This window comes from Drosophila navojoa, chromosome 2 (genome assembly GCF_054131105.1).
Source record: "Drosophila navojoa isolate 15081-1374.11 chromosome 2, UAZ_NAV_1.0, whole genome shotgun sequence".
Lineage (NCBI taxonomy): Eukaryota > Metazoa > Arthropoda > Insecta > Diptera > Drosophilidae > Drosophila > Drosophila navojoa.
In genome coordinates, this window is record NC_142890.1 from 23733012 (window position 1) to 23789215 (window position 56204).

At 42.4% G+C, this 56204-nt stretch overlaps 8 protein-coding genes across 11 annotated transcripts; 3 read left to right on the forward strand and 5 right to left on the reverse strand.

Annotated features, from left to right (window-relative positions):
• Positions 1-225: 225 nt before the first annotated feature.
• LOC108649054 (uncharacterized) lies at positions 226-1278 on the reverse strand. The gene has a single exon (XM_089263810.1). The coding sequence runs from the start codon at positions 1276-1278 to the stop codon at positions 883-885; it is 396 nt and encodes a 131-aa protein (XP_089119936.1). The 3' UTR covers positions 226-882.
• On the reverse strand, positions 1145-10494 carry LOC108649053 (H6 family homeobox). The gene is made up of 3 exons (XM_018098050.3): positions 9677-10494; positions 3644-3753; positions 1145-2189 (listed from the first exon to the last, which is right to left on the reverse strand). The coding sequence occupies exons 1-3, from the start codon at positions 10492-10494 to the stop codon at positions 1303-1305; spliced, it is 1815 nt and encodes a 604-aa protein (XP_017953539.1). The 3' UTR covers positions 1145-1302.
• Positions 10495-25550: 15056 nt separating this feature from the next.
• On the forward strand, positions 25551-26713 carry Prx3 (Peroxiredoxin 3). The gene is made up of 4 exons (XM_018113046.3): positions 25551-25722; positions 25814-25877; positions 25946-26087; positions 26146-26713. Exons 1-4 carry the CDS (start codon positions 25690-25692, stop codon positions 26606-26608), a joined length of 702 nt encoding a protein of 233 aa, XP_017968535.1. The 5' UTR covers positions 25551-25689; the 3' UTR covers positions 26609-26713.
• On the reverse strand, positions 26658-31445 carry SF1 (splicing factor 1). The gene is made up of 6 exons (XM_018113040.3): positions 30923-31445; positions 30246-30856; positions 30049-30183; positions 29305-29380; positions 28025-28177; positions 26658-27963 (listed from the first exon to the last, which is right to left on the reverse strand). The coding sequence occupies exons 1-6, from the start codon at positions 31096-31098 to the stop codon at positions 26814-26816; spliced, it is 2301 nt and encodes a 766-aa protein (XP_017968529.1). The 5' UTR covers positions 31099-31445; the 3' UTR covers positions 26658-26813.
• Positions 31446-31508: 63 nt separating this feature from the next.
• On the forward strand, positions 31509-34396 carry l(3)07882 (Nucleolar protein 14 homolog l(3)07882). Its single transcript, XM_018113039.3, has 3 exons — positions 31509-32106; positions 32173-34144; positions 34214-34396. Exons 1-3 carry the CDS (start codon positions 31605-31607, stop codon positions 34317-34319), a joined length of 2580 nt encoding a protein of 859 aa, XP_017968528.1. The 5' UTR covers positions 31509-31604; the 3' UTR covers positions 34320-34396.
• On the reverse strand, positions 33829-35514 carry P5cr-2 (Pyrroline-5-carboxylate reductase-like 2). The gene is made up of 2 exons (XM_018113044.3): positions 34566-35514; positions 33829-34491 (listed from the first exon to the last, which is right to left on the reverse strand). Exons 1-2 carry the CDS (start codon positions 35308-35310, stop codon positions 34415-34417), a joined length of 822 nt encoding a protein of 273 aa, XP_017968533.1. The 5' UTR covers positions 35311-35514; the 3' UTR covers positions 33829-34414.
• Positions 35515-35773: 259 nt separating this feature from the next.
• On the forward strand, positions 35774-38077 carry LOC108659887 (ubiquitin-conjugating enzyme E2 J2). 4 transcript variants are annotated; one of them, XM_089256506.1, is made up of 5 exons: positions 35774-36090; positions 36470-36822; positions 36891-36961; positions 37021-37527; positions 37602-38077. In XM_089256506.1, the coding sequence occupies exons 2-4, from the start codon at positions 36516-36518 to the stop codon at positions 37516-37518; spliced, it is 876 nt and encodes a 291-aa protein (XP_089112632.1). In that variant the 5' UTR covers positions 35774-36090; positions 36470-36515; the 3' UTR covers positions 37519-37527; positions 37602-38077. The 4 variants fall into 4 exon arrangements, with proteins under 4 accessions (XP_089112632.1, XP_017968532.1, XP_017968531.1 ...); XM_018113043.3 differs by having other exon boundaries at positions 37617-38077; XM_018113042.3 differs by having other exon boundaries at positions 35775-36090; positions 37639-38077.
• Positions 38078-46425: 8348 nt separating this feature from the next.
• Positions 46426-48316, reverse strand: LOC108659686 (uncharacterized). The gene is made up of 2 exons (XM_018112727.1): positions 47615-48316; positions 46426-47556 (listed from the first exon to the last, which is right to left on the reverse strand). Exons 1-2 carry the CDS (start codon positions 48314-48316, stop codon positions 46426-46428), a joined length of 1833 nt encoding a protein of 610 aa, XP_017968216.1.
• Positions 48317-56204: the final 7888 nt, after the last annotated feature.

The following is a 56204-nucleotide window of genomic DNA, read 5'->3' on the forward strand; positions in this document are numbered from 1 at the left end:
TAAGCATTTTTTATGAATTTAATGTTTTTTTTTTCTTATTTTAAATGTAAGTTGCGCTGTTTTTTATTTTTTATTTTTTAGTAAATTGATGTAATAATTTTACTAGTTATTTGGTAATTGCTTGATATAATACATACAAATGTGCACATGCTGACTTTTTTCTTGACTTTATTTTCATCATAGCTTTGGCTTATACAGCGCTCAATTCAATATATGTATATAAACTTTTTTCTTTTTTCATTTTATTTATAACTTTAATTTTAATTAGCCTGCTTATGGAAACCAACTGATAATTATTGTTAAGTTAAGTTTATAATTTAATGTGGGCTTAACTTGGATCTGACCAGCGATCAAAGTTTGAGTAAAATAATACGTTATTACGTTAGATAAGTGGAAAACACATATTTATATATTTATTTGTAATACCTATTTACACTCTAAAGTACAAGCAAATAAAGCGATAAACGGAAGCGATACATTTACAAAATGAGACTTAAAATCTACTGAGCAATAGGCATTTAGTTTTATACAATGAGAGAGCAGCGGGGCAGCAGAGTGAGAGAGAGATAGAGAGAGGAGCTTAGCTTGAGATGTTCACGTCCGTGGGTCTCTTGAGTTGGTTATGCGAACTTCTACATAAGTAGTATGTGTATATACAAAAGCTTTAGGAACAAACTATTCAGAAACTTTACAGCTTTATAACGATTATGTGGAAGAGGCGCGGCGAGCCGTCCTCAATTTTTGGCCTTTGTGGTTAGCATTGAAACCAATTGATGTGCACTTAGCCGCTGATCCTTTTGTCAAAGTTTTCAATAGAATTTTACAATGCCACTGGGAGCGGACTGTGGGCGGTGCGGTGCGGTGTGGTGCCGTGCCAGCTGTTCAGTAGGAGTGCGCCTTGCTGATTATCGATTTCTCCTCGACAGCAGAAGGCATAGACGAATCGGGGCCACCAGCCTCGTTCCGTTCAAAACAATTATTGTTCTTTGTGTGCAGCTCGAAAGTGCTGGAAGACGGCGGAGGCGCAGCTGATGGCGTTGATCGAACGTAGTCATTGGATGACTGCGACTGTGGCTGCGGCTGCGACTGTGGCTGATCTGCGATGGGCTCCTCGTCGGCCTCGACATCGATGGCCGCGTCGTCCTCGTCCATGCCTGTGAGGTGCTCCTGCTCGCCGTCAGAGTCCGCATCCACGGAGCAGCGTCTCAGCTGCATCGCAGGTATTCGCAGCGGCATCGGCGACATCGCCGTGGGCGGTGGCGGCTTCAGCAGCGTCATGGGCCCCGCCAGGCAGCCCACGTTCTATACAAGCGACGACAGGGGCGGCCGCGGTGGGCTGGTGTTGCGGGCAGCGGCCGCAGCATAATACTGCATGGGGTGATGGTGCGGCGGTGGTGGGGGCACAAAGCCAGCCGTGGTGCCATCGTGATAGAGCACAGGCACACGCACCAGACGCTGCGCCGCATGAGCCATGTTGGCCATGTTGGCTGCCTCCAGCTCGGCGGCCAGCTGGCGCTTCCATTTGTTGCGGCGATTTTGAAACCATATCTTCACCTGCGTCTCGGTCAGCCGGAGGGAGGCCGCCAGGCCAGCGCGCTCCGATGAGCTCAGGTAACGCTTCAGATCGAACGTCGACTCCAGCTGGAACACCTGAGCGCGCGAGAAGACCGTGCGCGTTTTCTTCTTACGCTTGGAATTGCTGCCATCGCCGTGCGGCGACGAACTGTCCGATGGGCCGTCGGTGCCGTCATCTTCCTCAATGATTTCCTCGCCTTCGTCGTCCGATTCGTTCGAGCTGGTGGGCAGCATGTAGCCGCCGCTCGCATGAGAGCCCGACAGATGGTGCCCATGATGCGAGAGTCCGCCAGCGCTGCTGGTGGGCGTGCTGGGCTGATGTGGATGCTGTAGATGCTGTTGGCCGGCATGTGGATGCTGTTGCTGTTGCTGGTAGAGCGTATGATGGGAGCTGTGGTGCGACGATCCGGTTAGGCCAGGAGGTGGTGATTTGTTGGCGTGGCCATTGCCCATGTTGTTACTGTTGTTGTTGTTGTTGCTGCTGGCATTCGCACTGAGGTTGTTGTCAATGTTGCTGCTGTTGTTGTTGTTGTTGTTATTGTTGTTGTTGCCGCTGCTGGGACTCAGCGATGTGGGCGATGGTGGATTTTCAGTGGTGTTTGTGGAGGAACTGTCTGCAAAGTGAGCAAGATAAAGAAAAGAGAGAGCGCATGAGTGACAATCCACTTCACTGAGAGAGCACGCCGTGTGCGTGTGTGTGTGTGTGTGTGTGTGTGTATGCACACACTTATACACAGATATTTATATTTATATACATGTGGCGGAGCAGGAGGCGGTGGCTGCTCTAAGGGTTGTTTAACGTATTATTGTAGCCATGTGTGCGTGTGTATGTGTGTGTGTGTGTGCTGCTGCACAGATTTAAGCTGCAACACTTAACCTCACACTTGCCTTCGTCTTGTCTCTTCCTTTCATTTTTGTTTCATATGCCCCACAAACAACTTAGAGCGCAGACGCGTAGAGTAATTGCCTCGCACCCTGCACCCCCACAGCCTGCTTGTCTACCATATACATATAAATGTGTGTGTGTGTAAGTTTATATCTCTGTGTGCTCGTGTGCGTTAAATTACCATTTAAAATGGCCGTCAGTCAGCTGGGCGATTTCAGTTTTATTGAGCTTTTAGTTTGGATCCTATTTGAAAAGTTTAAATTGCTGTAATTTGATTCAGGCGAATTTGACTTGCTGAGACTCCCCCTCCGCCTCCCTGCTGCTGCTGCAAAACTATGCGCTGAATCAACTGAATTCCAGAAGCCTCACATGGCGCAAAACTTAAGGCCAGTTAACATGAGCAAATGCAATTGCATCGACTTCTAATGCTAAGAGCCCAATCAATTGGGCTTTAACGCTCGCTGACCAGAAAGCTAGCCGCTATCGCCAGTAGCTCTACCCCCCTCGGTCTCTCTCTCTCTCTCTCTCTTATTGACAAATGCAAGCATGTCAAGCGCTTTGTGTATTCCCCGCAGTTGTAACTCAATACTCGATTACAAATTGCAATTAATTGAAAATGGCGATTACTGCAGTCGTGTTTCTGAATAGCCAACGCAACACAACGTAACATGTGTAGCTGCGTGCCAATGACACAGCCACCCACACTATTCAAGCGTCTCGGCATTGTTGTTGTTGCTGTTGCTGTTGTTGCTGTTGCCTGCTTCAGGGTGCACTTTGTGTGCATTGCTCAAATTCTTGCGGGCATTAGACAAGTTTACGCGGCCAACTATGCAAATTAAACGAAATGCTACTAAGAATGTCTGCCACGGCACATTCTTTGCCAAAGCACTTCAGCTATTCGCATTAAGCTCGTTCTCTGTCTACAATTTATATACATATGTACATATACAAGATGTACCTACATACATACATTCGTAATCTGTTTACTTTCTAAAGAAGATTTTGTATTTAAAAAGATTAAAGCTAGATTTTATAATATAAATATTTATAATTGCACAAAAAAAATGCAAGTTTAATCTTCTTAAATGGAAAATCTGTCTTAAATGCAAACAGATTGAAATCTATAAATCTATAAATTTCTGCTGGTTTATATACTAAATATATAGCGAATAGTTAACTTACCGTGCGTTGGACTATGGAAGGGCATTCGCTGTGGTGCCCAGGGCCAGCCGGGCGGGCATAGCGCTGCATAGCGTCCAGCCAAGGCGCCCCATTGCGAAATGAAACCCAATCTGCAAAAACAACAACGAACAATTAATTTTAATTAATTGCAATTATTACAGGTATTCAACAACTAAATACATATACAATATATACATGTATAAATAATTTATGCCGACGGCATAAATTTGATAAACACGCCAAGAAAAATCAAAGCTGGAAGTGAAAATATCTCCGAGAGAACGACCCCTAAGTGCCAACCAACCCCACACCAGGCAACGGCCATAACTGGCAACAGCTGCTGCAAATTTGACTCCCCAAGAAAACGCACACACACACATATATATATATATGTATACATAAGTATGTATGTGTGGCTGTGTATATAAATGCCGACATCCATGTAACCTTGTTAGGTTGTTGCTTAAAAGCATCTTTATAAATACATTTATTTATTTATGTTCGGCGCGGCAAAGTTTCCAAGACGAAACACTTTTTGGCGTTAACGTTATAATGTGTTCTATATACGAATGTATGTGTGTGGGGGGCTGTCTGATTGGGGGTGGGTTTTTGTGGCGCTGTCGTTGGGTTTATTGTGCTAAATCAAAGTTTTCAAGTCAAATCATTTAGGCAGAAGCTAATGCGAGAGTTAATTGGAAGAAAGCTGCTTTTGTTCTCTTAGGGTAGCACAGTGTGGTTAGCAGGGGAAGTTGAGTGGGGAGTGAGTGGCCGTAAAAGCTTCTCGTGGCCAACCCACACACCGCCCAGCTGCTCAAGCAGTCTAGCCCGGCAATTTGATTGATTTATTGATATGCTCAAAAGTGTTTCAGGTGTTCTTAAGTTTCCCACGCACTCAATGAACTTTGCTGTTAAACAATCCGACCGGGACATAACGTAGCCAGAGTCCACAGTGCACTCCCACCAGTCTAGAATGCCAATGGTGGCCACATCCAACCCAACGGCCGCCCCTTTGTTGCTGTTGTTTTCTGTACTTGTTAAACCCTTTGACCGTTTTGCAGGTGACCCGTATGCAAGCAGCAGACTGTGATTTCTTTTCGACCCCGGGCAGCCCCCAAATGCGGCCCAGCCACCCCCAGGCAGACAATGAGCCGGCCACGTTGTGTGTGACATTAACATTTAGCTGACCTCTTTCACAGCGGCCAAGGTGCAGGTGTGGAAATCAATAGTCGGCCATCTCTTTCGCCTGCTCAACATGTATGTATGTTTCTCTCCCCCTCTGCTCTCTGTCTGTCTGTGGCTCATGCTTTCCCCTATTTCGCATGGGCAAGTAATGTTTTTCAATTAAATTTCGCCTTTCGCCTGCGCCCGCTGGTAAATTATGAGCCGCTCCCTCTTTAAGAGGCGCTTCAAAGGCTTCCCCAACTGGCAAACTCCCCCAACTGCCTGGCCGGGACTGGCCCGGGCTGTTTGGCAAGCTGGCGGCTCAAATCACTTCTAATGGGCTTCATGTTTACAACGTCAATTGAGAGAAAGCCGCTCAAAAGATGACGTCCTAACCACTCCTCAAATTACCGGCCAGCAGCAAGAGCGAGAAACAACAAAAACCAAGCCAAACGAGAAGCAACAAAACAAACGAGTCAAAAGAAATTACCTCAATTACGGCGCTAATTTTGGTCGCTGAAAGCGCTGTCAACGAACGGAAGGGGCCCCAATGAATTGCAAACAGCTTGTAGCTATTTGCTTTACTAATTATCCAAATCAAAGGCGCTGCCCGGACTCGGGTCCGTGCCAGGCATTTGTTTTCCGCCCAGCAATGAAATAAATACAACATTCCATTGCCCGCGGCAGCCGCAGACCGCGTGGCTCCATCTACATTTTCATTGGTGTCACTTTGTGGCGGAAGTGGATGACCATGTTTAAAATTCACCGGAATGGGGCGTGCCCATTCAGCCCCAGGAGCTGTCAGAAGTCACCGTTGAGCGACCCAAGCGCCCCACCATCCCCACCATTCCGCCCACGCCTCCCCTCTCTCCCCATGCGTCCAGTCCAATTCCTCACCCACTTCAATTTGATGCATGGCTGTTATTTCTCGTTTAATGAATTGTTTGCGGTTCTTGCTTTGGGCTTCTTTCACGTCGCTGTCATAATTCGTCTTTGGCGGCAGGGGCTGGGCGGAGCTCTCTGCGAGCTAGGATAAAAACTCTGCTATGCAATTGAGTTGTTCAACATGGCGTTCTACATGGGTTCCATGCGCCTTTTGCTTTTCCTTCGTTCGCTCGCGGGACGGGATTTTAATAAATTGGATATGGCTCGGGCATAAAAGCGCTTTGAAGTATTTCATGCACGCAAACTAATTTAGTTAAGAAAATATGCCAACTCGAAGAGCAATCTTAACCTTTTGTCTGATATTTAGATTAGTCTGAAGAGGTTATATATGTATATGGAAAATCTATTCATATACCTTGGCAAATTAATTTATTATTATTGAGATGCAGTCAGCCTTAAGTTGTTATTATTATAGTTAAAAGAAAAGCAAGCCTAGAAAATATTCTTTTAATCAATCTATAGATTCTTGAATAAATTTGAAATGTGTTTTCCTATATAATATATAAAATGTTGTTATTATTATAGTTAAAAGAAAAGCAAGCCTAGAAAATATTCTTTTAATCAATCTATAGATTCTTGAATAAATTTGAAATGTGTTTTCCTATATAATATATAAAATGTGCTTAGAGAAATATTTGAAGACATATGCAGTTCAAGTCTAAAATCAGATATTAGGTTTTTTGCAGTAATAATATATGTAAATATACAATAAACATCATTATATAATAATGAGATATATAGAGTCAATAGTGCTGAAAGTCTCAATCTCAATTTTCGTTGAATTTTAAAATAATTCGAATTCTGTTAGTCTCTCATTCAAAACAATATTAATTTTAAAAATTTCTCCCGTTTCCTTCTTTGTATTTTAAAACACGGTTCATATTTTCTTTTGTCTTCAATCAAATTGCCAATTTCGTCAGCTCAATCACAAGACGCAACCAGAGTTGGTGCTGCAACTTCTCGATTGCTCGACAGGCTTAGCTTTTCGAGTGCCCGCAGATTCAAAGAACTTGAAGAAAATTGAGCCCAACAGCTGCCTTAAACCCGTCGCAGAAGCCACTTAAGTGGAATCGTGTAGCCGAATCATATCACACACATATAATATGTATGTACAACGTTCCGAGCACATTAGCCAAAATTAATTTAAATAATAAAATTTAAATGTAATTTTAACAATGAACACAAATGGCTGGCGGCGCTAAACCGCTTAGGATTCGTTCATGTATAAGAGATTTGCACACGCTAATTGGCTGCATGGAGGCCCGAAATCAGAATATATGCATTGCCCAGCCCAACACTGAATTCATTGTGGTTTCTGTGACAATTTGAGCGGTGCGGGCACTCGAAGCGACCGCAGAGTAGCCAAAATATTGAACAGCAACTCACAGTTGACTAAGCAGGAGCCCATAATAACCCGGCCATAGTTAACCCGGTTGGCTTGCTTTTGTCATTAAACGGGATTAGCATGAATGTGTAGCTAAATACAAGCATTCATATATATGTATGTATATGTGTGTAGATATATGTATATCTGTATGAGCGCATTGTAATATTCGATGGCATGGAACGGCTTAGGCGGCTTAGGCCACTTGAAAAATGGTGACATTTGTGATGCGTGCAAAATTAGTTTTTTGGCTGCGCCACAGGAAGTCGCACAAATGACACGCGCCCAGGAGCCAAAGCCAAAGCCAGCCCAGACCAGCCCAGTCCAGCCCAGCCCATCCCAGCGCAATCAGCAACCAAAGCAAAACGAAAGTCAAGCCTCAAATCTAGATATGAAATCAGTGCATGATGCACTATGCGACACGAATATGTTTTCATTAAATGGAGACAATGTATATGTGCGCACTTTATCGAGATATAAATGTCAGAAATCGCGGACCATTTCACCACTAAATGCCGGCAGCCAGTTAATCCCTTTGTGATAGATAAGATTAGTCGGGAGCGGGCGCATTGCATTGGGACTGGAATTGGATTGTAATTACTGTAGTAGATAATTATATTGTCAGTGCGTCCTTTAGCGGTATCCTTATAATACAACAGCAACAACAACAACAACAAAAGTGAAATAAAATAAAACGTAAAAGAGAGCTGCACAATAGACAAATACACACACACACACACACACACACACAGACATTTCCTGGACTCGAGCACCCCTTCCGCTGGCCGCATTGGCCCTTTGTTGGGCGCACTCTCAAGCATATCAGGTTACACAGTTACAGCGCTTAAATGCGTTCTCTGCTGCGCTATAATTAAACCGCAGTTGAGCAGCAGCCAGCCGAAGGACTTCCACAGTAGCTGACCACTAATTAAAAAGCAAAAACAAGAAAGTAAAAAAAGGCAATGCCAATGTCGAAATGCTAGCGGCCCAGGTGAAAGTCAGTCAACAATATTTACGTATGCGCGTATTTGTATTAAACGATCAGTCAGCGTTTCGGGCGCGCTCGAATTAATCATTTGACGGAGCGGCCAGGGAGTTCGATGATCAAGTGATAAGCCCGTCACATAGGCAGCCACACGTCAGCTGTAAGCGCCAAACAGCAGGAGTCAACACTTGGTCACTGCACGAGGGCGATCCTCGCGCTCTTAATTGGGGTAACCTGCACGCGACCCTCGCCACAGGACTGCGACTCGCTTATCGCAGGATCGATCAGTGGGCGCATGCGTAAATGAAATGAGAATGATCATCATTAAATGAATAAAAAACACACACATATACAGGAAAGCTAAGAGCTGTCTACTTTGCATGTGTTTGGACAAAAAGTTGAGCCGTCTCGCTCATAAAATAAAAGTGCAACATTTTTTTAATTCAACACATGCCTTAATCGAGCATTTGTGAAACTCGATCGCTTGACTCATGTCCTTTTTATGCTCATTTAAATGCCGGCTAAGTGGGGTTACCCCGCTTTTTGGGCTCTCTTTTTTTTCTGTGTGAGCTGCATTGCCATATGTAGGTGGCTCTGTTCATAAATAAAAACACACACACAAGGTTTTTAGGTAGGTCAGTCAGTCCATTCAGTCAGTGAGGGTTCATTCAACACAAAGCTGCATTCATTCACCTCGCATGCCGGAATATTGACAGACAGTTATCAAACTGCATTGAATTACATACTGCATCTGCAAATGTTGCGAAATTCGATATTCTCCATGAATTGCATAGCCAAACTGAGGTAATCAATATCGATTTAGGTGCCCACATGGAGGTCAGTCTGCAGTAGACAGTCAAATGGAAATTTTGTATTTAATTTTGCATATTTTTTCAAAGCGGCTCAGGCGAATTTAAGCTGGAATTCTTGTAGATGAAAATAGATGAAAAAAATAAAAAAGTATTTACAGTCATCTGGAACTTTTCTAGTGTCTTTACGGTATAATTAAGTGAATGCATATTCAGTTTAAAATTCCTTCCCTCATAATATAATACAATTATAATCTTTATAACTTCCATTTATATTCTATTCTATTTGCAGACTTTTGAAATTCGAATTTCATAAATTAGCCTTTTTATCACTAGTCTCTCATCTCGGCACCCACTTAAGGTGTCCTCTAACATTTGCCATGCACTCTTTGAGTATTTCCATTAAAAATTATTATCTCTAGCAATCAGTTAAGGCAACACGAATTTCTTCAGGCCACTCGAGACTGGATTCTTGTGTTTTTCCCGAGAAGAGATTTGCGTCACCTTCCTGCAGCTCGATCTCAATGCTATTGTATTCCTTTTGCTTGAGGATTACACAAATTTTGCTCAATGTTTCTAGGGGCAGGGAAACTGGACTACATCAGGTGAAATTGTAGCCGCTTAGGCTCATTGGGAAATAAGGGAACGCTTGACTTTTTGGTTTCACGTTGGTCGGCCAAACAAAGAGCGAGCGAGCGAGGCTCTCGAGTGGTAAGCCGGGTCTAAACGGCTACCGGACAAAGACTCACCTTGAGAGCATGGCCGCATCCTGAGGTCCGGCCGCGCCATGTTGCGGCAGTTGCGGAATGGGCGTTATCAGCGCTGTGGCGCCGTTCTTTTTCGCTGGCTCGCTGCGGCTCAGTATGCTGGAGATGGAGAAGCTGGTGAAGCCATTGGAGCCAGTGGTGGCCTTGTTGCCATTGCTGCTCGTATTGCTGTCGTTGCTGTTGGCGCCAATGGAGGCCGCCGCTGCTGCCACTGCGGCCGCTGCCGCCGAGGCACAGGTGCTGTTGTGGTTAACTGTCTTGCTGTTGTTGTTGTTGTTGTTATTGTTCAGGCTCTGGGCGAGCTCCTCACTGGTGCTGCCACTGCCGCTGCCATTGCGCTCCAGCTCTGGTGTCTTGGGCGCCATGGCAGCCAGGGCGGGCGGTGAGCCGAGGCGATCGCCCAGGTGTGTCGGCGCGATGGCGTGCTGCAGCAGAGCGGGATGCGAGGCGGTGTGAGCCGGATGCAGATGACCAAAGCTGTGCAGCGCGTGGTGCAGCGCCACCGGATGGCCACTGAGCGAGCTGAGATGATGCTGCAGATGGTGGTGCAGCACGGCCGGCGGCACTGCGCCGTTGGGACTGTGATGGTAGTGCGGCACGGTCACAGCGGACGTCGACGTGGGCGTGCCGCTGGCTGTGTTCGGCGTGGAGCGATGCGTGGGCGTCGCTGGTGGGGAGCTGCCGTCAACGGAGCGCGCCAGGGGGCTCTCGCGACCATTGCTCATGCCGGCGGCACCCAACGGACTTGGCTCCGGACTGGACACCACGCTAATATCGACCTCGGCGTCAGACGAAGACATCTCTGCACAGAACACGCGCGAAACTCTTTTTCACTTGATTGTATTTGAATCTATTTCCAATTAATTCACAATGTTTTTTTTTTATTATTTGTCGGAAATGTTCCATGAACTGTTTCAGTTTGAATTGCTGTCACACGAATTGGCTGCTGCCGCACTTGGCCGGACGAGCATTCGTCGTCTATTGGCGATGAAAATAAAGTTCCTCAGGTGGCAACCGATACGTCTGCACCGTTTGATCAACGATTCGCATTTAAATTCAAATGTTTTCTGTTAACAAACGCAAAGTCCTCGACGCGTCTGCCAGCCTACCTTTCTCTTTCGCTCGCTTAAACTCTCTCCCTCACTCCTCGCATGTGTGTGTGTGTTTGTGAAAGCGATCGCTTAGTAATTTTATTGTTTAAGTCTTTGGATTTTTAACCCCCGGTTGTATCAGAGAGCGTGTGCGCCGACTGCCTGCTGCGGCGTTCGACTGAAACTGAAACATGAAATGTGCTGAGCAGAACTAAACTCAGCTCGGATGGTTGGTTGGTTGGTTGTCGGCTGTGAAATTCTTTCGGTCTTTGCGCTAAATGGTTTTCCGCAAGTTGACAGTAGCACAAACACACACACACACACACTTACACTCGCAAACGCACAGTTAGAGGGTGAAGCAGAGATAGCTGTGGGTCGTATGAGAGTATGTTTGTGTGGGGTTGTTTCTCTGCTTTGAGAGTCTCTCGTCGCATCGTGCGCGCTCTTTCTAGCAGGGGTAGCTAGAGCAGCAGCAGCTCTTTGGCCCAGCCCGACCCGACCCGGCCCGGCCCGGCTCGGCTCGGCCTGTTCCCATTTCCATTCCGTTTGCAGCTGAGTTTCTGTTTTCGTTTATTTTGACAATTGCGCTGCAACCGCATCGACAGACACTTTGCGTATTTTCTCCTATTTTCTTTCATTTTATTCGTTGTTGTTGTTAGTTTTGTCGCAAGTCCTTAAGCTCCGACAATAAAAGGCATAGCAAAAATACGAAGAGCAAGTTTTGAATCTGAGCTTGAAACACTTGGCAATCGAAACATGTCTGAGAGGAAGTCTCACTTAGCTGTGCGTGTGTGGGTGTGTTTGTGTGTGTGTGTGTGTGCTTGTATCTGTGTTGGCCTCCCATTGAAATGCCAATATAAAATCAATCAATTGGCACCCGACAAGGGTCAAGTGCTGCTCTGTGTGCAGTGCTTTGGCTCCAAAGTGTACAAAGTATCTTAATTGATGGCAGTTGAAAGGTTCCTTTCGGGTGAAGTGAGCAAACGAATTAGAAGAGTGTTAAATTTCACAAAATTGCAAAGAGCTTAACATTTGAAATAAGTCAACCAAATATGAAATCTTTTATAGTTATTATAAATCAAGTAATACATATTTCCTGGCATTCAAACTCGAGTCTAGCAAGTGGATGTAGCGTATATTTGTTGTATAACTTATCCAAAATATATAAATGAAAATTCTTATAGTAAAAATAAAACGATTAAAACGATTTTCAATCCATTGAAAATCGCTTTGCATTTTGCTATCTCCATTATATGTAAATCAAACAAGTTCGAACTAAGCCCAACTCTTTGACTCATATCACAGCACATATGCGTTTCATTCCACAACGTTCCGCATAGGCAAACCACCCCGATGCGCGCACAGAGGCAGCCATTTTTACAAAAGCTGAGCAAACTTTGCAGACAGCGAGAGAGAGACGAGACTGAGAGAAGGGGAGTGTGAGAGAGAGAGAGCGGCCAGCAAATTGAATTTTTAACTGCCTTCGACGGGGACGACCACGAGGCATTCAATAAGTGTTGCAGCAATTTGCACAAAACAAAAAAAAAACTTGATGCGAGGCAATTGCACAGAGCAAACTGCCGAGAGAGAGAGAGAGAGAGACAGCCAACTGGAATGATAGAGACAGAGCATGGGAAAGAGAGAGTGAGAGAGAGAGAGTGCGCGCGTAAGGCAGCAAGTGCGTGCTGAGAGTGGGCGTGTCGACGGCAAGCCAATGGAAACCGTCCGCGGCCACCACTGACGCTCAGCTGACACCGCCGGCAAATAACCAAAAACATTTGCCAGCGAGACGGCAAACGACGGCAACACAGAAAAATGCGTAGAAATTCATGCGCAATTACATTTATCCTGTTTAGAAGATTGCTTTGCCAAAGTGCGTCTCAAAGTGCTGCCAGCCACCGCAGACTTTGGCGCTGGCTCCCCTCTCAAGCATTTACCAAGCACATACAGACAGAGGTGTGGACCAGCAATGCGTGTGTGTGTGTTGGTGTGTGTGTGTGTGTGTGAGGGTGCCGAGAGTTCCACCTGACGGCATTGCAATGTAACACATTTTTATGTAATTTCCCTCTGCGCTTTGCTTGTTTTTGATTCGTTTTCATGTTAGACTTTGCAACGAGAGCAGCCCATGGAGAAGCAGCTCGAAACGATTCCAAAGAGAGTACGACACCGTCGCTTAGTTCAAAAGGTGTTGACACTTAGGCGCTGCCCCACTTTAATTTTAACTGAATGCACAAATGAAATCGCGTTACTTGCGATACGATCCGAGCCAGGGCCAGTCGAACCAGGGCAGAGGGCGTCATCACTCCACCTCCAGCAAATGCCATTTTTAGGCAGAGCCGAGCACAGCTCCCGATGTGTGCGTGTATGCGGGGGAACTTTAGAGAAACAATTCCATTTGATTTTGATTTCCTTTTGACGATGCGATGCGGACCTGTCATTATGCCCAATCACTAATTAGGCAAATTGGACAATGGGAGGACCAAAGCGTGTCACGCCCAAATGGAATGGATGCGTCAACAAATCAATATCTAAGAGCTGACAAATTCTATTCTATTCTAGTTATTGCAAACAGGCCCAAAATTAAAACTTGGCCCCCAACTGTTGGCCTCTCCGAGTCAACGTTAAGCTCCATCACCACGGCATCGCCCCACCCCCCCTACACTCAGTGGTCAGCGGGCAAAGGCAAGCCACAAAAATTCCAAAAGCAACGACCAAAGCTCTTTTACTTCGAACATTTAAAAGAAATAACAAACTGTTCAACTGTCGGACAAAACGATTCTACAACAAATTGCACTGCAATAAAAGAGTATTTATATATATGTATACAAATATGTGTTTGTGTGCTAGAGAGAGAGAGAGAGTGAGATGGCGTATGGCTGTGTTAGAGCGAAAGACGAGTGAAACCAAAGCCAAAGCCAAAGCCAAAGCCAAAAGCACTGCAGACATGCTTCAGAGCTTTTCACAGTACGTATGCTTGCCAGACACACACACACAGACACACACAAGCATATACATGTATGTATGTGTGTGTGTGCACAAAGGCAAACAAGAAAAACAACTCTTAATTGACGTACGAGCAAAGTGGGAGTTGCAATTTTCATTGACTCCACTTTAGCTGGCAGTCGGGTGCCTAAAAGTCGACCACAGCGCAGTGCATACGGCCGACAGGTCGTTGGGTGAGCTGGATGAGAGGGACGAGGTGCGAGGGGGCGGCTATGCTGTGCAAGAGCTTCTAGTCAGGCTTGAGCAACACATTTTGATCGGCCAACTGAAGGCAACTGCTTCGCCTATGTGAGACGCACACACACACACACACACGTACAGACATTGTCTATATTTCGGCATATGCCACAAGCAATATTTGCTCGACTTAACTGCAATTAATTTGGCAATTGACGTTGGTCTACATTGCTGTGCATAGGTGTGCATATATGTAGATACACACACAAATACATCAGCTCAATGCAATGGGGCTATAATAACATAAATTAATGCTGGCAAATCGAAAGCTCCATTTCCTTATCGGGCACATTAGGCAAATGAGTGCGGCTTTTGTTCGCTATTAACATTTGTATAATAGACGGCGAGCATGCCAAACAATAAACTGCACGGCATGGCGATGGAATGGTTAAAAGCAAATGGAGTTGTAGTCTCTCTCATCGACGGACGTTAGCGTCTATTTCGGATATTAGGCTGCTAAATATCTGACGCGCTTTCGGGGCTTGGCTTTGTCTTCATTCAAATGCAAACAATAGCTGGCTAAAATATGTAACGCAACCCCCTGCCTCTCCCACCCACCCACACACACACATTTACTGAGAAAGCAACTGAAAAGAGTATATATATATATATATGTATATGTGTGTATACGTGAATATGAACACACGCAACACGGGCAGCCCCTGTCGCTGCGCTCATAAATAACGCTTTAGACTCTGATTTAAATAAATTGTATTACGAACGCTCATATTTTATCATTTCAACAGTTTCGCGTGGCCCACGATTCGATTCCAATTTCTGTGTGCGTTTCACCAAGATGCTTTTCCTTCAAGATTTCAGATCCAGCCTGATTGAGTGCCATTTTAAACGTATAAATTTCGTTCTCAAGTCGTTAAACTGCTGCTCGAGGACAAACGGCAAAATGTGCAAAGAATTTGACTTCATTATGCTGCCCGAATGGGCAGTTAGTTATTGACTTTAAAAATATTAAACAAAATAAATTCAAGGCACTTGCACAACATGGTCAAGTGCTTGAAATTGTGAATCGTTTTAATTATTGCCCAATAAAAATACATAAATTCTATCAACTGTGCGAAACAAATTTGGGGTTTTGCTGTAACAATCATTGGCTATTAAATAAATTGAATTGATAAATGAAACGCTTGCCGGCTAACATCAACTCACAACAGTATCAAATTGCCATTTGTAATAACACAAATAGTGAAATGGGTCCAGGACGAGCGTGAGTAGTGCGAGCTAAAGAGAACCAGCAAATAATTAAGTCAAACAGAGAGGAATGAAAAGAGCCGCAGAATTCTGAGTGAATCGAATACTGTTGGCTAAAAAATGAAACTCAGCTAAACGTTAATTATGAAGTAAGCCAAAGGAAAAGAATGTAAGCAATTGTGAGTGCTCTTGTCGAGACTGACCGACTTACAGATACCCAGTACTAAGCATCAAGCATCAGTACAGATTTTGCTTAACTAAGTTCACTACTGCATATCCAATTTAGTTTAATATATTCCATTGATAAAGAGATTTGTAAGCTATTAACTCTAACTACGACTGCAAATTAATCTCAGTTTCTTTCTTTGGAATGAGTGTGAACTGTAACTAAATAAATATAATATTCTTTAATTTAATAAATATTTTAGAATGAATTTTTGGCTAATCATATAATTATATAAAATAAAAAATAAATAAATAGGTAAAAAAGATATATTTTTTTTACATTTTGGTGCTTTAAAAAATTAATTTAAATAAAATAAAACTGTTAATTTTTAATTATCCTTTATCTTTGATTATTCATACATTTTATTATATGGTATATAAATATTAAATATAGTACTTTAAAAATAAACTTTGCGTATTTTATGTTTCCTAAAACATTAAAAAAATTTAATAAACTACTCATGTGAAGCCCAATATAATATTTATTTATATTAATATATATTTATATATTATTGATATATATTAATATAATATACTAATAATTTTTAATAATCATTAGCTATCCAATATTGCTTTAAATGCTTTCGAAATTAAATAGATAAATTGAAGAATTTAGTATACATTTTTTTATGAGTAGGATATAAAATGTTCATCTGCTGATCCCTTCTATTGATCCACGGAATAATTGATAAGACTTTCATTACGAGCCGAAAGAAAAGATCTAAGGCTATGTGAGTCATATAGTCCAAATACCAAGCATGCCGAGTATAAATAATTAATTAATATATTAAACAACAAACCTATTATAACAAAAGTATATATTCTAGAAATTGAATCAACATATCGTTTGTTCTCTGCTTTTACTTCTTAATATCACATTTCCTTATAAGCTCCGAAGTTTGAACACATAACATATTGTCGAAATATTGTCGACATTTATAACAGTGCGAATTGCCTTTTTTCCCATTGTGTGATTTTAATTTTTGATTCGAGGCACTCCTCGTCCTGCCCGAACCCAACCTTGGGCTCTACCATGTGCGGTCTTTGTGTGCCGCCTAATTTTGCAACTGAATGCGTCGCAGCAAAAGGATCAGAGGCTGCCTATTGAGGGATCCACTTGAAAACCGATCGCGGATTAATGTGATTAACTTACAGTTGATTTCAGCATAAAGGGCACGGCAGGGCAGGGCAGGGAGAGCTGCGCTCAATGGGAACGAAAGTAAGCAGAGAAAGTTTCAAATTCAACTGCAAGCGGATCCTTTTGGCACATCAGAGACGGCGGCTCTCACAAAGGCACCCCGCGCAAATCGAGCTAAAGTCCTTAATGCCGCTTGGATGTGCGCATTCGCATTGGCACTGGCACTGGCACAAAGACAACAAACAAACAACCGACAGACAACAAACAGCAGCTAAGACTTAATTATTTTATAAGGCGGACAGCAACAACAGCGCAGCGGGCGGGATGCGGACCGCCCAGTGAGCGCGTCCTGCCGATTTGTGGTTACTGTTGACTATTAACGTGCACATGTGTGCATGTGCATGTGTGTGTGTGTGTTTGTGTGTGTGTGTGTGAGTGGGTATATCTAAATTGGCCTTGCTGACGCGTTGAGTCGTTGCTGCTCAAGGAAATATCAATTTGTCGCCACATCATAAAAGGCAGCGCAATAAAATTACCCCCCTCCGAAACTCCGCACGGCCAGTGCGGGTGGAGGAACATCTATATCTTTGTCAAATCCCACATTCAATTTGGCACTGCTTTGTGCGCAAAATCCCCAAAGGAATCAGCTCGTCCGGTACGCGGCGCCGCCACCACCACCCACTGAAATCCGAGGCAAGAAGCACAATAACAAAGCGAAACTCGCAAAAATAAATAAAATGGAAAACACAAAAAAAAAAAAAAAGAAAAAAGATACAAAGAAAGACACCTCGTAAATGGCAAATGCAATTCGCGTATTTTATGACGCGCCACGTTGATGGCAACGGCAACGGCAACGGCAATGGCGATGGCAATGGCAATGGCGATGGCACAAAAGTGCTTCATATCCACCCAGTTGGAGGAGCACATTGAAACAATGGTGAAGGCTGGAGTTTTTGCAATAGCTTTCAGAGCGCCAGCATAAGCTGGGCGATAATAAGAGACAAGCAAAATAATAAAATAAATAATGAAGAACAATTCAATTATTTTTGGTCGAATGCTGAAAGCCACAAAATCACAGAGAACAGACTACATAAAGCGCTGCCGGCTAATGATGATACATTATGCTTGGATAGATGATGTGCCCAGGTCTCTGAACTCGGTCTGCATAGACTAATAAATTGACGTGCTTATATATGGTACATGTTTTGGTTGAAGGATTACCAAGTCGTGGAAAAGCAATGATGTGAGATTCGAACTGAAAATGAAAAATATATTGATATATTTATATATATATGAAGAAGTAGAGATCTCGAAGCAATTAAAAATTGATCATGTTTTGAAATATAGCCAGGAATATCATGGAAGTATCTGCAGCCTCTTCACTTCCAAGTTCCCAACTCTCATAGTCTGCGATACCTCAACATTCTGAAATCAAATCAAAATTAATCAGGTCTGAACCACATGAAAATATTGCAAATATCATGGGATTATCGGCAGCTTCTTCAATTTCAAGTCCTCAACATTATTTCCTATTCAAAAATAAGCTTCAAATGAAAACCATATTCAAAATGCTTCCATCTGCCTGAGGTCCGTGTTTGAAGTGCTGTCCATATCATCATCGTTCCAATTATCTGCCGTTATCTCAGCAGTCGGAGCAGGCGCGCACAGCTGGATATTGGGTCTGGGATGTATCAAAGTGAAAACATGGCAATTTTTAATTGAGGCCAAACAAAGCGGCCTGCGCAGCGGCGTATGTAAATGTAATTTAATTGTAATCCAATTTGTAGCCAACATGGCAAACATAACAGGCAGCCAAGCGGTGGCCAGCGGAAGAACAGTAGCGTTGCCTCCTCGCTGCCTACCTGGGGCGCATTAGATCAGCTTAAGATTACCGGGTGAGAGCAGGCGAAAGAGAGAGCGAGAGAAAGAGCGTGAGTTTCAAGACGCTTACCCTTCCGAAGCAAGCCTAAACTAACCTTTTGGCTAGTCGCTGGCTGAGACGTCTGGCGCCGGTTTAAGCCAAGATCACGATCAAAACGATGCAACTACCGGGCCAATAATTATGTGCTCAGTTTTGCTTAAGATCGCGATAGACCTTGGCCAATTGTGCACTTGAAGGCGAGCGCTCTGTTGGCCAAACAAGCAAATTGTTCACTTAGCCAAACAACCAGAAGCAATGCAAACATGAAAAAAAAACATATATACATATATATGTATATACATATGTATATATATATGAGTGCAGAGAACGCCCCTCGATTTAGCCGTGAGATTTTTATCAATCAGCGAGGCGGGCAGCTTGTAATCAGGCGTAAAATTTACAGCAAACAACGCGAAATCAAAGTGGATGAAAGCCTTCCTTCGTCACGTGCACGCACTCCTAATGTCAAGGATACGCAGGATACACACATACACACACACTTATATATATAAATGAGCTGTTGAGCTGCTGAGTTGGGCGCGAGGGTAAATAGTTTGTGTCTGGTATTTATACACTTTATGGTTTCTGACGTGCCGTGATTTGTATAAAACTTGTTAACCTCACCCCGTTCCCACTCCCCTAATGCCAATGCAAATGCAGACCGTTCCATTAAAACGTGCCACATCCATCCGCAGCCCTTGCCTCGGACTCATTCTGGTAATAAAGTTGTTCAAGTGTATTTCATTGCCATATGCTACGCTGTGCGTGTGTGTGTGTACGCCTGTGCGTGTGTGGCTTTTGTTATCACATAGGATTAGGCATAATGAAGTGTTTTAATGCGTTTAGCCCGCACACACACTCACACACTCACACACACACAAAGCTCCCGGGTAGCTGAATTTGTTAGAAAAGTTGCACAATAAAAAGCCTTCAGGCCAAAGTAATTAAAATGTAAACATGTTACGGTAAAGGCACAATAATTAGACAAGCGCGGGGCACTTCTCTTTAGATGCCCCAATAAAGTGGAATATATTGAGTAATTTTAAATTATGTATTTGTAAAGTCAAGTGGAATAGTATATCTAGCTAGGACCTTGGGATATAATAAAAAACAATCAGAGACAGTTTGGATATTGAAAGAACTGTAATATCCGAGTATGAAAGGCTACCAGGCTGGCAGGATGTTCCATCCAATTCTACTTCAGCTAACTAAGATATTTACATTTGTCTTGATTTTATATTGCAGTTTTTTTAAGTATTCTTTTAATCTAGCAAATTTTTCATAGCTTTCTTTTAATTATTTAAAGCGAACTTTTTAATGCTGCTAAGTTTTATTTAAAGGAAACTAATAATAAAAGCATATAACAACAAAAACAGAAAATAAGTTCAGTTATGCATCCTTAGGTAAGGCTTAAAATGTCCCCTCCTGGGGCTTCGCAGCGGTTGAGGCTCTCCTCCAGCTCACCCAGATATGGGTGAAATGAAATTACATAGCAAGTAGTTAATATTAACTCTTCTGAAATTTTAATGGTTAATGGAATAATTAAAGTTAAAAAAAGTACAAAAAACAGAAGGATCAAATATACATACATTTAAGTGAATATATTTATATAAAATAATCCAGAAGGTTTTTCTTATATGGCTGTGCATGTATTTATTGCAAAATTTCGCATTATCTTCAACAGAATCTGTATTTTCTGCATATTTTTTAAATATTTCCATAGTGTATTTTAATACAACTTAATTTTAATTTTGTATTTATTATATAAACTCTTTAAGCATTCTAGATTATAAAGGATTCCTTAAAATTCTCATATATAAGACTTTTAATAAATTAATCTGGGTTTAATTTCAACATAATTACATAATTTATTGGCAATTAAATCTACATATTTTACAATAAACAAGTAAGAAAGCTCTAGTCGAGACTGCTCGACTACGAGATCCCCTGAACCCCACAAGGAACTGATATTTCAATAATAATTAGCACACACACACGCACACACACACACACACGCACACACATACACATACAAACAAACACACGCACACACACATACGCGCACATATACAGGCGATTGCGCTTGGGTTGCGCTGCAGTGTGGCAATAATAGGAGAACTTATTTGTTGAATAATTTAATTTCTAGACGTACGATCGTAATGAAACTTTCAGAACGTAATCATAATGTTTAAATGTATGTGTATACCGAAGCACAAGTCTCTAGTATTTGATATACGACTTTTACAAAGATGAGGGTGAGGGGGTGGATTTAGGGGTGGGGGGTAAATTTTAACAAAAACCGAAATTGTATAAAATACATTTTTATATACATTTTAAATTTGGAGACTCTAGCTTGAAAGATGTAGGAGATATAATTTTTTAAGTGATCTTCGATAAGGGTTTTTATCGATAAAAAAATATCGGAATGAGTTATCGTTTTTTAGTGATAAACTCGATCTGCGCGTGATATATACGGACATTTTAAAAAAAAGTTGAAGTCTCTAGCTCTTATATCTTCTGAAATCGACGCGTTCATACATACGGACGGACGGACGGACGGACGGACAGACAGACGGACAGGGCCAAATCGACTCAGCTTGTCGCCCCGATCAAGAATATATATACTTTGTGGGGTCTGCCACGCCTCCTTCTGCCTGTTACATACTTTTAACAAAACCATTATACCCTAATTTCCCATTTTCAATGGGTTCAGGGTATAAAAATATACATATTAAAAGATAAAATATTAGTTTTCATCAATTCAGGCTTTATATATATTTCTATTGCCTCCTCGCTATACGCCGATGTACTTCATCTAGTATTAATCCAATATGAACTATAGTAATTTGGCATTCCACTCTCCTCTATCATATAGACATAGCTCGATGTGATGATCTATGCCCTTCCTGCATTTATGTATGTATTTTGCACCTTGTTTGGCTTCCGTGTTGGTTTTTACTCCACAAATTTGGGATTTTGTTCGGCTGTGGGCGTGTGGGCGTGGCATGGAGAACCATTAAATAAATTACATGTTGCTAGCTCCTGGCTCCCGTTGCGAGTGTCAAGAGCGGTGCGGGGCATTGAATGCAATCGCATTGATGTTGAAAAAAAAAAAAAAATGAAAATGAAAATAAACGACGACGACTATAGCGCTTAACTGTCGAGTTGGGCGTATTTTGGGGGGGTGAGGGTGTGGCGTTGGATGGAGGCGTGGCCCAACAGCAAGCAAGCAGGCATTGACGGCGGTGTTGACGCTGTTTTGTGGGCATCAAAACATCAAAGTGATTGAATTGTTGCGATTGCTTTCAGAAAAGTGTGCAATGTCTGAAAGCAATTTGAATTGAATTGAAATTAAATTAAAATTGCCAGCAGTTGAGTCCACCGGTTGAGTAAACTATGCAAAGCGCTTATACGAACCGTAAGCCGTGCCTAAAAAAAAACAACAACACTCCATTTGCAGCATGTTTTTCGGTATTTCGTCGAAATGCAATATGCGTGTTCCTGGCCATCATTTTTAATGCACATTTTAATTGGCATAAATATACATTACCACTAAACACGGGCCAGACCACAAATGCCTATAAGCTTCCCAAGCACACACACACACACACATGCACATATACGTGTATATGTATTCCCTTTTGTTTGTCAGCGATTGCCATTAAAATTTAAATCACAGCAATTATTATTAATGGTCGAAAGCGACTTTTGTAAATGTACGCAAATCGATGCGCAATTCGTGCACTGCCCGCTGGCAGCAATTACAACAAAGCCAAATGTTAACTGTTAAAGCAAGCGTAAATCAATGGTATTAATTTTCACGCCATTTTAATGCACAACAGCGACAACAGCAACAACAACAATAATTGCAATAAATAAAAAATGTTGCCATTGTGCCTAGCTGACTGCAATATACTCGTTCAGGATGGATCCTGAATAACTACAGACTTTCTACTCATTCACCAAATGAAAAATGAGTATGTATTATCGTGGTTTTATGCGTCTTGTTGTCTGTCCGTGCGGCCATATTTATGCAAGGGATATTGTCATATTGCGTGGTATACAAACTCAGGCTAAGATTATAGGGATTGAGTAAAATCTATATCTCGCAATGATTTGCAGTTAAAGCACCAAACTGAAGTAATTAAATGACTGCAAACTCCTTCCTAACTATGGGAGTCAGTCCAAACAAGATTAATCAGTTTTACGACCGTTGTCGTCTATTATGAAATCGCAAGGATCCGACATAAAACGTTCTTACATTTCTTTACTTACAACGAAAGAGATGTACATTTTATTCTGGTTTAATATACATAATTCCATGTGGCATATACATATACAAATATCATTATATAATTATTAGCCAATCTTCAGATTAAATGGCCAGTAATTCAGTAGAAAAATTTCTTGCTCAGTAGATGTTGATATACAATATTATTATGGATAATCTGTATATGTGGGAAAGAAAGCTTCGATTTTTAACAGTAAGTTTATGCAGTTTACGTGGGCGTGGCACGGGTAGGTAGCTCTCTAGATGTCAATAGCAAACAAATTTAAAATGCTTGGTGCTCTAGTTTTTTATAGTCAGCAAAATCAATATTCCCATTTCGCACTTCTTTAGCGAGTAATATAAACTAAAAACAAATACGTAAAACTTCCGTTATGCCGTTAATATTAACATATATGTATACTCTCAAGTGATGTAAGGGATTTATATATTAAATTAAAATTAGGAACAAATTTACGTATCTATGTATATAACAACATTTATCTGATAAAAGTTTGCATTGATACAGCGCTTTAACAGTAAAGTAGGCATAATGAGATCAAGGTGTACTACAAGAATAACCTGATAGCGATAAAAATTGACTGTTAAACAATAATAAAACACATTAATTGAAAATTGCAAAAGCGCAATTTATTGAGGAATAGTTACAGCCGGCAAGCTCCTTAAAAGAAATGCTGATTGCAAAGGTGATAATGATATTGTATATAGAAATGGGAAATTGCTAAGATACTTCCTTTATAATTAACTGGAATCTACTCATGTTACAGCACAAAGTGTTAAAAGAACAGCAGAAGAGAAAGGAACAAAAATGGAGCAAGGACAGATCTGTGGGTTAGGTCTTATCGCTACGTATCACATTAGCCAGATTTGCATCGGGATTACGCGTTGCGGCAGAAGTAGGTGCAAAGCAGAAACTCTCACCTTTTCCAACCAAAATTGAAAGGTACTGTGACAATTGTCACGAATCAAGAGGCCTCTCAAGAGTGAGCTCAAACTCGAGCTCGAAATCTAGTGCAATCTGGGCTCGGCACTCGAGCGTCAACAAAAGGTAAGCAGATTTGTGCTAATATGACGGCATCTGTGCGACAATGCGACTCAGGCAAGCGGAGCATGAGACAGATCGGCACCTGAAGCCGAGCCCAGCCGAGCACTGCGTGTGAACGGCGACAACGCCTCAATAGAGATCTTAGAGAGCTGCACGCGATCCTCGTTTGCAAGATAAACAGAGAACTCACACACACACAAACACACACATACATTCATAGTGCATGCCTAAGCTTCAAGTGCTGTTTGCTTAAATTATGTAAATCTGTGCAAATCCAGCGGGCGGGCCGAGCATTGTAAACGTGAATTGTGTGGCGCGCGCCGTGCATGGAACCTCACACACAAAGCTAACACACATGCACATTAATTGGTAAACGTAGTCCGGACTTAACTGACGGAATTGGTGCAGAAGCTTAGCATGAATGCCTGTGAAATTCACGGGAAAACGTAACGGACAGCCAACCAAAAATGTGAGTTGTAAACGCATAAACACAGAGCTCCCAAACTCATGCCCGGAATAAGAGCCAACTTTGTGCATTTGCGCTTGTTAGCGTCAATATCTTCCGATTTCCAATTGACGTGCATGGAGCATTATATTGAAAGTCAGGTTAATAGTTGGAAGTACGGAAACATTGGCCATCAAAACTGAAAGCTCGCTTGCTCTCTAATTATAGCCAATGTGCCTGGTAGGTGATTCAGCATAAACGGGGCATGAGCATGGACTAGCATCCATATGTGTTCAGCTTCCATATTGAACAGAGACAATTCAGGAACAGTTTTAACCCAAGTGCCGAAGGAATGATATCACACAACAAATCGTGGAGCTCTGTCTCGCTATCTCCCTCGCTCTCTGTTATCCAAATGCCTGAGTACAGTTATTTACGCCCAGGAGTGAATATTACTGTAAATGTTTTGCCAACATATTGTCATATGCAAAACCTTCGCCCTGCTGCCGGCTGGCATTGTTTCGATAGGGCACCGAAAAGATTCAAGATTTGGCTGAGTGCAACCTATGCATGCAGTTTTCATTGTTCAGTCGGCCAGTTGGCATCGTCTAAACCGCAAACCAAAGACAAGCAGACGCCATTATGCTACGCACTGTGATTCGCTTTGTTGTTAGCCGTGCTCATGTGTGTGTGTTGAATGAAGGCGATGCCGATGCCGATGCCGCTGCCGCTGCTGAGCCTGAGCCGCTTTTGAGCATTTACTAGATTAAGAAACAAAACAATATTAATGCGTACATAAATAGTACATATGTACATATGTATGTATGTATTGGGTACTGCACATGCGAGCATGCATTTGCTTTATGATGTCCAACGTATCAGAGCTCATTACCATTGTATGGCGTGCGGAGTGCGTGATAAATATTTTGCTACACTTTCCATTATCTTTTTTGACAAGAATAGGTTTGTAGGCTTGCAGATTTGTATGTGCAGTTTCAAGCAGTTATCTCCCAATGGATCTTGGGCATTAAGACACGCGGCATACACTTTGAACTCAATAGCAAAAATCGTATTGCTCTTTTATGAACATACATACAAATGTGCATATACATATATCAAAAAATTTGTTAAAAAATGCATTTGCACTTTCTAGTTTAAACTTTTGCTCCACCATTTTCGCCGCAATAAATAGCCGATAACATGTACGGTGCGATAGCTTTGGCGGTGCTGCCAACTTGTGGAAAAGCTTTTGTCATTTGTTTTGTTTTTGTATTGTGGTCTCGCAGTTTGTTTTATGCCGGTTCGTGTTCACTTATCGTTCGCTTCAGGTTAACGACTTGTAAACGGTTATTAATTTGCAGACGATTTTCATTTGTTTATTTAAATCAAATAAATCATGTCATTTATCGGACGTACACTGCTGCGCAATGTAAGTGTTTCAGTTTTTGGGTGCAGCTCGTTTCGAGAAAAACATGCCATTGTGATTACGTAATGTGAAACATGCAAATTGTGCATTGCAGGTGCCGCTCTTGAGTAAAGTCATCGCTGGTCAGCATAAACAAACAGCTCGTCTGCTGCATCAGAGTAAGCATACACAATTAGTTTCTTTGTTCTAGTCGCTCGAACTGAACGAACTTCCTCCACATCCACAGCTAGTGCACTATGCGCAGTGCGTGTGCAACAGCCGGCACCCGATTTTAAGGGCTTGGCAGTCGTTGGCAACGATTTCCAGGAAATCAAACTCGAGGACTACAGAGGCAAATACCTGGTTCTGTTTTTCTATCCTTTAGATTTGTAAGCGAGTATCGCAAGATTTGTCGAAAATAGTCGCTTATATCTTGTTTTCTTACAGCACCTTCGTCTGTCCAACAGAAATTGTTGCATTTAGCGAACGCATCAAGGAGTTCCAGGACATCAACACCGAGGTTGTGGGCGTCTCGGTCGACTCGCATTTCAGCCATCTAACTTGGTGCAATGTGGATCGTAAGAACGGCGGTGTCGGCAAGCTGAAATACCCATTGCTCTCGGACATCACCAAGAAAATATCCGCTGATTACGGCGTGCTGCTTGATAAGGAAGGCATCTCGCTGCGTGGCACATTTATTATTGACCCCAAGGGCGTGCTGCGTCAGTACAGTATCAATGATTTGCCCGTAGGTCGTTCCGTGGATGAGGTGTTGCGTTTGATCAAGGCTTTCCAGTTTGTTGAGGAGCACGGCGAAGTGTGCCCAGCCAATTGGAATCCGAAAACGAACCCAGCTACTATCAAGCCAGACGTTGACGAGTCCAAGCAGTACTTCAGCAAGCATGGTTAAATCTCTAAGCAAACACTCCACATTCATCACAGAACAACAAAAACCTTAATAAAGATCTAAACTAATGTTTAGTCAATCCTTTAATGAAGCATAAAATACAAAGTACATAGTTACATATTTAGTTCAGGTTGTTTAAGTTTTAGATATTAGATATAAGAAGATTGTTAGGCTACAAGTTATAGATGTGCGGGGCATATGTGATAGATCAGTTAGATGGCGGCGGTGGCGGTGGTGGCTGCGATAAGCTGAGCGAGGGTGGCGGCGGAGCACACGGCGGTGGCGGTGGCGGCACATACCCAGTGCCCCAGCCGGGATAGCCGCTGGCCCACGGCGGCATTGGCGGCGCACTCGTACCAGGCGGCGGCGGTATTAATGGCGGCAACGTGCCTGGTATTGGCGGATTCATGGGCTCAGTGGCCGGTGGTGGCGGCTGCGGCGCACTCATCCAAGGCATCAGCGGTGGCGGCATCGGCGGCGGCGCCTGGACCACAGGCGGTGGTGGCACATACGGTGCCATACCCATTCCATGATCCATGCCCATGCTGGGGTCCATGTTCATTTGATGCTCGTGCGATGATCCTCCCCAGCCACCGCCCATGTCACGTTGGTGATCACGAGACGTTGAGTTGGGTGGCGACTGAATAGCCTGCATCGATGAAGGCTTCTTATCAAAGATGCTGTAGCTCGCGCGATGTAGTTGTGGAGCAGACGGGGCATCAGCCTTCACAGCAGAAGGGGGCGGTCCCTCGCCCAGCTCGGCCATTAAGCTCATATACTCCTCATCGATCTTGGCCTGGGAATCCTCACAGGCCATGCCTGGTACTCCGGAGCCTGGACGTTTATTACGGCAATCCTTTGTTAAATGTCCAGTGCCGCCGCAAGAGGTGCACACAATGGTGTTGGTGATGATTGGCTTATCGGGACACTGCCAGGACTTGTGATCCGTCGAGCCGCAAGTGCACCGTTGTATGTCATTCTCGCGCAGTGTGCCATTAAGTTGGGCCAATTCGCGCAACTGCATGCGGCGCAGGTCATTGTGACCCTCGGGCACCTCAATGCCCTGACGAATGACGTCTTTAATCTTATCCACAGCCTTGCGCACTGCCTCCGGATTGGGTGCTGTGATAAAGGCGTGTAGTGGCTCATCCTCTCCCGGCAAAGGTTGTCCATCTTTGCGTCCCACTTTGCCCTCCTTGACGGAACCTTTACCGCGAATAATGATCTTCGCGCCGGTATCCTTCTCCATGGCCTTCAGCGTGTTGCCGCGTGGTCCAATTAAGAGGCCCACGAAATTAATGTCCGGATGCTGTTCCTGCGGAATCAATACCTTGTCGCTGACACGCGTAACAGGTGGTCTAAAGCAGGGATTACAATAATATTAGTTCGAGTAATTAATTTAAATAAATATCTTATTACTTGTAATCCGCTGGCGGCTTGAACTCCGGATTAACAGCCTGCATTTTGACAATGAGCTGATGGCGCTGCTCTTCCAAGCGCTTGCGATAGCGAAATTCTCGTGTGTTCAAACGTTTGCCATCAGAACTGTAAATAGGCTCCGGGGAAGGCGACCTGGGAATGAGAAAAACAAACAGAAAACGCTTGCTTTTGAAATGGGCGTGCTCAGTGGCTAACGGTAGACAATTGTCTAAGCTTAATAATCTTATTTTAGGTACTACATTATCTATTTGAAATATTTTATATGGATTATCGTATAGCATAAATCCTGTAATTTGCAAATCATCATTCATTAATCAACATCATCATTAGCAAGTTATGATTAGAAAAATTCGCTGGTGAATTGAGAAGAGAAGAATTTTGATTAATTCATTTAGTTATCGATTCGATTTGTCGCACACTTAGATCTACGCATTTTGAAATGCATCAGATGCATTCAGTTTATCAGGCTGGTCTGTTGTTGCTTGGGAGTACACCCTTCGGGTAAATGGGCTCAGTTTTCTGTAAAACGTGCTTTTAAGTATTGGACGCTCACTTGGCTTGGAGGAAGAGAAGAAATTGGCATTATTATAATATTAAATCTGATTAGATTAGATTGCCACACGCTTACACTTCTCGGGAGTCGAATCTAAAACGCTGTCTGACACCAATAAAAATAACCCTTGAAATGTTTTTAAAAATATTAATTAAGACTAGCATTAGTTGAAAACCATCAAAAATAAGAAAATCAAAGAAAGCAGCTTTTCATTAGGTTTCCTTTCCAAAGCCCCCATAACCGGGGATGTGCAATCAAGGCACTGGCATAACGTTTATAAATGTGCTTTGAACTGTGCTTTCACCGTAGGCCTTCACCCAAATATTTGTTATAAAATATAGTTTATCGAAGCATTCACAAAAGCTATCAACAGATATAATCATACAAGAATTTAGTTTAGTTACATCGAAATCAGATCTGTTGATAATGCCTTTGTGTAATAACATAGTAACATACATAGTTATAAGAAATTAATAATTATCATTTCTTCTCATTTTATAATTGCAGAACATGCTGCATTAAACCTGTACAAATGCAGCAGTGGTGTAGATCGTAGGTCGTAGATCGCATTGCCATCCCACAACCCGATTCGCATCCATATCCATAGCTGTGCGTTTCTTGGAACATGCTCCCTTAGGTTTGTTTTATTTTTTAGTTTTAGGGGTAGATAAGGACAGGTGTGGTGTGAGTATAAACAGTTTCAAACCTTTCTTCCGGTGTCTGCGTGATGCCCAGATCGCCAGTACGCAGCTTGCGGCTAATCTCCTCAATTTGGAATTGAACTGTAATTAGAAGTCGTTAGAGAAGAAGAAAGAAAATCGAGCGCAACCTCGACATTAGTATATGTTAAATGCTAATTTTGTACGAGAGAGAAAAAAGAGATTTATTTATATATGTTGTATATCAAATAATGGTGGGCTAGAGGGGGAGACCGTAAAGAATATAATCTCTATGAGCCTGATACGACATTTGTGTTTCCGTTTTACAGACGACAGCGCCGACACGTGCCTAAACTAACTGAAAATTTGTGAGCGTTACAATTATTAGAATTAAATTAATATTTGGTCAATTTAATTGATTTGTTGGATGATTAGATTGGTTCATGTAATTTCTCTTTGGGCAATTAGATAATAAGGTTATTATCTAGCCGTTTGGAACTCGTGTCGTTTGTGTCACACGCCGGAATCCCTTCAAAAAGAGAACGAGAGATTATTATAGTTTGCTCATTGCAATTTTTTGTTGAGGTTTTACGTTTTCTCGCTCGCCTGGCCGTCTTACATGGACTTCTAACTGTGGTGGATAACGGTAACGGTAACGCTTACTGTGATCTCCCCGTGACTATTTGTGGCTGTGTTTGTTTTGCTTATTAGTTGTCATTAGACTTAAATCTAAGCTTATCACTAACTTAGCTGCATACTAACTACAAATGGCGCAATTAGAACTAATTTACCTAAATAGGCCTCCTGCTGTGCCGGGTCCAGCGTGGAGGGCAAAATCGTAGGCATGCCCGGTATAAATGTCTTGTCTTTTTCAGTGCCGCCCCATCGTGATTTCCGCTTGCGCTTCCGTTCCGCAGCGCTGTCCACTGAAAGCATTTAGAAACTTGTTTAGAAGAGTAGCCTTAAAGTCAGATATGCCATTACATACTTGAATTCTCAGAGACTCCATTGCTCGTGGAATCGTTGCTGTTTTGATTGCTAAACATTGCTGCAAAATTCTTATTGTTGCTCACATTGCTCATTAGATCCTGTATGGTTTGGGAGAGATCAAAGCGCGAAGTGGGCTCCTCCCTAATTGACTCCAACTGCGGCTGTTGAAGATGACGCTCAAAGAGAGACGGTATTCGCGACTCCTGGTCATGCGACATATTTCGATTGTTTGATGTGTCGAATGGGTTCACATAGGTGCGCTCACGACTGGTGCGCTCGCGACTGCTGCGCTCTCGGCTATTGCGATGCGAGTCATTGCTGCGCTCATTACGACGCCGGTCGTAGCTGCGACTGCTTGAGCGACGCCTACGACTGCGATCGTAATCATCGCGACTGCTTCCCCCTCGCGAACCGCTTCGTCTTGATCGTGAGTCGCGCTCCCGATCACGTCTGCGCTCTCGGTCCTTGCTCCGTGATCGTTTCTTGCGTCTGTCATAATCATCATGGTTACGCGAACGACTGCGATGCGATCGGGACTCTCGATCCCGCTCACGCTCACGGCTGTCACGGCGACGACTATCGCGATCTTTGCTGCTACGATCACGATCTCTGCATAGATAATAGTATATAAGTGATGGCAAACACTATAATTATGACATTTTCAAATACACTAACCTGCGCTTTTTCTCACGTTCTCTGTCCTTGTCCTTGTCCCTGCTCCGATCTTTGGAACGAGAACGATCCTTATCCCGGCTTCGGTAATCATTTTCATTCCCACCGTTGGCTTCTTTTTCTTTACCAGCTCCGCCGGGCACCTGCTGCTGCAGCAGTTCTGGCGGCGTTTCACTCATTTTCTGAACTCGATTTTCACGATGTGCCACAAATTTTTCTTCACATTAATTGAAATATTTAACCACGGTTGCAGTGCGGCACGCACATTCGGTGTCGGCCTTCTTACCAATACTAATGCAACAAAAAATGTAACGCGGAATTGCGTGGCAAGCAAGAAATATTTCTGCTATGCTACACTTTAAACGAATATCGAATTATATTTATTTGTGATGCTACTTCTTTTACTGAAGTATTTTCACTATATTTCCAGCTTTATAAACTATAACATATAAATTACTTCAGGAGTAGATGCTGGTTTTCGCCGAAAAATTCACACACGAAAGTACGTATTATTGCAGGGATGTTTTATTGATAGGGATGTAAAAATAATATCGATGAATGCGATATATGTGGCCTAATCGATGTAGTTGAATATTTGAGTGAACGTATCGATATCTCATTCGCACGTGCATTGCGTTTGTTTTCATTCTCCTTATGCATTCACTCGCTTAAAATAGACACAAAGATGGGTGTAAAAGCTAAAAAGTCCAACGCCGATGCGGTATACTCAAAAAAGGCAGGGAAGACTAGTAATCCCTTCGATACTGCAATATCGCAAACTTCTAAACGTTTAAACCCGTTCGATGTACACGTGAATAAAGAGAAGTTTAAAATCTTGGGCCGGATTTGCAAACATGACCGAGGCTTACCTGGCGTTTCTCGTGCTAAAGCGTTAAAGAAGCGAGCCGAAACAATCGGCAAGCAATATGAGGTCAAGCACAAAACCAATAAATTTAGGGACCACCGCATTGGCAAACACCTCAGCGGTGAGCAGCTGACCGAATCTGTAATGAATGCACGATACTTGGCTGAGAAATTGTCTCAGGTGCGCGCCTCAAACAAGGCGCAGAAATTTAACCTGAACGACGATGAGCTACTTACACACAGAGGTCAAACACTGGAGGAAATTGAAAAGTATAGAGACGAGCGCTCCGATGATGAGGAGCTAGAGGATGAGGGTCTAGACGGTAAATATTTGCTATAGAAATAAATAACGCGTTAGTGATCGTTTGCGTGTATCCTTAATCTTATAGCTGAGTTCACTTCTGCGGCTCATTTCGGTGGAGGAGCGGACGCCCCACAAGATCGTCAAACGGCTATAGAGGAAATGATAAGTGAGCAGAAACGTCGCAAAATCGAAATCGCAAAGGATAAAGATGAAGTGCATGATTTGACGGAGAAGTTGGATGCCAACTACAAGGATTTATTGTCGCTAGTGGCAAAGGCCACCAAGGATGAACAGATCGCAAAGCCGCCGCCCGATGACTATGACAAGTTGTTAAAAGAGATGATTTTCGAACCGCGTGGCAGTGTCACAGACAAACTGATTACGCCGGAGGAACTGGCAAAACAAGAGGCGGCTCGCCTGGAGCAACTCGAAAATGAACGCTTGCGTCGCATGAAAGCGGATGATGAACAGCCGGAAACAAATGTACAGCCTCATCGTTCGGCTGATGATTTGGATGATGGTTACTTTGCCACAGGCGTTGAGGATGATGCCGACGATACCTTAGCATACGATTTGGATGGCAATCTAGGCACGCATCTGAATAGCAAAAAGGAGAATCCGAAGGGGCAGAGCAATGACAAGTCTGACGAAGGCTCTGATGATGAGGCTGATGAAGAAGATGACGATGAAGAAGAAGAAGAAGGAAGTGATAGCGATTCCGAATCTGAGGCAGATAACTTAAGCGATCTGAAAGCGTCGGACAGCGAGCCGGACTCGGAGTCAGAGCAAACTCCACAGCCCAAAAAAACTAAAAGCAAACTCCAAAAGTCGAAAGTTTCTGAAGCAGTTGAGACCAGCATACCGTACACGATAAAAATGCCCAAGACGTACGAGGACTTCGCTGCTCTGCTGGCCAAGTATACGCCGGCACAGCAAGTTACAGTTGTCGAGCGCATCATCAAGTGCAATCATCCCAAGCTGGAGGGCGTGAACCGTGAAGATGTTGTCAAACTCTTTGGCTTTTTGCTGCATTACATTAAGGACATGTTCGAGGATGCCAGCGAGCTGGACATTGGCTCGCATTTCAAATTGGTTTCGCAGCTAATGCCCCAACTGCATGATTTGGTCCACCTGAATATCGATCGCATGTCGAACACATTGTTGGATTTGATCAAGGAGAAATACGCCGAGTATCGGAAAAATCATAAAATATATCCCTCACTGGACACACTCATCTATTTTAAGATCGTCTCCAATCTGTATTCCACCTCGGACTTTCGACATCCTCTGGCTACGCCAACGTACATTTTCATGCAGCATATGCTGTCAAGAGCGCGCGTGCGCACGCGACAAGACATTGCCATGGGCCTGTTCGTAGTCACCATTGCACTGGAGTTCGGCTCGAGATCGAAGCGTTTACTTCCTGCCATTTTTAATTTCCTGCAGGGCATCGTGCACATGGCCATACCCAAGCGGCAGCAGGAGCGGGTGGAGATTGCGCCGCCATTCGAGCAAGAAGGACCCTTCAGCAAGCTGTTGGCCATTCCAGCGACGAGCGACACTAAAGCCCTCCAGCCACAAAAGCTGCAGCCTGCAGATCTGGTTACCCAGACGATAGACGTCGACTTTAAGGTGCGCGCACTGGACTCAACTTTGTGCTTACTCAAGCAAATATTTAAGGAGCAAATGGGCGAACATACAGGTGCCTGCTATTTAGCTGCTCCCTTTTTGCCACTGATCGAGCAGCTGCCCATGAATCTGTATCCTGAGCATGTGCAGGAACATTGTGCAGAGGCAACGACCACATTGAAATCTGTGGCGGAGCAGAAAATGAAGCCTCTGGCGCCGCCCGACAAAAAGCCAAAGGCCTTGCGGCTACTGGAGCCTCGCTTCGAGATGGTCTACGACGATAAGCGAAGACCCAAGATGTCCAAGCAGAAGGAGGAACGCGCCAAGCTGCTGCACAAGATTAAGCGCGAGAAGAAGGGCGCCATTCGGGAGATCCGCAGAGACACGGCCTTCGTGCAAGATCTCAAACTCAAGCAACAGATACAAAGGTGAGTGAACGCACATATTTTCGTTTGACAAAAGTTCCTTTGCTGATTTTCGTAAATTTTCCATTGCAGCGATAACGAACGTCGCGAAAAGGTTAAACGCATCTACCAAGAGGCCTCCGTGCAGCAGGGCGAACTCAATGAATTGGCTCGCGCCAAGAAACGTAAAAAGTTCTAAGCTCCAATTCTTTATAAAAAGTGCAGACGCAAATGATGTTATTTTTTAATAATTATAAAAACAAAAGTCAAAACATATTTTAATGTGTCCAGGGTCTAGGTCTGCTTGCTCGAAATCTGCCAGCAGCGCAGCGTCGCCGCCTCTACCGCGCCAGCCACAGCCGCACGGAAACCTGCAAAGTCCAGAGATAAGAGACGTCTCTTTATTAGCATCAACGTCATTTCATTGATTATTTCATTTACGCACCTGACTGCTCGAGGTGCCTTAATGCTGCTGCAGTTGAACCGGCTGGACTGGTTACGTTGTCCTTCAGCTGGCCGGGATGTGTCTGGGAATCGCGTACCATATGACCGGCGCCCAGCACTGTCTGTGCCGCCAGGCGATAGGCCAAGTCTCTGGGCATGCCCATGTGCACAGCGCCGTCGGCCAGGGCTTCAATCATGACATAGACATAGGCTGGGCCGCTGCCGCTCAGTGCGGTGACGGCGTCTAGCTGCGACTCGTCGCAGGGCTCGCAAGTGCCAACAGCCTCGAGTAGGCGTTGGGTGACTTCGGCATCTGCATCGTTTGCTTGGCTACCGCGCACGTAGACCGAGCAGCCGGACCGAACCAGAGCTGGGGTGTTGGGCATGACGCGGATAACACGCGATTGTGGGGATAAACTGGACTCGAGTGTCTTCAGTGTGATGCCCATGGCCACGGATAGGAAGAGCTTGTTGGCGCTAATGGGTTTGATCTCTTTCAGCACTTGGGGCACAACTTGCGGCTTCACAGACACAAACACAATCTCCGATTGCTTCACAATGGGCGCGTTCTCGACGAGTGTTTCAATGCCTAGTGCTTGAAAGGATTGCTGGGATATCTTGTCTGCCGGATGGACACTGGCTATGATGCCGCTGGGCTTGGTCAGACCTGCGGCTATGAAGCCTTTGGCCAATGCTTTGGCCATATTGCCACCTCCAAGAAAACCGATTTTGCCTATAGATCCCATTTTGTATAAAAGACTGCGACTGGTCTCTCCTCTGTCGAAGCAGTGACTGCTTGGTGTCGATCTGTTCCATTGCTAAATCTAGCTCACTGATAAGCAATCTTGTTTGTGGTGCGTCGTAATGCCCCTCCTTACCCTTTGAAAGCTCTATGCTTCAAACCCAAAGTCTACAGTGCTTAATCGTATTCGCTCTTATCTCTTATATGAATGTATTCGTTTACGTATTGATATTGCAGAGCGTTTTATCAGCTGAGAGGCAGAACCAAATACATTGTCTGCTCCATTTGCCATAAGAGAATAGAAATGATAGTTTTTATCGAACTCATTCTAATATTTAAATAATATACGTTATTCGAATTTTAACAATATAAATAGACATTCAAATTTAATACCAAGTTGGCAGCACGAATAAAATACCAAATATCAACAATATATCGAAAAGCAACCAGCAAAATTGCCTAACACTGTTTTCAGTCGCTTTACAACTTTATTTACTTAGAACGACGTCAAGAGAAATTTCTACAATACTTATTGCAACTTTCTGAGCTACAAATAAATTTACATTCAATTATATTGTAATTAAGGGATAGAGTAAGCCAAAGCTGACATCGCACATTAGACTAAACATATAAAGTAAATGTTTCGGATAGCACAGACCAAACTCGGATGCAACTTGTCTTAATACTCTGTGCTTGTGTTGCTTTCACACATTTTCGTTGGGCAGCTGTGACCTAGCTGTAATTGCAATTACGATAGCAACAACAAGGAAATACAATTTGCGAGGTGGGTGAGCCAAACAAACAAACAAAAAAAACTGACAAAAGTTACGACGCACATACACACGGCGCTAGCAATCCGTGTGCTGGAGCGCTCATCAAGCTGAGCAGGAAATAGAATATTGCATTTTTGTGTGGGCGAAATTCGCACGGCCGTCAAGCTTAAGGAATTCGCCACCCCCGATGCAATTTGCCACGTGTGTTTTTTGCACGTCCATTCTCCAGTCGTGGATGCGAGTGTGTGTGTGTGTGTGTGCGTATACGTTTGTTTATGTGTACAATCATACAAATATACAGTCTAACATATTTGTTATCAGCATAGTTGAATGTTGAGTATTTGGCGTGCGTTTGTGATAAATGTCAATATATATTATTTGTTGCTATAGTTTTATTTCAAGCAGCAGCTATCGGGTCAAAAATTATTAATCGAAAATGTCCTCGTCGACGGCGTCCGGGTCAGCTTCCCGCAAGCAACCCACTGCCGTGTCGCGCATGAAACAGGATTACATGCGTTTGAAGCGCGACCCTTTACCATACATCACCGCCGAGCCGCTGCCCAATAACATTTTGGAATGGCACTATTGTGTTAAAGGGCCGGAGGACTCGCCGTACTATGGAGGATACTATCACGGCACACTGCTATTTCCCCGGGAGTTCCCATTCAAGCCACCATCTATTTATATGCTAACGCCGAATGGACGCTTCAAAACAAATACCAGACTGTGTTTAAGCATTTCAGGTATTCGTAACTGCTGCCATTGAAAGAAATAATTATTTGCTCATATACCAACTGTTTTTGTCTCTTAGACTTTCATCCAGACACATGGAATCCAACATGGTGCGTGGGTACCATACTGACAGGTCTGCTAAGTTTTATGGTAAGGCTACTGCATTGAGTCACTCCTGTTGGCCAGTTAATTCTCTATTCACTTTCCAGCTGGAGAGCACACCCACTCTGGGCTCCATAGAGTCGACGAGCTATGACAAGCAAATGTTTGCCCAGAAATCGCTTGCATTTAACCTACGCAACGCCAACTTCTGCGAGCTCTTTCCGGATATTGTCAGCGAGATAAAGTTACGCTTACAGGGCACTCAAGCAGCGGGCAGCGCGAGCAAACCAGGCACCAGCTCTTCTTCACGACCGAATGGCTTGGCCAACGGCAGTGCCGTTCCGAATGACAGCCACAATAAAAATGCCCGAAGTGCCAATGGGCAGCTACCATTGCCAATGGATGCCAGCACAAGTGATGGGCGATCTGCTGCCGCAGCGGCTGGCGCGGATGCTGCCAATGGGGGTGCTGCTGCTGTCAAAAACAACACACGTAATTCCTATTTAAATTGGCAGTCGATCTATTCGAACCTGGTGATTATAATCTGTTTTGCAATATTTGCACTCATTGTTAATTACGTGATCAAGAACCTGAATCAGGAATAGACTTAAATTGTAAGCAATCAGTACTAAATAGCCTCTATATTTATATATGAATATGTATATGCGTATATATATATTTAAAATAGTTTATTTTAAATTAGAAACTTTCCGATCTGCCCGCAGCTGTCGCGTTTCATATATATTAAAGATCAAGTCCAACTTTACCTTCCACAATCCAATGCGCCACGCCCGGGAAGAGCTCAAGGAATAACCAAAATAGAACCTTGTGTGCACAGCTTGAAAAGTATTTGCCGACACTGCTTACCCAAAATAAAACACAAAGAAAAATTTCAAAATGAATAAGTAAAATGAACGCCGTAAAGAAACCCTCATGGAAGTTAGTCTGAAAACATTGGCAATAACGCATAAAAATTTTTAAATTTCAATTATTTGATAAATTGTTTTGTTATGTATTCATAAATAATAAACTAGTATATAGTTATATAAATGATAAATGAAATTACGAGTAACAAATTGATCGGGTTATGTTTGTAAATTAATAAAAAGAGCAACACAGTACACAAAATATATAAGTATACAAAATATGCAATGCAACTAAGAATTCGAAACTTGTATTTATAACTTGAGGCTGTATTAAGATAACTCTATCGACTCTTGTCTAATAATTCCAATGCAATTCAATTACATATTTTCTCAACTTAGTTGGCTGACTTTAGTCCAATCACACTGACCCACTAAAGCACCGCTAAATGTGCATGTGTATGGGTGTGTGTGTGTGATAAATGGAGGTACACACACACACATACACCAACTAATATCAAATAAAGTCGCCACAGAGTGCACCACAAATCGAAGAGGTCCTGTGGATAACATTTGAGGTTCGTTCAAAATAAAAGTCAAAAGAATGCATTTTGCTCACAAAGTTTGCGGACAAGCTTTCGCCCCGCCAAAGTTGATAATTTAACTAACGTAAATTTCAAGTTCAGGCCACGTCAGCGCAGACAATGGCAAAAAGTTTTCCCTTCTGCCGCTGCTGCTGCTGCCAGATGCAACTTTTCTAATTTTGTTTTTCGTTTCATGAACTTGAACAGTTAAAGCCGATTCGAAGCAAAAATAAAAACATAAAAGTATAAGAAAATATCTTGCATAGATTTGAGAAAAATGCAACGAAGTGTATATACTCTATTAAGTGTATGAACTCATTAAAGCTAAACTATATGAAACAAACCAAATAACTCTAATAAAACTATCATATTTGACATAATTGCAAGCTTTGATTATTATTATGGGGAGTGAAATCAGGAATCCATGCCGACCTTGAGTTAGAATAATTACATTTTTGCATGGTAATGAAATTTGGCTTAAAAGTAAATAAAGTGTAATTCATTATAATAAAAAGAAGCAAAAAATCAGAAATTTGTTGAATGGCAAAAATTGTAAAAATATATTTGCTTAAAATTGCTTCACTTTATTGGATAATTATTTTATTATTATTATTATTATTTTTTTTTTAAAATTACATTTATAAACATATTCATTTTGTCAGCTCTCAATTTTATTTTATATTTTTACTGCTTCGGCAAATACTTAACTTTTCGAATGATGTCTTTATATTCGATGTTGTCCGAATGCACTAAGTAGGAATCTCGCTCTTCCTGAGCAATACGAGGGACTGCTTTCTGGACTAGCTATATTTAAATATCTTTCACATGAGTCTAATATAATTGCAACAGTAGCAGGCAATCATTAGAAGATTGAGTAGAATGAATAAACTCAAGCAGAATTTTCATTTTACAATGTAGTTTCAAAATATTATAATAATATTATAAACATATATTGTGAAACTTCGATCCGTATGTAATTTCAATCATACCATAAAATATACGTCTGTTGATCGATTGAGTATTCGAATTGAAGTTATAATAGCATATTAGTGTAACATACATATACTTACATAACGTAACTAAACAAGAGACCAAACAGAAGAAGGTTTATTAAGAACAGCGTTAGCTTGTCAGCTCATGTACGTCCTTTGCTGGGAATGGAATCTGCTCAGTGAGCAGGCAATATACTATGTGTGTAAGAGAGCAAACTTTTTGCTTGGACCTTATTTTAAGTGGGCACCAAGCTGGCGACATGTTCGGACAGACGGAGTCAGATGCCAGATGCCGCTGCACTGGCTATTTCCGGCACTCACTTCGATGTGCAGGCGGAAGCTGTGCAGTTTTTGCTCATTTGCTGAGGAGCTGCTGCAACGCCGCTCAGTTGGGTCAAGCAGCTTATATGCTGGGAGTTCATTGTGCCACAAAACTGGACCACAGATGATGAGCCCATCAATTTTAGAGGCGGTCAGCATATGTACACATGCAGCACATACCACATGTGGACGTTGTGTTGGCTTAAGTGCACAACAAATGGCAGCAGAGCATTAGATGGCCATAAATACGGCTGCTGCTTAGGCCACTATGTAACATAACTCCCGCGACTCGAGCTAAGCCGCTTATATTGCGAAAATATGCCCATTGTCTCTTGAATGCCCAAAAAGAAAACAAATGGAGCAACAGCAATAACAACAACTACATATAGCTACAATAAATGTTCTCTGACTCCTTAAGGGCCATAAAAACAGTGGTCAAGACAACGGGGGCACACACAATAAACATATGAGGTGGGCGCAGTGTAGCGGGGCGTGCTAGACTAGGATATACCCTCATATATAGGCTATTGGTATTTATAATGAGTCTCAGTCTTAAACATGTTATTTACGATCGTTTAATAATAATTTCTGTTGATGTCATATTGATATTCAAGAAAACGTATTTAGGCAGCCGAGCGCGATCTACAGGAGATACTTATGTGTATAATTTTAACCGCGCAAATATAATATATCCCAAGATTGTGGAGCTCAAGCATAAAGAGATGCCCATGGGACCATAATCAAGAGTATGTAGTACATTTCAGAGGATCGGCTATGAGTGCTGCTGTCCCTTAGTTAATTTTTAGCTATCATTTTCAATGGATCCACTCTTTTCTTCCCCGAATTATAGAAATTATAAGGATTACTAAATGTAAAATAATAATATGAATTCCCTAAGATCATATTGCCTGATTAACTCTAATATTCTTACAGAATTTATTATCACTGCTTAAGCTCTTTGCATTAATGGTCATAATACAGGGTATGGACCTGCCTGCGGCGGTGAGCGAAATTTGTATGCGCCCACGGCCAACTCCAAGATAAATATAAATAAAAATAAGAAATGCAATAATCATTAAACATGCCTCATTGGCGGAGCATGTGTGCAGCCATGTGTAAGGCCACGAGCCGTGGACTTGACCAGGCCGGATGACGACGGCCGACCGAATACCCGATAGACATGAATGAAAATGTGTGTTAAATTATGTAAGCAATATACGCTTATATCTGTTTGCCTGCGCAGTAAACGATAAAACATCTACTTAATATGCGGAGGACATGCAAAAGTAGCTAAAGCCCCAATGTACGAATCTCTCTGCGTAGGTGCATTTGTTGCTTTTGCTTTGATTAATGCATAATCAAATCAGCATCAGCTGCGTCTGCCGCCTTACTTACCCATAAAGAAGTCCACTTGATGTAAATGCCCGTATATAGATGATATCAAATGAAACAAAGCGAAGCTGCATCAAATAAATGCAAAGGTAAATATTATGGATAATAAATATGTATTTTCTAAAAGGTTATTTTCATGCGATAATACAATGAATATATTTATGCTCGCTAACGATGTGATACGAGCATCTTCAAATTAAGTAATGTCCTGCTATTCATCTGTGTATATTCTGAACACAAAAAGTACTCATAAGTATTGCCATTTAGATAGTGGTTTGACAAGGCGGAATTCAGTATATCTTTTAGGCTTAAGCGTAAAGGTTTCTGCAAATTTTAAATATCATACGTGTTGTATAAAAATGTAAGCGCACATGTACGGAATAAGCTTCCTTAGCTACATATGTAAGGAATATACAAAAACCATGAACAAACGTAAGCCCCAGTAATTTAATTTCCAAATATTTCTAGAAATTACATAGGTCTACTGGCTACTACTACTTTTATTGCTGTTTCTGCTACTACTACTGCTAATTCTGCTATAATTCTACTACTTCAATTAATAATTCTACTACTTCTGATATTTTTACTTTTACTACTAATCATATGGCTATAAGTAGTAGATGATTACTTTTATTACTAATTTAATGGCTATTAGTAGTAGGTAATACAATTATAATAATAGAAATGTTAGCTTGCATCACGAATTCCTCTTTTATTTATTTATTATTATTTTATATTATTTTAACTACCAATTGCTACTCCTAATTCTACTATTACACCTTCTACTACTACTTTAGTTAGTACTTCTATTATTCATTTTAGTATTAAATCTCGTATTGCTACTACTAATTCGATTATTATGCTACTACAACTTCAGCTACTTTTCAAATGCTACTACTGCTATTTTCTTGAACTCAGCAACCTAAGCTAGCTCATGCTAGCTCGTCAAATACATAATCAGAACGAGCTCTTCTGATGATATTTATTGTTGACTAACATTTATGTTTTCATTTATGCTGGCATATGTATATACATACATATGTTGAGATTTTGCGAGTACCCAAAAGCACGATTTTCTAGAGTTTCTCCTTCCACTGTCTCTTAAACCGTGTTATGAAGCGACCTCAGACTTGCTTACTCCCATATTATTAAATCATAATATAAAAGCGTGCAGTGAGCTTACATTATATACTAACATATTTTACAAGGTATTTACAGAGTATATATATTTATGTATATGCAAGTGCATTGTATTTTCACGTTATGTAACATTTTCATATATTTCTATTTAAGAAAATCCGTTGGCCCGAGCAACTGAATTACTGTTAGTCTTTCGCCCCGCCGCCGTCCGTGTGTCGACTTGCTAAGCCACTGGCCACGCCACGCCCACTGGACACCAATGGTCGTTTGCTGACGGAAACTGAGCACTTGGTCTGCTAATATATTGCCTCATGATGTGCTTTATGTGCTGCCCAGTGCCCGAGTTGTTGCTGACGTTGTAAATTGTGCAATTTGCAATGGTAACGAAGCTTGGGCCGCCAACTGCCCTGTCGCCAGCTAGTTGGCCGCCAGTCAACCGCTGCACCACCATTGAGCCACTGAACCACTGAGCCACTGAGTGAAGCACAATGCTATAAATTTGTATTAGACCGCTTCAAATGCTCGTCCCATCGTTCCGTCAAATTTGAATTATGAAGCTGGACTCGCATTGTGTGTGCCCGCGCGACTAATTATCAAACAGAGTTGACGGCAATCAACTTGCCATCAATGAGCATTTTACGAGCCTTTTGACCCGTTCGACATATCGAACGAATATAGCAGCAGCATGTACTATATGCATGTACTATATGCATGTTCTATGTGTTTGCATTCAACGGCTGTTGTATGGCAATGAACTCGCTGGGGCAGCTGTCAGAGACAAGTTGTTATTGCCCTAGCCTTAACAAATTACGAGCTCCAATAAAAGTGGCGACAATAACAACAATATGCAACCACGTGACGCGAGCTACGTAAGTGGCTAGCTCCTGCCCTCCTTCGCTTCAGCATACGCTCCACTTGCGCCGTGTGAGTTTTTCAAGTGCCGTGTTTGTTGCCACTCTCATGTCGCTGCCACACTATGCCCATTTATATAATAAGTATGTGTGCGTGTGTGTGTGTAGACCTCACATTGAATTAGCTTGAGTGGCTGTCGAGACCAAGGACAAGACCAATAGCAACAGAACTGTGGTCAGCTGCTGGCATTTATGGATCAGCCTGTACGCCTGCTCCATACTCAAGCAGTTTCATTGACTCTGAAGATTATTTAATTTTGGACTACAGACAGACTGACATTTCATTTTTTCAGTCTCTTCAATGCTGTTTAACGTTTAGCGGCTGCTGCAATCGAATTAGAGAGCTGGCCAAGTGATTATTTCAAAGTTGATCTGAGGCATTCGCGCTCAAAGCACACAAACTGCATGCTAACTAAATACTCTGTACAAATAAAATTATGATAAAGTCTATTTCCATGCACAGCTGCAGCCGGCACACTTGTTGCGCGCCTGTTGCTGCGAAAGTAAAGTTATTAAAAGTTTTTGAATTAACAAAGCGGCGACAACGCACTAAATGACGTCGACGATGCGCCAACAGGGCAGACAGCGTTGTCGGCCAGGGACTGCATAAAATGTGAATTAAAAGCGAATAAAAAGACACAAACTTAATTTATGCGGAGCAGCAACAGCAAAGGCAGCAGCAACAACAACAACAACAACAACAACTTGGCTGCAACTATGTAATTGTAGCCAGTCGCAGTTTTAGCCCAGTTAGCGCGAGCAGCAGCTGCGTTGGGGCCAATGGTTGAAACTGTCAGTGGGCGTGGGCGTGGGCGTGGGCGTGCCGCGAACTCGAACTTTGTCCGGGGCCATGTGGAAAACGGAACTGCGAACGCAATATTAGATTCAAATGCATTTCCCAGCCGGTCGACACCTCCCGCATCCGGCTGCAGTACGCCCCCTCCCCAGCGCCCCAGCGTTCGGAAATGAACAACAAACTTTCCAATTGAGTTTTCCGTTGCTTCCACAGTCGCTGCCAGTTGGAGGCGGCGACGTCTGCGTCAGCGTCAGCGTCGGGCAAAGTTTTAACATAATTTTTGTTGTTGTTTATTTTGTAGCTTATCCATAAAATACAGCCGAGCGGATCTGACCGATGTCGAAGCCACGGCCAAGGCGGTCCTTGGCTAATTAGGCCTTGTTGTTGGCTCTTGCAGTTGGCATAAATTTGACAAAGCAAACTCAATTAATTTGGCAAATTGTTTGTAAGAAATACGAAGCAACAACAACGACAACAACAACAACAACAACTGGAATCAAAGCTCATAAATAGCAAACAAATTAAGCAGTCAAATAGTTGGATGTGTGTAAGTAATCCGGAATCGGGAACGGAGCCGGGCCCGCTGTCTATCCTCGCTGCGGGTGAGCCGAGATGATAATGATGCCATTTAGTAGCCAGACGGAAACAAAATGGCAACAACAAAGGGCGGCCAGGGCAATAATGAAAATTGGACAGCGGTCGAAGGCAAAACGGAAGTCAAAGCAGGACAATATATATACGTACGTACATTCTCTTCTTTTTATTGTAGAAAAAATGCCAACAAAGCGAACCGACAATCAGCACAAGCAATAAACTGTGAGACCAAAAAAAAAAAAAAAAAATAAAGAATGGGAAGGAAAAAAACACACACAAAATCATACAAAGAGAGGCTGAAAATGACCTCGAGAGATTCTGTCTAAATGAAACGAAGCGCCAGCAGAATTCTGACTCTTCCGCTGGGCTGTGTGTGAGCCCGAGGCATTAGCCGCTAGCCATTTCAATCAATTTACTTACTCACACAACGGCAATGTGTGTGTGTGTTAGCATTCAGATAGTTCCACATGCCTGATGGCATTTGCAAGACTTTCTCCATATACCCTGCAGCCTTTAGAAAGACTCGAAGAGTTTCATCCCACACTCAATATGTTATGCTATATGTTAGAGTTTTTTCCCATTTGAAATTATAATTACAATTTCTGTTACACTCTATATAGATAATTACCTTTATTTTATTTTATATAAGATTATATTTATAGAACATCCTGCAGTCAGTCCATGCTGAGCTCAGAGCGCACTCGGCTTCATTTCTTTTTATAAATGGGCACGTGAGCAGCTCCCTAAAATTCGTTAGCCGGAAATAGCAGCCATGACGGAAACGAAGACACATTGTTGCTCAGCCAGGACGCTGTGCGCCGACTGTCCAATGTGATTGAGTGTGTGTGTGTGTGTGTGTCTGCTTCTGTCTGTGTCTAAGTGTATAAAACTGTGTTGTGCAGTGAAGCAACCTAAGCAGTTATTTGTCATCGAGCAAACGTTTCAGAATGCCTAGTGAAAGCTTTTAACTGTGTGTCTGTGTGTGTGTGTTTGCGTGTGCGTGTTTGTGATTTCTGTATACCCACAAAACAACGGAGGTCAAAGAAACTTATTCAATTTAGTATGAAATACTGTCCTCACGGTTGATTCGCTTCATTTTTAGTCCGTAATCCATCGGAACCCGGAAAGCAAACGCAATGAAAGTCGAGAACACAATTTTTGTCATTGTCAGATTTATGAAAAGTTGAGCATTTACATAAATATAACAAGCAACACTTAAATTCAAATCATTTCTCAATGGAATAAACTGCCCAATTATGTTGATAAATTGTCGTGATGTAATGTGATTAGTATGGGCATAAATTATAATAATGTTGTTAATTACAATTGCTTTAGGACTTACTTGTTAGTACTGAAAAGGGAAAAAATATAATATCAATTATATTATAATTTAAGCTGTAATTATTATGATGATTCGGTAAGTCATTTGATTTTTTAGTTAATGTTAGCAAGTGAAATTTTTATGCACATGTTAGGTTGCTGTGTTAACTAAAATAAATAACATTGAATAAAGTAGAATCTGAATAGAGCGACTCTGCATATTGAGACGAAATTTCTGATGCCCAGACAAATTTGTATGAGGAAACTTATATGGTTCTTGAGTCTTTCTAGTATAATGACGGTCCCATGAGAGTCGTTATAGCTGGCTTCTGTTAAATACAGCTTTCAAGTGCAGAAAAATAATGAGTTGTTGGAAAGTTGGAAAAATTCATACTTATTTAGATCTCTTGATCCACAACTACTTCATATTTTTTCCGCAATCAACTTGCAAGTTCAATTCAATATAAAATTTTCCTGAGCAACATTCAGTCAGAAGACAAACAGAATATAATAACTATACATTCATCATCATCATCACCTAAAAAATGAATCTCTTCAAGCTTCAAGTACGTTGGTTAGGTATACACACGTGATCAAGGCTACCAATGAAGTCTTAGATGTACGCGATTCTTCCAAATGATCTCGCAAACCAGGCACAAGACACAGATGCCAATGCATATCCAATAGCCCTTTATAAATACCATATAGTCCTGCAGATTCATGCTGACAAACGAGCTATCCTCCGGAATGACCTGAATAAATCCGGCATGCGCTGCTTTCCTAAAACTCAACGATTTCCATTTGTTGTAGACTCCAGTCAGTCGGCTGTGCATGTAGAACCGAAAAAAGTTGTCCCTAAACGGCGAGTTTCGACCCATGGGAATATGTCGAATGGTTGGCGAAGTGCAGAAATTTCGGCTCAGCCGTTGAAACAGCGGAGGATTAAGTCGAGACTGCTGGAATGAGGCAATATTCCAGGCTCCGTCGCTGGCGCAGTAGGCGAAGCTGGTATTTAGGTTATCCCGGTGCTTTATCAGAGTGGACGAATTGACGACGAGGAGGCGTGGCTGCAGGGCTTTCGGTAGCAATTCGTTTTTGAAGTACATTTCGACTTCGGCTTTAGTTACCATGATGCGCAGGGGACTCCGTAAGAAGTCCGCAACAGTATGAATCTGCTGTGGCATGCTATTCAGGCTGATTGCCCGCGTTAGAGCTCCAGTCCTGTCGTTCCAGAGTATGAAGAAGCTGAGCAGAATGGCCACATGCACCATTTTGTAGGCATTGGTGAAGCGTCTGAATAGATTCTCGTTCACCGGCTGCATGTTGAAAAGGGCAAAGGCCAGAAAGAATCCTTTGGAGCAATTGCGGGCAAGCAGCTGCCATCCAAGCATCAGGAATGGTAATATAACCACCAATAAAACTCCATTGTTACGGGCAACGAAGCCCACAAATCTGTCTAGCGGACGGGGAATCAGGACGGGCACCATGAGGCAAGTTTTCGTTGGAGACATGATTATAATGCCTTCGGCCTCGCCAGACTTCTGTATGAGCTGCGTAAACGGATGTACGCCGATGTCGATAATGCCGCGAGCTGGCCAGGTCAACGTGCGATTGTGGTAATTGAACCTGTTCACATCAGGTGTTCGCTCCACGCGCAGAGTACCGTTGCAATTCTCTATGAAGCCGGCCACGAGCTTGCCAATGATGCCATAAAGCTCACCATTTGGCAGCTGATAATGCAATCATAATATTAGATATGATTCCATAGCGATGTTGCGGCTCACTTACCAGGAATGCGTATGCATAGTCCTGAAAGACGGGCACACGAAATTCATAGCCTTGCACATCGTTGACGTCTACTTCCTCCCATTTGAAAGCAACGCCAATGTGGGTCACATTCTGAATGCTGACCTTGGGAAAGGGCGTATAGCTGAAGAGCTGGTCATACGTTGTAAAGTTGTCATTGCCATTCTGTTCAATCCGCTGATAAGTTAGGCCGACATTGATAAAATGATGGCGCCAGCACCAACGGAAGAATGCATCTATCTCCTCCATTGAGGGCTTGTGCTGTTTCCCAGGGTTGAGAATGAAGAGAATGCGCAGATCGTGACGACCATCCAGCATCTTATGGACAACCTTGAACATGGGCTCCTGCTCTACCCTCAGGTTGCGCACCGTGCAGAAGACAAAAGTCTTCCGCGCTATGATCCCCGGCTCGGGAATGCTCTTCTGCAGGCCATATATGATGAGCGGCAGTCTCAGAGTCACTGCCAGGAATCGTTCCAGTGAGACGAAATAGTGGCTCTCCACCAATGGCTTCACCAGCTTGCGGTTGTCCGAAAAGGTAATCAAGCCATTGAATCTATGCCGTAAATGCAAATTGTGTGTCAAGTCCTGAACAAAGCTCAAATTGTAAAATGCATTGCTATCGGCGAGCACCGAGGCGGGCAGACAGAGAGCCACCAAAGCGAGCCACCTTTTGGCCAACATTGCACTTGTTCAACTAAAGCCAGCAATTGGCTTAACCAATAAATAAGTAGTGAAAGTTCTGCTTGATTTTGGGCATTTGTAATACTCATGTGCCCTAATGAGCTGACTGCAAAGCGACGTTTTCCTTTCAGCTAGTTGAGTTGTTAGAATAATTAGCCAAATTTGGTGACTCATTGCATGAAAGGCTTAACTGCTTAAAGGTTAAGGCTAAATATGTTTGATTCTTTTTTTAAATAGATGATTGCAATTACCAGTGCATAAATACCACCTTTCTTAACTTTAAATGTATTACATGTGCATATATGTACATATAGTTGAGTCTCGGTAATTTGTATACCGCTAAATCATAAATCGCAGTAAATCGAAAAATTCTATTCCCTAGAAAAAAATGTGTTCTCGATAATTCTCGATAGTTTGAATTTCTGTGTAAATCGAAAATAAAACTGATCCCTTGGCCATTTTGATTTAACAGTAATTAATTTTAAATGTTTTATTTATTTAACTTTAAATATATTATATTTTATATTATATATTATTTAAGCCAACGTAAAATTGTTAATTGTTCATTCCTATTTTTTATGTAGATCCTAACCTCCTTCGTTATCCTTCAATGCCAATCGAATAATTAAGATGGTTAATTTTGTCACAAGTTTTTTTTAATTACCACATGAAAGACGATAACGACATTGGACACATAAGCGATAAGTGACTTACATTAAACAATTTTCATTTGAAACTTGAATTACTTACACATTGCATGATAACTTAATATTCTAAGCCTAAACACAGCCAATTAGCAGTTAAATAAACTTTTGGAAATAGCCTCACTTTGTGTATGAAAATCAGAGCTGACTATTTGTGTAAGCTAATGCAGAAAAAAGTCTTTAGATTGATTTTATCCACTAAGAATATGCTCGTTTATAGGTATATACTCTTATAGATGTAATTAACCGCATTGAATTCTCTAAGAGCAGTTGTCAAATTAAATTTGTAGAGAGAAGTAATCAAAATACCTTCAGATATTTACATCTACAGCCAGCATCTGTACTGTATAATATTTGATAATATTTGTGTTTAAATTTGTAGTAAGCATATTCGGCCATCAGGACGAGGCAGCACAACTATCCATGCGGACTGGGCCCTATGAAAAGCAAACAGCAACAGGAAGGCAAACAGGCTGTCATATTTACCTTATCATAAGTATGCCTAACAATGCCTCTGCTCTGATTTGATTATATACATACATATATGTATGTACAAGAGTGTGTGTGTGCGTGTGTGTTGCTTCGTCCTGGTCTGCAGTTGGTTGTTCAAACAAGAGAAAACAAATCGAGAAGCTGTCAAGTAATCTTACAACATGGACTGTCCTTGTATGGCAGCTCAGACCACGTCAATATGTTTAGTCATATCATAATCCATTTTATGATTTATTTGCACTTTTCAATCGATGCTGGACTTCGCCCCTTTTCTGTAATATTATTATATTTTTTTTTTTTTTTGGCACTCTAAGCTTGTTCACCAAATTAATGCATTGTTATTAAGACGAGACAAAAAATTGGCAACATCGCGTGAGCTTGCTGGTGAGCCATAAATAACGTCACGATAAATGTCCAACTGCTGTGGGTAAGGCGAGGGCAACGCTGCGTATGTGTGATCTGTGTGCGTCAGTCTCTTTGTCGTTTGTCGCGTACAATGAGCGAAACGTGCGGCTCGTTTGTCACGTGCCGAGTCAGTAAATTGCAATAAACTCTAACCAACATGTGTCCCGGCGACATTTAATAGAAATAAGTGCGAAACGAAAGAGCACAACTCAGCTGCCACATATATATTTTATATACTCGAAATTGTCACCTTTATTTTCCCTGTTTCTTCCACTCGGGTATTTATCATGTTTGCCCTGTGTCAAATGGCAAGTACATCCAACAGATGTCGTAGGCCATATCTAAAGCAATCCCCACTGTGTATACTATTAAAGGTTTCGATCTTCATTTTATATAAAAATCGACTTGAGTCGCAAATTTCCAGTACAAATGCCAATCTTTTACTATCAAAAAATCGTATATTCATGGTTTTTTCCAAAAAGAACATCAAGCTGTTATTCTGGTTTGTTTTCGCCAACATGTTTTCTACGAAATTGACGAAGTCCTAGGTGGAATATTGGAATATCGAGCTAGGATGGAATTAACTTAACTGTCCCAAATTCAAGATATATTTTTATCTTGGGCTTTCCACTTGAAATTAACTCTCATTTAATATACATATGTATATAAATTTAGTTTCATGGGACAGTTTTATACCTTTAGATGAGGACCATATATTAAACATTTCAAGCCATTTGCTTCAGTCGCAAACGTTTTTTGCCAATAGCTGTTCATATGAATAGATGTCTAAAGAGTAATCCGGCCAATCTAATATGCCCTTGTCACCTCGTGAATGTCTTTATTAATACTGATTGAATTGTAATTCCTTACCTCAGTTCTTCAACTATCACAAAGTAAATGAAGCTGATCTTTAGCTGCCAACAGGCCAAGTGTTTGTTGTTTACCTATACTGTAAGTCCCCACAGATCCGTATATGACATTGAACGCAATTTGTGAAGCCATTGGAAAGCATTTTACATCATCCAATGGCATGCTGTGGTTCTTAACTGCTGGAATGCGACCGAAATCAAAAAATCCAATTATGCAGAAGCACGTATTTTCCATTAGGCAAACAGCATTTCAGGCGCGACTCTCCGGCGTGCGGCCAGGATCATTGGCTGCCGGCGGAACGGGCGGGCGTACATTGTAGGCGCAAGGTGAACGCTTAAAAGTTCTGCTTAATGAATATTGTCTTTGGCCTTTTGTTTTGGGCTCTGCTGGCAATTAAGGCCATTATTATAGTGGCGTCAGCTGATGCGAGAGCGGGTTGCCAGCCGAAGCCATTAAATGCAGTTTGGCCCGAATGTCGACGCGCCGCACCTGAGAGCCTCGGCTCCGTTTGCTCACACATGACAGCGCACTTGACATTTCAATTTCCGTGTGGAGCAACTACTATATGTAGCAAAGACAATGCTAGCAGCAACAGCAACAACAATGGTAGCAAATAATAAAGCGAAGAAAAAGGGAGAAAGGGAGGGAAAGAGAGAGGAGAAAAGCTGTAGCCAATTTCATGCGGGCGAAGTCGCAAAGTTGCTTTCAATTATCCAGTCAGGACACGCTTGCTGCTTTTGTTTTTGCTTGTTTGTTTTTCTTTATTCCTTTTTTCATTTTTGTTTTTTTGTTTTTGTTTTTTGCATGCCCGACACGCGCCCAACTTGAACTTTTTCATAGTCCAGCTGCAGTCATGAAGTCTATTCACATTTTACGCTTTGTTGCTGGCCCGAAACCCTCGACTCGGGCTGCTTGTCTGCCAGCCGGGTTGACTGCTGCACTTTATTATGCTCACAGAAATATAAGACGCACTGCAGCGACAAGTAGCGGGTGCGCCTGGAGTGGGCGCGGTGGCATCTGCAGTAACTCGGCGCAGGTGCAGCGGCCACTTCACCTGAAGTGGACAGGCAAAGCTGCCAAGTGGCATTAATAACAAAAGCCAGTTGAGCTGGGCAGGAGCGGGATAAGCAGGCAGGTACAAGTGACGCAAAGAAGGGATATGGGAATACACACACACACATATATATACAAATATATATGTATATGTATGCATTACATTGAGACAATTCGATTGGCTGTTCCTCAAGTTATGCTAATTTACTTTTATCGCATCGTCGCTAAAGTCAATTTAATTGTAATTTTCCACGCGCAACGCATTTTAGTTTTATTTCCGTCAACGCTTTTCAATTTAGTCGAGTTCGCCTTGCCGTGCCATGGCCGCATTTTCATGAGAAATAATTTAATTTGCCTTTTCCACTTCGACGTCCACTTTCCAAACTTTGCTTTTCCCCATTTCCTTTGCGACTGTCGTAGTTCTCTGGGCCCGCCTGCCTTGACTAAGCTCGGCCCCGCTTCGCCGCCTCGCCGCCTCGCCGCCTGTCGTCCACGTTTATATCATTTGAAAATTCAGCGCTCGTACATTTTTTCATTATTGAAAAGGCGCGCAGCGAAAGCTCGAGACGGACGCGCATAAAACTGCCATTGAATGTAGCTGCTGGCCAGGCGCTTGGAAATAATGCGGCTTGGGCGCGAACTGACACACACCACCCGCATCCCATCCCCCACACCACCGCCCACTCTCTAGCTCTAGCCGAGTGGCCTTTAAGTGGAAAAAAGGTTTTGTCATGGCTAAGCACTTTTCAAATTCACAAGGGTCGCCGGCAGCTGTTGCCCACTGGCCGCAAACCGCATTAAGGTCTACGACTTTTAGCGGCCATCACAATGGAGCATCTCGCATTTGGGCTAGTTCCGCATGCCGAGTGGAAAATCAGAGCTATCATTATCAGAGAACTAAACTAATTTACTGCAAAATTTATAGATTTATTCGGCACACAGGGTATTCCGTAGTGGCATACCCCTTACGTTACATGAAAAGTTTGAACACAATAATTGCCTGAAACTTTCAGATTGTAGACGTGGAAATTTACCGACTTTAAGGCAAATAACGGATTAGCCATGAGAGAATAATAATTGCGATAATATAATATGATTTAATATATCCATGGGGGGAGCAGGAGGAGGTGTGAACAGCACTGACTCCAGTCATAAATTGACTCTTGCCTTGGGGAGCCGTGTGTTTAATAAATCGCAAACACTTCATCAAATGTAAGCGCAACTGGAAATTATTTCGATGAGCATTATGAGGATGATGGGCCGCCTACATAAACTCAAATCCTTTTCCTGCTTGTCTGGGGCTCTTTATCTCTTCATGTACAAAGACTGCGAATGAAAGGAGTCAGTGACAGCAGCAGTATGGAAAGTTTGACATGCTAACTAGGGGGGCTGGTAGGGGCGGGCCGATGCGGTGCGGTGCGGTGCGGTTAGTAGAAGTCGAGAACAGAAGAGGAGCCAACAGTTATAGCAATGAAAGCAACGCATGAAGTTTGATATCATTAAAGACCACTTATGTGTCAAATGCAACAGCCGTAGGACGACAGACGACAGAGGACGGGAGACAGAGGACAGAGGACAGAGGACAGAGGACAGACGACAGAGGAGAACAACAACTACAACGACGATGACGGCACACTTAAATGCCATTGAAATTGAAGCTCACTTGCCAAGTAATATATACATACATACGTACAGTCACAGAGATACATATCCTCTATACCCACTTGGCGCTTGCCATCCATTGCCATCTCTCTTCGACTCTCTCTCTCTCACTCACTCTCTGTCTATCTCTCACTGCTTACAGGCTCAAGTCAACTACAACTTGACGCACAAAAGCCGCATCAACAGCCTTCATCAGATGTCATCTGAAGAATGGTTTTGGTTTGGTTTGCGCCATAATCAGGCTGTGCATTCTCTTATATCTTTTTTTTGCGCTCTGCTAAGCCACTACGCCTGACATTATCAGTGCGCCTGACTGATTTGTGAAGCCGACAGGAGACAGGAGACGGGAGACAGCAGACAGGAGACGGCAGCTAGGACGTCAGTGCAGGCGGCGCACTCAGGATACAGGCGCATAATTTTCATAATTGCATTGGCACGCATCAACGGAAATTGCGTGACGCCATCAAGTCGTTGTCAATAATTGCCACGCCAGGAGAAGATGCCTCCCAGCCTGCAAGCCGCAGTGTGTGTGTGTGTGTGTGTGTGCTTGTGTGTTTGCTTTTGCGTGTGTTTAATGGAAAATGGATTTGCAAAATGTTAAAGCCACAGCAATGAATTAAAATCAGCGCCTGCATAAATTATGGCACTTTCATTAACAAACAATTGCCCGCTGAACCGAAAACCCCAAAGCCAACTTAATGCAATTTAATTAAGCATCTCGTTATGGATGCTGGATGGATGTGCTTATGTTGTTGCTGTAAGACTTGGCGTGCATGATTAATGAGTGAAGCACAATTTGTCGCCTGCCGCGTGGCTGAGGTGCAGGTGGATTGCGACTGTCCGACAATAATTCAACTGTCCCCGCACTGAAACCCAATGAAGCGTATGCAAATATCCTCCACGTTAATCGTAGAGCAGTCGCACCGCTTTATAGTATTCCAAATGCATTGTCAGCAAAATGATAGACAAGACTGAGAGATACCCTGAGTTCCGCAAGGAATTGATATTTCAATCAAAGTGTGCTTCATTTATGCATATTATATCTGAACTTGTTAATAACATTTGAGTTTTTGAGAAAGAGGCATGATGACTTGTAATTTTTGTTTTCTATTGGTTTCTTTGATTTAATCTATTCGTATTTAGTCGAGCATCGCTTAGGCAGAGATTAGATTGACGTTCGCACAATGAGAGTCGGTAGGTGATTAAAAAATAAAAAGTTTTCATATTCACATTCTCAGGCAAACACTCAATTCACGAATATAAAAGGAAGCTCGAGGCTGAACGACTTTTGTTTATTTTATTTTATTTTATTTTTTTTTTTTGCAGCATGAGAATTTGTATATAATATATTATAGTATATTATATTATAATATATTATATTCAAATTCTCATTCTGCCAAAATTCAAAGATATATACTAAACAGCAAAAGCAAAAATTTACAGCTCTTGAGATATTTAGGTGAGGCTTAACAAATCAAAACAAAGTATCCATTTTTTGAAAGTAGGAAATTTGCATGAGTATGCGAATAAAAAATAAATATACAAATGATAAGCTATTTCTGCGTATGGCATACACCTGTTTCATATTAAGATTTCATCTTTTGGTTTAGTGGCTTAGGAAATGGTTACGTTTATAAGGGCAGGCGGCCGAAAGAGCAGACACACATAGCTAGATTAGCTCGTGCTGATCAGGAATATATTTACTTTATGAGGTCTGCCACGATTCCATCTGTTTGTTACATATATTTCCAAAAAAGCCCTTATACCCTGATTTTCCCCTTTTTCAATGAGTATAAAAAGCGAACGAGTTTCCGCTAGAGTTTAGCAGTTTTTGCTGATGCGCCACCCAATTTGCCAGCTCAACGCGCCAAAAATCTGCCAAAAATCTAATAGTATAATTATAACGAGTGGGCGGCGGTTGTGGTTGGTCTAAAAACTTTCAGCACCAACAGGCAAAAGTTGAGCGGAGCACGCCCGAAATTATGCTACACAAAGTTTACCTTAAACAATTAACACTTTTGCCAGCTTAAGAGAGGTGGAGCGAGGGGAGGAGGGGAGGGAGGGAGGGGCATGTGGAACAAGAGCTGTAGCTGATTCAACAAGTGTCCGGTTTGGCTTGCCAACGAACTTTGGCTCATGGCTCATGGCTCCCAGACTGCGTGTAGTTATTGTCCTAGTTGTTGTTGTTGTTGTTGTTGTTGTTGCTCCTGGTGCTGTGGCTGCTTTTCGCCTGTGCTGCTCTCGCTGCTGTTATAATATAATAAAGCGCTTATTAAATTTTATGCCAGCCTTGATATAACAAGCTGCGCGATATGCCCACAAAATTGCTGTCCTGGGCTGGCCGCAACCAAACACTTCCTGCTCCGTGGCAGCTCCTCGCAGTCTGTTACATCCACATCGACTTCTTTTTCGTCCTGGCAGGCGCTGTTCTATTTCTTGCGCTCATGATAATGATGCGGTTTTGTAAGAGCATTCTGTTGGCCACCCGCCTGGGCCAGCCCACAGCTGTGGTTGCACCACTCAACTTCGTATACCACAGTCTACCACAACGACCGCCGCTTCCCCCCCAGCTCTCTCCCTCTCCCTCTCCCACGCTCCAGTCTCCCGTTTAATTTTGCCTGGCAAAAGTTTTCGTGTACTGGCAACACTTTCGCCCATGTTGTTATCGTTGTAACTGGCCCTGTTTTTGTACTTTCCAGTTC

What these genes read in the sequence shown, in the direction of transcription:
- LOC108659686 (XM_018112727.1), bottom strand. Translation starts at nt 48,316, where the DNA reads ATGTTGGCCAAAAGGTGGCTCGCTTTGGTGGCTCTCTGTCTGCCCGCC. An exon ending in ACTATGCATACGCATTCCTG is followed by an intron (nt 47,557 to 47,614) that starts GTAAGTGAGCCG and finishes TTGCATTATCAG; the next exon opens with CTGCCAAATGGTGAGCTTTA.
- SF1 (XM_018113040.3), bottom strand. Translation starts at nt 31,098, where the DNA reads ATGAGTGAAACGCCGCCAGAACTGCTGCAGCAGCAGGTGCCCGGCGGA. An exon ending in GAACGTGAGAAAAAGCGCAG is followed by an intron (nt 30,857 to 30,922) that starts GTTAGTGTATTT and finishes TTATCTATGCAG; the next exon opens with AGATCGTGATCGTAGCAGCA. An exon ending in TGGAGTCTCTGAGAATTCAA is followed by an intron (nt 30,184 to 30,245) that starts GTATGTAATGGC and finishes AAATGCTTTCAG; the next exon opens with TGGACAGCGCTGCGGAACGG.
- LOC108659887 (XM_089256506.1), top strand. Translation starts at nt 36,516, where the DNA reads ATGTCCTCGTCGACGGCGTCCGGGTCAGCTTCCCGCAAGCAACCCACT. An exon ending in ACTGTGTTTAAGCATTTCAG is followed by an intron (nt 36,823 to 36,890) that starts GTATTCGTAACT and finishes TTTGTCTCTTAG; the next exon opens with ACTTTCATCCAGACACATGG. An exon ending in CAGGTCTGCTAAGTTTTATG is followed by an intron (nt 36,962 to 37,020) that starts GTAAGGCTACTG and finishes TTCACTTTCCAG; the next exon opens with CTGGAGAGCACACCCACTCT.
- Prx3 (XM_018113046.3), top strand. Translation starts at nt 25,690, where the DNA reads ATGTCATTTATCGGACGTACACTGCTGCGCAAT. An exon ending in GACGTACACTGCTGCGCAAT is followed by an intron (nt 25,723 to 25,813) that starts GTAAGTGTTTCA and finishes TGTGCATTGCAG; the next exon opens with GTGCCGCTCTTGAGTAAAGT. An exon ending in TTTTTCTATCCTTTAGATTT is followed by an intron (nt 26,088 to 26,145) that starts GTAAGCGAGTAT and finishes GTTTTCTTACAG; the next exon opens with CACCTTCGTCTGTCCAACAG.
- LOC108649054 (XM_089263810.1), bottom strand. Translation starts at nt 1,278, where the DNA reads ATGACGCTGCTGAAGCCGCCACCGCCCACGGCGATGTCGCCGATGCCG.
- P5cr-2 (XM_018113044.3), bottom strand. Translation starts at nt 35,310, where the DNA reads ATGGGATCTATAGGCAAAATCGGTTTTCTTGGAGGTGGCAATATGGCC. An exon ending in AAGGCACCTCGAGCAGTCAG is followed by an intron (nt 34,492 to 34,565) that starts GTGCGTAAATGA and finishes TGGACTTTGCAG; the next exon opens with GTTTCCGTGCGGCTGTGGCT.
- LOC108649053 (XM_018098050.3), bottom strand. Translation starts at nt 10,494, where the DNA reads ATGTCTTCGTCTGACGCCGAGGTCGATATTAGCGTGGTGTCCAGTCCG. An exon ending in GATGCGGCCATGCTCTCAAG is followed by an intron (nt 3,754 to 9,676) that starts GTGAGTCTTTGT and finishes TTGTTTTTGCAG; the next exon opens with ATTGGGTTTCATTTCGCAAT. An exon ending in CTTCCATAGTCCAACGCACG is followed by an intron (nt 2,190 to 3,643) that starts GTAAGTTAACTA and finishes CTCACTTTGCAG; the next exon opens with ACAGTTCCTCCACAAACACC.